Source organism: Macrosteles quadrilineatus, unplaced genomic scaffold (genome assembly GCF_028750875.1).
Source record: "Macrosteles quadrilineatus isolate MER2022 unplaced genomic scaffold, UCM_ALF_1.0 Scaffold_7__1_contigs__length_78375512, whole genome shotgun sequence".
NCBI lineage: Eukaryota > Metazoa > Arthropoda > Insecta > Hemiptera > Cicadellidae > Macrosteles > Macrosteles quadrilineatus.
Genome location: NW_026542600.1, coordinates 5,556,114 through 5,628,202, shown reverse-complemented (window position 1 = coordinate 5,628,202; position 72,089 = coordinate 5,556,114). Strand labels below are relative to the sequence as shown.

Sequence of the window (72,089 nt, the reverse complement as noted above, 5' to 3'; positions counted from 1 at the left end):
TATATATATATATATATATATATTATATACTATATCGCCCCGAAGATGGTTGTTGCAACGTATGCATAACGCCACCCAGTATATAACGAGGCGTCAGCGGCCATCATTCGATATTCTCATTTGACCATCTCGTTTGAATGGTTTAGGTTTATGAAAATTCATGAAAACGTTCTCTGCATGAGCGATGCCTACCTGTTCATACCTAGATCCTCCTAGTAAATACGCATTGATAAGGGGTTTACCAACTCCGCCCGGTGGTCAGAAATCTGTCAAAACCTACTGTCCAACTCCGCGCGGTGGTCAATTTTGGCTCTCACAGCCCTGATGGCTGAGACTTTGTATTTGAAGTTTGAAATTGTTATAAATGTACATAATTTAGAACATTACGAAATCACGGTAACTAATAAAATAAAGTTAACCAGGACAAAAGAGAATACTTATGTTTCATTTGAGTTTATATGTTTCAAAGTCTACAATACATAATCATTAACGTAACCAAACCTAACCTGTCACATGAATAGAGTATATATGAACAAATAAAAGTGTAACATTCCTTTTGGGACAAACGGTATATATATAGAAGATTTCTTATTAAAAACTACATATCTCATCCGAAAGCACAACAAGTGCAAGTTAAGGATTGATGGGTAGGGTAGAGATTAGATGTGGCCACCGGGCGGAGTTGGACTATACAATAAAATTGACGACCGCACGAAGCTGGACTGGACCCTTGGGGGCCATAAAACATTCCTCGTCCAAAATCTGACTACTGCGCGGAGTTGGCTTCGTATACTAAATGCATAGAAAAAAGAAAAACTCGCCGAAATATTACGGCAAAGAAATCAATTGAAGCTAAGCACTCAAAGTAATTGTTAATGTTAGTATCCAATTATCCATTCTATACAATTCCAGGATTTTTTGTTCCACCATCCATAATCTAGTTGTTTGTGTTCAACTTTTGATTGTTTAGTTGTTCACTGTTTAATCTTTTAACTATTTAGTAAGATAGTATTTCACACCTATACTCAAAATCTTTAATTACTGAGTTTACCTGTTTACCATCCAAATCTAGTCATAAGTTACAACTATTGACTCTCCTTTTGTAAATGTCTTAAAGGATCATTAATGATCTTTTCTTCTGATAATGTGTATTCATTTTAAAAACGGATAAATGTCAGTAAAGATTCTGATTATAATTCTAAGTCCTGAAAATTGAGAGAGAAAGTTTAATTGAGACTTGAAATCCCTCATACTAAGATGCATACGTCTTACCACTCCCCTAACACTTACAATTCACACCACTCACATGGACACATGCAAAAAAATGGCGGCACGAGATAATCATCAATTAATTGATTAAATCAATCAATTATTGATCTGTCAAGGCCAGTTTCCACCAACCATTTATCCGCTTCAATGTTCAGAATGTTTTAAATGGCTAGGTAGTTTTAAATGCATTATTGTTTCAATATGAGTTTTCGAAAAATATATAGCTTACAGTTTACTGAAACTCTATTCGAAAAACTGTCAGTTGATTAGCTAAAATAATTTATTTATTAAAGATACATTAGTAATGCTATAGCATATTGGTAAGTATACTTTTTACGTCTTTAGATGTAAGCTTCCTATTGGGTATATAATAATATTTTACTCACATATCCTTTGAAATATAACATTGGATAATACGTAGATATCTTTTGCATAAACTGTATTATATACATACTACCATTTACGAACGTTTAAAGATTGTGATAATAAAAATCCAATGAAATAACGTCAACGACCACAGATTATATCCTCAATTTAAATTAGCATTAATTCAACTTTTATATATTTTTTTAATTTCAGCATTTAAATATCCCGAGACTAGAAACTATGTTTGGTTCCTGATTATTTAAAGTGCATATTGTTATACGGGTTCAAAATTGAAAGGTTTGTTTTCAACTGTATGTTATCAATTAATTTTATTTTTTTATATACTACAAAATACTAATTACCTTTAATTATACTATTATTACCTTTACTATTGTTTAATATACAATATACTTGAGAAATATTGATTTTATTCGATTTTATCATTAAATGTTTGTGGATATGTTATTAATGGACCAGTATATGAATCCCTCTTTGATGATTTGTAAATAAATGCCCCGAGTACTAATCCTCGTAAAAAAGCCTGACTAAATTTGATCTTGCATTGTGTTAATAAACATCCAAAAAAGGAGTTAGTAATATGAATTTAGCCATTTGGTTGCGGATGCACAGGAATCGGTGTGTTCAGTGGAAGGAAAGGAGGAAGAGTTTTCCCGTGAAAAATGTATTTTTTCTATTGAGTTTTTGGAAAATCCTATTTTGATTTTACATTAAATAGTATCGTGTATTTTTTATTTGAATGACAAATTACTAAATGCCAAAAGTTGCTTCCAATGTTATATATGTGCGAATAAGTTATTTCCATTTTGCTCAGAATAAAGTGGACATAGTATTAAGTATTTTCCATTATTTTTCGATAGGAATTCAATACACTAATTTTAAAATTCGCTTATTCTGCAGGTTTGCTGTAATGAGAGAAGTTTGCTAACAATTTACATGTTAAATTAAACTGCTTTGATTTAAAAATCGAAGTAAGCTATATATGCATTGTCAGTTTTGAATGATTATTGATACATTTATTTGTACAAAATACCACCAAATTACAGACGATTTATGTTTAATAACTGGTTGAAATTTAGACTTGGGGCCCTAAAGAACCCTCCCAAGTAAAACAATCAATAACTAATGGTATTTAGAGGCTTGTTGAAAATGAAATGCACAGGGAATGTATTTCAAGATACATTTACACCAGAAAACTCACGAGAAAATCGTAAAATATACTCAAGTCCTTCCTTTTAGTGAATTCCTCTATAGGGAAGTAGCTATTACCGTAGGTGGCATGGAAATATCTAGACCCGGGACCGATTTACTTTTTCATTTCGATGTTCCCAGTGGCCAAAAACACTATTCGCTCAAACTGTCATTCATGTATACCATTCAAAAAGTGTTCCACTTTTTACCCTTAAATCATGGAAATGCTCAACTTAAATTCCAACCTCGTGTAGAGCTTAAAAACAATCAGTTTTCTGCTTTGAAGCATTGTTGTTTTAAAGGAATTTAGTAAATTTATTTATTTCATCCTATACTATTGACATTTGATAAAAAAAAATCACCTTTTACCTTTCCCGTAGTAGCAAACCTAAGTACTCGTTAAATCTAATGCCATTTAACTTTGCATTAGATAGACTATGTCTTGTTTATGGAAATATTTTAGTAAAGACCCGATCAGACGGATTGACATTCTCAAAGTCTGCAAGTTTTCTGTGGCGGGGATTTTTAATAGTTTGAACAATTTTACTAACATTTCTCGAGTGGAACCTATAAGGTATCGAAGAAGCTAATTTTCATCGACGGACAAAAGAAATCTACTATTTTGTATGAGCAACAGACCAACCATGTTTTAAAAATTCTAAATTCTTTATTATAAATTCATATTTCAGATATTATGGAGGCACAATTAAATCCTCAGCACATCCAAATACATTTATTTGAAAATTTAGAAGGGTTTCAAAAGTAAAACTTTTCCCCGTGCAATTAATATTACTGTAAATATATTCTTATTTTTCCCAATGACACCTCCAAGTCCAAGAATGACAAGTAACCCGGATACTCCAGGCTACGCACGAAGATATGGTACAAGAAAACACACTTTTAGATAAGCTAACAACATTAGTATATTAATTTTATGTAATAAAAATTTATTTGGTCGAATAACTAAATTTAACAATTGATTTTATTGTATTTTTATCTTTTGAAACAATCTTAAATAAGGCCCCACGAACAACCCTTTACGATCAACGAACTTCCTGGTAAGCATTTTAAAATAGATGGAGTTCATACGATACAAATCACATACGCAATATTGAATATTATAATGAGAGAACCATCGCACAGAAAACTCAAAATTTATTTTAAATACACTTTATGTAAATTACTTAGGGTTGAAGTTGACGAACATTGTTTTCGCCTTAAATCGCTGGAGTGTATTAGCTTTACAGTACTAAACTTAAAGATAAATAAACTTGAGTTTGATTACTGTTTGGAGTTACCTTATATCCTTATGGCAGTAGGTGGTACCGCACTGTCCACACTCAGATAGGTACTAAGTACAGTGGCACTACCCGGACCCCACCTATCTCTAGTGACATTGAATGTCGCTTGATCTTGACCAGCCACTAACCCTTCACCATTGTGGACGTTTAGTTCCGGTTTTTGCCTTCCTTCACTGCGGAAGTATAACACACGGTGTGAATATTCCGCAAAACCATGACGAAAACCGGGCCTTTATTTCCCTGTGTCCTGGATACATCCTGTATCCTGGAAATTTCCTGCACATCTTTAGTTAGAAATCTTCGGTACAAGAGATAATCTCTAGAGTCTAGATGTTGGTTGGCAGGGATCAGGTCATAAGACTTATTGCATTGCTGCTTGTTCGTCAGGATCTTGTGTTATCTTACCTGTTTCGTTTGTCTAAGTCCGTAGTCCCTCATCCACCACTGGTTTAAGTCCGAGACTTATTGCATTGCTGCTTGTTCGTCAGGATCTTGTGTTATCTTACCTGTTTCGTTTGTCTAAGTCCGCAGTCCCTCATCAATCGCTGGTTTAAGTCCGAGACTTATTGCATTGCTGCTTGTTCGTCAGGATCTTGTGTTATCTTACCTGTTTCGTTTGTCTAAGTCCGCAGTCCCTCATCCATCGCTGGTTTAAGTCCGAGACTTATTGCATTGCTGCTTGTTCGTCAGGATCTTGTGTTATCTTACCTGTTTCGTTTGTCTAAGTCCGCAGTCCCTCATCCATCGCTGGTTTAAGTCCGAGACTTATTGCATTGCTGCTTGTTCGTCAGGATCTTGTGTTATCTTACCTGTTTCGTTTGTCTAAGTCCGCAGTCCCTCATCAATCGCTGGTTTAAGTCCGAGACTTATTGCATTGCTGCTTGTTCGTCAGGATCTTGTGTTATCTTACCTGTTTCGTTTGTCTAAGTCCGCAGTCCCTCATCCATCGCTGGTTTAAGTCCGAGACTTATTGCATTGCTGCTTGTTCGTCAGGATCTTGTGTTATCTTACCTGTTTCGTTTGTCTAAGTCCGCAGTCCCTCATCCATCGCTGGTTTAAGTCCGAGACTTATTGCATTGCTGCTTGTTCGTCAGGATCTTGTGTTATCTTACCTGTTTCGTTTGTCTAAGTCCGCAGTCCCTCATCAATCGCTGGTTTAAGTCCGAGACTTATTGCATTGCTGCTTGTTCGTCAGGATCTTGTGTTATCTTACCTGTTTCGTTTGTCTAAGTCCGCAGTCCCTCATCCATCGCTGGTTTAAGTCCGAGACTTATTGCATTGCTGCTTGTTCGTCCGTATCTTGTGTTATCTTACCTGTTTCGTTTGTCTAAGTCCGCAGTCCCTCATCCATCGCTGGAAGTCCGAGACTTATTGCATTGCTGCTTGTTCGTCAGGATCTTGTGTTATCTTACCTGTTTCGTTTGTCTAAGTCCGCAGTCCCTCATCCACCGCTGGTTTAAGTCCGAGACTTATTCACCAGGCTGCTTTCCTGAACAATATTCTTAGTTCCTCTTCGTAGCTTTCTTCCTTTTCTCCTAATCGAGCACTTTCCCGTGTACCAACCAACACACCTCCTTCTCAGCACTAAAATACGAAAAACATCGTGATTTGTTCTTCTTCCTAATATTTCACTTAGGCTATGTTAACTTCCTCCTCGTAGTTAGTTGTGATGTTTTTTTTCTGTACCTTGTTGCATTTTCAAACTCATGCTTTTTCTATTTTATTCTATATATGTGAGAAAATCTGATACAATGTTATCTTATCTGGTAGAAAAAATCTGAGAAAAAGAATAGGATTGAAATTTTGTTGTCTTCAATTAGTAACTGTCGTTCTAAGTCGAGAATTTCCAGGGACCTGCAATCAGCTTCTCCTCAAGAGCCTCGTGTCCTCGTGTGCTGGTGAAATTATCTTCAGCAGCAGGATGGACCGTTATTTCAAGAAAACTCTTTAGATTCTGGATGTTTTTGTAGTGTTATCCATGTAACTGTATAACTTTCTCTAAAATGCCTTTTCGCCCTCCTCACATGTTCACCTGGCTAGGAAGTACTTATTAGGAGTAGGTACAATAGGACAATATGAAGTCACGTTGAGCGTTTTTTCCGATAAGAATAACATCGTTTTTTCTGTATGGGCGTAGTGAAACTACCCCGACGTTTTGGGTACATTTGACAAGATGAAACTGCCCCGCTCAATAAAGAGGATTAGGAAGGGTCACCTCGTTAAGACTAGAAATGCTAAAATTGCCCCGAGCGCCCGGCCAGGACTGGGGAAAAAGGGTATTATTTTTGTCCCTGTATCCTGTCAGTGACTGCAGTCTTCTAAAACTGCCGTCGACTACTTTTCCTGCCAAGTCAAAATTGTTTCTGTACCAATACCAATACTTCTAACCTAACTTAACCTAGCCTAAAATAAGCTAGCAATTTTAGAAGACTGCAGTCGTTGACAGAACGCAGGGACAACAATAACTCCCTTTTTCCCCAGACCCGTAGCGGCAACCTGGCCGGGCGTTCGGGATCATTTAAAACGTACCTAAAATATCGGGGCAGTTTCATCGCCCCCCCCCTATATAAATGTTGGGAATTTTAGTATGATGATCCCAGCTGTACGTACAACATTTCCACGAATTTTCAGCCTGATAAATTAAAATTATGGAATCCAACACTATTTTCCTGCACTATATGGCGAGGCGACCCTTCTTGATGCTCTGTAATGAGTGGGGCAGTTTCATCATTTAAAACGTACCTAAAATATCGGGGCAGTTTCATCGCCCCCCCCCTATATAAATGTCCCATACTATTAAACCAACTATTAGTCCAACTCCATAAACATTTAAAATCCCCATCCATCCAAAGTGTATTCTCTTTCCTATATTGTACCTACTTTACATATACACCTGCACGGGTCAATAAATGAAAAAAATTAGCTTTTTTAGCTTGATTTTGAAAATATATAGGGGACAAGTGAGGATTGGAAATATTTATGAGGTTGGACAATTATATAGGGGGATATGTAGGCAACGATCAGGATTTTTTTAATGGCTAAAAAATTATCTCCATGTTATTCTTACGGGAAAACGCTCAAAGTGACTTCATATTGTCCTATTGTACCTACTCCTTGTATGAATCACAATTTTGTACTTTCTAGGCAGGCTCGAAGATGTCCCTAACTCTTTTCTTCAAGGACGCAGCTCAACAGATGTTGACGAGGTGCAATTCGCTTGCCAGAGCTATGATGATACATTTCGGAGACTGTTATGTCGTCAATGTCTATAAACACAACGTGGTCAAATAAAGTGCTTTCTACAGTTTACCAGTCTGACAGCACAACGTCTGTTGAGATGATAACAATGTATGATGTTTTTTATGGTCATCTTACGAATTCTCCATTTCTGAGTAGGATTGAATGTTTCGTTTTTCATTCTTTTGCTACGATTGTCCTAGAAAGGTAGTTAGGGTAAATCGTCACGGATTTCAAACCACTTCCTAAACTCCTAAACAGTTAGTGCTGACTTTAAAATATAAATTATAGTAAATGAAAGTGATAGAATAATGTGCTGCTCTAAATGTTTTAAAATCAATTATTAGCGCGTCTTAGAAGGCCTCTTTCGTCTTCATTATTACAGACAGGTGAGTGTGCGCGTCTTAGAAGGCCTATTTAACCCTCATTATTACAGATAGGTGAGTGTGCGCGTCTTAGAAGGCCTCTTTCGTCTTCATTATTACAGACAGGTGAGTGTGCGCGTCTTAGAAGGCCTATTTCGTCCTCATTATTACAGACAGGTGAGTGTGCGCGTCTTAGAAGGCCTCTTTCGTCCTCATTATTACAGACAGGTGAGTGTGCGCGTCTTAGAAGGCCTCTTTCGTCCTCATTATTACAGACAGGAGAGTGTGCGCGTCTTAGAAGGCCTCTTTCGTCCTCATTATTACAGACAGGTGAGTGTGCGCGTCTTAGAAGGCCTATTTCGTCCTCATTATTACAGACAGGTGAGTGTGCGCGTCTTAGAAGGCCTATTTCGTCCTCATTATTACAGACAGGTGAGTGTGCGCGTCTTAGAAGGCCTATTTCGTCCTCATTATTACAGACAGGTGAGTGTGCGCGTCTTAGAAGGCCTATTTCGTCCTCATTATTACAGACAGGTGAGTGTGCGCGTCTTAGAAGGCCTATTTCGTCCTCATTATTACAGACAGGTGAGTGTGCGCGTTTTGCACAGCCAAAATATTCTAAATCCATCTCCGAGTCTTTAACCGGTGCAGGGCAATCGCACAACTTGTATGGCTAAACTATTTTAGAGGACCCTATTTAACACCTTCGGTATTTCACTCAATTTAGTAAGAGCTACTCTAGGGATTTCAGTGGTGACAGCGACGTCGGATTATTTCATAACACAAAATGCGGTCAAGGAACTGTTATTTGGGCAATACTTAGTATAAGAGAGCGTGTTTTTTAAGTGAGCCATCAAACTTTTATAGGTGTCCCTAGTAAGGTCAACTATGAATCCACGAAGACTAGACACGAAGTCGAAAGTATAATCTGGGATGGATATCACAAATCACTATCGAGACACACCTTTATAAAAGAGGTTTAAGATCTGTAAACTTTCTTGCAGCCCCGTGTTAGTATTTTTATCTACACCAGCTTATGTTTATTCAAAGTGATCGTGAGTAAATATTTTATTTCTGTATGTCATTTTGGTAACTAGATCACTTTACTCATAAGTATGTCGAAGATATCGCAGATGATCAGATTTTAGCGAATGTCCCTGTAGGGAAGTAGATATTACGATACGGTGGCACCGTTACAATAGACCCGAGACCGATTTACTTTTTCATTTTGATGTCCATAGAGGACAAAAACACTATTCGTTGAAATTTCTTTTATATATACGTACGTGAACTCGATTACTTGACAAGTTTTTGTCCGATTTTGATGACATTTTGCTTGAAGATGTAAAGCGGGATAAACTTGAATGAGTTCGCGAACCAGCATGATCGGACAATGGGGACGGGGGTTTATGAGGGGTTTTAAGGGGTAAAAATTTGTTTTTCCCATTTTTGACCAAGAAAAAATTCAATTTTTTCAATTTTTTTCTCAACTTTTTGTAGAGCTTAAAAAATAAATAATTTAGAATATTGAAGCGTCGTTGTATGCCTAACGGTTATGGAGAAAATTCAAAAAAATTGTAACTAAAAATTCCAATGTTATTTGTATAGAGAATAAGTACTGTATACTGTTGTAGTTTGCTTGTTTATGGATATATTATCATCAAACTTGACAAATTTATTTATTTTGTACTTAGCTATAATATTTTACCTAAAAGTACACTTTATTAGCCTCCCTGTAGCAGCAAACCTAGGTACTTGTTAAAATGAATGTTATTTAAATAGATTTAATTGAAAAAATCCAATCAGGTAAATGGAAATTCGCTTAATCTGCAGGTTCGCTGCGGTGGGAGTATTTATATCTAGTAATCGATTAATGCATTACATAAAACCGCGAAATAAATACAGGGTGAATTTTAAATGAGTTCCCCCCCTACTTTTTTCTATATTTCTTAAGATATCAACTTCGGACCACGTCAGATCATTGTAGTGTAGTAAGTACTTCATTTTGACTGGATAAACATTTTTGGCCGCCATCTTGGATCCGCCATATTGGATTCAAAATTTTTTTTCAAATGTAAATGTAGGGTTGTGACCCATTGTTTCAAACTAGAATTTTACGCTGATTACACTGCCGCAATTAGTTTAAAAAAATCTTGATCCGTTCTAAAGTTATGAGGACTTTTTATAACTTTATTTTTAGCCCATTTTAACATTGTGCATTTACAAACTAAGACCATAATCTCAAAATAGTGCTAGATAAAGATAAGTATACACCACCATTCATTGTCGACCTATTATCACTTGGTTATGACGGATTAATTTTTTTCGGCCGCCATCTTGGATCTGCCATTTTGAGATGTGATAAATTAATTTAAATATGAAGGTGGTGTTGTGACCCAACATTTTGAACTAATTTTTTATGCTGAACTCAATGCCGAAATCCGTTTTTGTTTCTCAGGCTTTCTTGATGAAATATTAAAACTATCTTACTTAAATTTACAATATTTCAAAAAACAAATATGAAAATGCAAAACGGATTGCGGCATTAAATTAAGCATAAAAAAGTAGTCTGAAATGATGGGTCACAACACCACCTTCATATTTAAATTAATTTATCACATTTCAAAATGGCAGATCCAAGATGGCGGCCAAAAAAATACATCCGTCATAACCAAGTGATAATAGGTCGACAATGAATGGTGGTGTATACTTATCTTTATCTAGCACTATTTTGAAATTATGGTCTTAGTTTGTAAATGCACAATGTTAAAATGGGCTAAAATAAAGTTATAAAAAGTCCTCATAACTTTAGAACGGATCAAGATTTTTTTAAACTAATTGCGGCATTGTAATCAGCGTAAAATTCTAGTTTGAAACAATGGGTCACAACCCTACATTTGAAAAAACACACACACATTTGAACAAAACATTTGAACAACATTTGACACAAAAATTTTAAAAACAATTTTGTATCCAATATGGCGGATCCAAGATGGCGGCCAAAAATGTTTATTCAGTCAAAATGAAGTACTTACTACACTACAATGATCTGACGTGGTCCGAAGTTGATATCTTAAGAAATGTAGAAAAAAGTAGGGGGGGGACTCATTTAAAATTCACCCTAAATACATGTGCTATTCTCTTCATTCTGCTATAAAGCAAGTGAAACAGAAACTATGCTGAACCACAATCTGACAAAACTACTAGTTCAATCTTTCTGAGGATGTGCGGTGGCTACTAAGGCTTAAGCAACACCCCTTTAATAATAAAAGTCGTTTTAACAATGTACAACTAAAATAATATAGGGAAATTGTATAATAAATAAGATATTTATGACCAGGAATTTAATATCGATGAATAGGCCTATATCTTTTTGGGAAAATTTAATAATTACTAAATCCTTCTCTACCTCTTAATTCAGACATAATTTAAAATCTTATTCTATCAATTTTTCACACAATGTTGTGACAATATTTAAAATAAAGCTCTGATAAATAAAGTATTTCTTAGTCACATCAAAAATGGAGGAGCGAGCTGGTGTAGTGGTTAGATCGCGGGACTTCAGTTCCTGAGGTCCCGGGTTCAAATCCCGCCAAATTACCTCTAGATCTAGCCTGAAGTAATGTGAAAAACAATTCCGGGTTCTTGCCTAGCGTCCAAGGACAAAAAATATAAAAAAATCACAACAAAAATAGTATCAAATACAGTATAGAAATACCCCATCACAGATAACCTGCAGGGAGTAGTCAAATCTAGTCGCTTCATCAAGTTTTTATTACAACACAACATTTCAAAAGTGTTTTAATTAATTTTAAAATATCTTAAATGATTAAACAATTCAGTGTACATTGTTACTATTTGTGTGTAAGCCATTTTAAGTTGTTTTATCTCACTTGAATTGAATTGCAATAAACAAAAATAACAGTTAATAACAGTAACAGTTAACAGTTTGGACAATTTAAACATTTCGTTAATACAATTGGCCCATGTACCGCTTTTCCAACATGCAGGTCATTGGCGTTGTCACGAACATAATTTGAAATGGTCCAATGTCAAGTACGTTGCTTAAACGATGTGTGCACCTTGTTTTGATCGTTATTGCAGTGTTCACTAAATGCGTCTTAATAGGAAGAACTATAGCTCTTAACGTCTTCATGATAAGACCTATTACCAACCGGTAAAATCAATATATCTGAGGGGCTGAATTATGTAAATGTAAATATTTCCTTGATTAATCTCTTGGTCTAAGTAATTAAATTACGTCAGTCTCTTAGGCTTGGTCGCTTCAGAGGTCATATTAACTCGGAAGTCAGTCTGCGTTGGCGGCCGCAGTAGACACGAAGGTTCAAGGCTAGTTCCGTTGGCGGTTGGCGGGTGTAGTAACCTATATAATCTCCAGGTGGACCAATTGTATCGGCCACACCTTCACATCCTATGACGCTCGCCCGGAATGGTTTTTCACATTAATTCAGGCTATTACTAGGCCTACATGATCGTGGCATTATCATATGGTTAAAACCCATAAGTAATTGGTGGGATTTGAACCCGGGACATCGGGGACCAAAGCCCCGCGTTCCACCAGTGGACCAGCTAGCTCTTCTGTTATAATTGGCCACAATGAAGAGAGTTATAATAATTGTATATCTATGCCTTATAGTGGGGTTCTCTGGTTCTCTAGTACAGTGTTCTTCTCTCTCGAAAGATCTATACTTGTTTCTTACATTGGCGGAACTACAGGCTACAGCGGCTGGGCTCCGTCCTATGGCGTCAATTTATTACAATCTACTACCTTACATTGCAATTAACATTTAGCTTAAAACAAGTACCTTGGTGTCCGTCACTGATCAAAATCAGCACTTATATATCTGATTATTAAAATTCTTCTGTATTTTACAAGGCTGGGTCAGGCAAGAATATATCTATCATAGATAATTTTTATACATTTCACACTCGCCTTGTATTTATATCCAGGTTAAAATACACACCTAGGGCCTTAAAGTGATGAAAAACTGGCAGATTATCCAGATATATAACTATTCTACATACCTGACGCCTGATTATTTCCACATAAAACTAACCCCATTTATCTCTTAATTTTTGCATAGGTCTTTCAACTATAGTATTCATATTTAAATTACGCACCTATGGCCAGCAACTGTGGTTGGAAATCCTTTTATTTTATCAATAATATATTCCAACCAAGGTCACAATGAATAAAATAACTATTTTTAAAGCCCTCTTATATTAGTAAGGGTATATTGCTTGGGCATTCGTCAAAATTATCACTATAGGGATATAATGGGATATTAACAAAAATGCATGCGGGATAATAGATATTTGTGTATTAAGAGCGCTGGTGTAGAAACACCAGCAGTGAAAGCAGCTGATTAGCGAGCGGGAATGGACCAATAACGTAAATGGTGGTATAGCGTAAATTAGCTATTTTGTCCTACTGTTTGCAGCTGGGAAAATGTGATCATTTCCATGCTGTTGTAGGAAAAATTTATTTTCCACTATGTCAATGTCGGATGAAACGGGATTTTCTAATCCCCGTATGCTGGATTTTTGTGTGGGGAGTGGGGACGTACGCAGATCGACAGCCCAAGACTGCAGTCCGAGATACAGAGGTCTAAGCCCCACATTGATGTTATATAACAGGTTAATGTCTGCTCTTGATCTTGACCAGAAGAGAATTTCAGTAGTTCTCCTCCAAGGATCAATTTAGAATCTTACATAACATGAGAAAAACAGTTGTGCAACATTTGAAAGCCATCCTATCAGTTGCTTGGAGCTGCGTTGTGTGTAAGCTTTGCGGTCTCATCTGACATTTAAGGTTAATAAACATTTCTTATTTTGTAATAAAAAACTATTGTAAAAAATTAGTAAACATTTATTGCTTATTTTGTATATGGGAGTAATATTTCAAATTAGTCTGAATCAGTGTTCAGATTCATTACTGATAACCATAACTCTTGAAGTTAATGTGTTTATTTTTTTATTTTAAAGATTTGTTACATGTCTTGATTTATTATAGATATCATACCAAAGTAGAATTCAAAATCATTTTTAATTAGTAAATATTTACTTATGAATGACAATCTTAAAACCACCATCTGTGTTAATGTTGCAGACAAAGGGCCCTGACCTTTTAGGGGTTAGAAACATGTATTTTTTATCTTAGACAATAATTTAGGAGTAAAATTTCAAATTAGTTTTAATTAGTGAATACCTTAAAAATATAAATCAAAAAGCCTCCGCTGGGTGTTTTTGTGGTAAGCTTATGTGTTGGAGGCTTGTTCTATTGTCATATACCCTGACTGTAAATGTTCTTAAACATTATATTACACAAGTATAATGTCGGAGCAATATTTCAAATGATTTTAAACCAGTGAATGTTATCTTAAAGTGGTGTAAATCCTAAAGCCTTAATTTGTGGTATGGTTGTAAGCTTATAGATTTGTGGTTTATTCTATTCCCAAATACCTCAGATTTAAGGTTTCAGAATAATTTCTTATCCATCACAGATATATAGATCGAAGTAATATTTTTAATGGGTTTGGACATTGACTACACACAGAATACACTTCCCATGTAATGTAAACATTTCATGCGAAGAAAATAGATAAAGTTCAGGACCATCTCGCCAGAGGGTGCTATATGAATTGGGTTATATAGCCTATTAATTTAAATTAACACAGTATCATAGCAAACAGCTGATTGATTTATCACTTGACACAGAATATTGTCAATAGTAGATGGACCATCTCAACTCATTGTACCGTGTTTTTTGGCTTCAAATGTGTATATAACATGTCTATTCAGTATAGAGATATGTTTGGATCAGTTAATGAATAGTAGCATTTAAGGCTAATATATAGGCTAATATATATGGTATGGTATTTTTGTTTTAGTTTTTAGTATTTATAGTTTCGGTGTATAGTACTTTAAATGGATATTATGAAGCTTAAGGCTATAAACTTCTATAGCTTCCAACTGTGTTGTTATTGTAAGCTTATGAGTTTGTTGTCGTTCTATCCTCAGATAGCTAATCTTTTAGGATCTTAGAACATTTATTATTTTATCACAGGTAGAATTTATCGGAGTAATATCTCAAAAGAGTGATCTATGTTCAAACCATACATCTATGTTTAATGGGATGGTGAAGGTTCATTATATTCTCAAATATCTCAGTCTTTGGAACTTTTTAACATTAATTTTTTCATCGCATACATAATAATCGGGGTAATATTTCAAATGAGTTTTCATAAAAAAATAACTAAATACCATAAATCATCAAATTGCTGGACAGGTTGACTGTCAACTTCTAAGGTCGTTTTCCGGCCTTACCACACCCGAAAAATCACCTTGCGTTCTTAAAGCGCTATTGATTAATGTCAGGTCTATGATTCATTGAACTAATGTTCGAACTAAACTGTATCGGGGTTTACAACCAATTAATCGTTGTAAACGTGATTCGATATTATATGATTGATTAAAAATACACGATTTTTCAGATACAAATATTCGTACAAACAGTTATCCAATATTTGGTTTAACTTATTGGCTTTTGTATATTAAACAGACATCTCATCTTATATGCAACAATTTTTTTCGAAAGAACCAAGTTTGCCACAGTTTGAAATATTATTTTCTCCCTGTGTTGTTATTGTGACAATTTATTTATTCAATAATTAGATATAACCTCAGATATATATAAATGGTAATAGTCTGGAGCAATTGACTTTCTGATATTGAAGTTGACATACCATCTTTATGGAGCACCTTGTTCGTATAAATACTGTATTATATTATATTATATAATTGAGCTAAATGAACCTTTTTCATAATCATGTCCAATAAGCTTTCTCTTCAAGGAAAATTTTAAATCGCTGCAGGTCATTCATAAGCAGGTATGGAGAAAGTGTTGGATAAATGTTACATTTTGCTAAACCCTTCTCGGCTCCCACGTTGGATGATGACCTTGAATACTGTAGCTATATGTGGAGCACACCGCCTACACTTCGAAGGTCAGCTGGTTCTCAATCATTTCCTTTTCGGAACCGGCTTGGGCAGGTAACTCCGACAATTATTTCACTCATTCCTTTTCCTTGCAATTTAAACATTTTCAATAAAATCACGGGATATTTTAAGCAACTTTCCTTTAACATGTGGCTGATTTTCTTTAATAACAGATTTATGAATGATGAAGTCTAAAAATGGATAAGTTCTTGGCAAAAAATAAGTCAATGACTACAACTGAATGACAGAGAATAAAAAAATAGTAGAGTAATCTTCTTGAATAGTACCTCTACCAGAAAATGGCATTTAAATATGCTACCGATAAATCTCGAATACAACAACGATTTGTTTCTAAAAAAAATACCTGTTTTCTAAAATCCATTTGTTTCAAAACAATTACACTGGAGGTGGCGTTGAAAAAACCTGCTTAATTAACTTAGATTTGGAGATTGTTTGTGAAGAGTAAAGTATGAAAAAATAGACTGTATTTTCAACACTGGATATGATATGTTACCCGCATTAAGGAAAACCACCTGCCTCTCACAAAGCGAGCAGAACAACACGCCTAAATCAGGGGAAAGATCAACTTGATGTGCCATTCTGTAGACTGAATAAGAAGAACTGTTTCCCGATACTAGCAATGAAACTATAAAATTCATTGCCAGCTAGTAATAAGGATCTTGATCCCCGCAAGTTTGAACAAAAAATTGTAAAATCGCTAAAAAAAACGCCTATTCACTCAATCGAAGAATTCTTAGAAGAAGTCAAAACGCTTTAAGCCCTGCCACCAATCTGTAAGTATTTAAATATTGAACTAAAGTTTTAATGTTTTTCTTTTATTTTTTAAGATGGACTGCACAGTTTTAATTATCAGTTTAGTCTTGACTCAATCCGTCGACCAACTGCTGGTCAAAGATGAAGAAAATAAGTAAGTTTGGTTTTTATCAACAAAATCCTCTGTCAACAAAAGAAAATGCTGCTTTAACAATCACTGAAACACTTTAATAGTTATTTGTGCAACTAGTGAGCAAAATGAGCAATTGACTCACGGCTCGTGAGGAATGGTTTCTCGAGTGAGGCAATTGCACTTTGCACTCGAGTTGCATATTATATTTTTCCTACAGATACCATAAAACAAATAAATTGGTAAAGAATCATAACATATTTTTACACATAAATGAACTTTTAACTGTTTTAATATGACATTTAATTTACAACAGCACAACAGCTGACCAGCTGATTTACAGCCAGTGCTACCAACGTATTTCGCGCGCATACGACCTTGTCCACATGTTACGCGCTCACTATTTCGTGCCTTCATGTTGCAAATCTGGAGTGAGACAAAGTAATTAGAGTGAGACAATGTTAACATTGTCTCACTAATGAGCGAATTGGCCACTTTGCTTTCTCAAATCAGTGAGAGAACATGTACATTGTTAGGTAACTGTAGGAAAAATTAAGAAAGAAAGAACTAACATCTGATTGTTATCTTTGTTGTCACCAATATGCGCGATTCACGATTAATCATGATGTCATGGGCGATTTCTTCAAATCATTCAGTCAATGACAAAACTATAGTTATTTGTGCAACTAGTGAGAAAAGTGAGCAATTGACTCACTCGAGAGAAATCCTTACTCACGAGCCGTAGGCGAGTGAGGAATGGTTTCTCGAGTGAGGCAATTGTACTTTGAACTCGAGTTGCACATTATACTTTTCCTACAGTTACCATAAAACAAATAAATTTGTGAAGAAACATAACCTATTTTTACATAGAAGTGAACTTTTAATATAACGTTTAATGTGAAGTGACAAATACAACAGTACAGCAGCTGACCAGCTGATTTACAGCCAGTGCTGCCAACGTATTTCGCGCGCATACGACGTTGCCTGCATTTTACGCGCTCACTATTTCGTGCCTTCACGTTGCAAATCTGGAGTGAGACAAAGTAATTAGAGTGAGACAATGTTAACATTGTCTCACTAATGAGCGAATTGGCCACTTTGCTTTCTCAAATCAGTTAGAGAACATTTACATTGTTAGGTAACTGTAGGAAAAAGGATTTATTCAACACAATAAAATGAGTTTGTGTTCTTCACAAAGCAAAGCAACAAACTAAACTTGATTAGATTTTTTTACAATAAAAAACTCATGACTAAAAATTTAAATAAGTTATTCAAACAAAACAGACTTTTAGCAATAAATAAAAACTAGTCTCTCAGCAAATGTTTTTAAAAATAGATGTTGACTTTTTAACCAATTACAGACTAGGCATATCACGGCAAAATTATCTTCCGTAAAACCTCCAATATATATTTTGAACATTTATCAAACAAGGCCATTTTCGCTCTTGATTTTATTCTTCTCGGGACTTGTGTATTTTTGTTTTGACATTGCCATTCTTTGAATAGGTCTTCCTTCATAGCTGAGCCACTCCTCACTACTTATTTCTTCTTTTTCAGAATACGAATACGTTCCTTTTTATATTTTTTTATCTCACCAACAATGTCTTTTTCAACCTGGTTGACCTGGTGAATCGTTTTCGCATATCCTTCCTTTTTCAGGTAGTGTTCAGGAACCATCTGCCTAATCTCCGCCTTTTGCTCCTGCGCACTCTTCGCGTCCTTGATCTTTTCGAAGTAATCATACGACGTAACATTGAACGCATGTAGCATATATATTGGAGTCCACGGTGGTTGACGCGTTCCCTCCCTGACGAGTCCTCGACTATCTCTGTCCGTCGTAGGATCTCTCTGCACCACACGAGATGACTGACGAGTCCTCGACTATCTCTGTCCGTCGTAGGATCTCTCTGTACCACACGAGATGACTGACGAGTCCTCGACTATCTGTCCGTCGTAGGATCTCTCTGTACCACACGAGATGACTGACGAGTCCTCGACTATCTCTGTCGGTTGCAGGATCTCTTTTGCATCTCGTGAGATGACTGATGAGTCCTCGACTATCTCTGTCGGTTGCAGGATCACTTTTGCACCTCGCGAGATGACTGATGAGTCCTCGACTATCTCTGTCGGTTGCAGGATCACTTTTGCACCTCGCGAGATGACTGATGAGTCCTCGACTATCTCTGTCGGTTGCAGGATCACTTTTGCACCTCGCGAGATGACTGATGAGTCCTCGGCTATCTCTGTCGGTTGCAGGATCACTTTCGCACCTCGCGAGATGACTGATGAGTCCTCGACTATCTCTGTCCGTTGCAGGATCACTTTTGCACCTCGCGAGATGACTGATGAGTCCTCGACTATCTCTGTCGGTTGCAGGATCACTTTTGCACCTCGCGAGATGACTGATGAGTCCTAGACTATCTCTGTCGGTTGCAGGATCACTTTTGCATCTCGCGAGATGACTGATGAGTCCTCGGCTATCTCTGTCGGTTGCAGGATCACTTTTGCACCTCGCGAGATGACTGATGAGTCCTCGACTATCTCTGTCCGTTGCAGGATCACTTTTGCACCTCTCAAGATGACTGATGAGTCTTCGACTATATCTGTCCGTTGCAGGATCTCTTTTGCACATCTCGAGATGACTGATGAGCCCTTGACTTTATCTGTCCGTTGCAGGATCTCTTTTGCACCTCCCGAGATGCAAACAGATAAACAGATATTGCATTTTTTTACCAATGACAGACTAGGCATATCACGACATCTTCACACATAATCTTATTTAAAGGTTCTTTTTGTTGTTTTAGTTTCATTTAATTTTGACTGAACCTTTTCTACATAAATTATTTCTTTGTACACTGGCTAAACTGTGTATCTTGTTACATGGCTCCATCCATCAACATCCATAGTGGTTGTTGTTGTTGGTTTGGTTCATGGCTATTTATGGTAGATGTTTTCCACCATATGTTCTTCAATATATTTTTAAGCAGGTCATTCTGGGGCTAATCTTACCAGGGAAACTCTGATAAGTTTTTTTTAACTGTTTACTTTGCAATTAAACCGCTTGAGTTTACAATGATGATAATATTAATAATTAAATATTTGTTAAATTAATTAATTAAAGTTAAGCTCAATTGAAATTGAAGCTGTGATAGTACATAAACATTGTTAATTGAAAAAAAAACTTATACAAAACAATTCTTGACTGACTTGAGTTTTTATTCTGACGAAAACCAGTCTTAGTTCTTTGTTCACTGTAAGATTTTTTGAGTGAATAAAGATGTTCATTGAAACTTGTTTTACTAAATTTTTATAAATAGAGGCAACTCGGCCTCGCTAAACGAGAACTAAACATTGAAACTGGTTGAAGAATTACTCGACATCAAATCCTAAATACCATTGAAGTTCAAAATGTTTGAATACACCAAGAGTGGTGTATTCAACTCCCAACTGTAACTAAGAGTAGTTACAGTTGGGAGTTTGGAAGAGAGCTACTGTATATCGATAAAACGCCTTACCATCGTAATTAGAATAAAAAGTGAATTCTGTAGATCTAGTGTGGAAGCTATTATGCACTTTATATCAACAGTATATTTGGTTGGAGTCACACACTTTGAGTTGTCTTAGCAGAAATCAAACAAAACATTTGGAACATGCTCGTGGCGATGCACCTACAGTCAATAGTCCTCAAATATTCATCGAAAGATGTCAAACAAATATTTCTAGATACAGTTAGAAGAAATTGGTGTTGATAACAATTTGAACAACTTATGATTTCAATAAGACCGAGTGTTTGGACAAATTTTCTCAAGCGTTTTATCAGCTTTGGCTGGCAAGATCATGTACCCTCATATCCTTGGATAAATTCCTTTAAGGTCACTCAAATAAGCACTATTTAATTATGGAGCTGAAAGAGCAGTTGAGCAAGAAAGTGTTGGAATTCAGCGATAGGATTACGTCTGTAGGACTGCATGTGGTGGTAATTTGATATATATAAATTTGTCCAAACAAAAACAAGTAAGTTAATTACAATGCCTGTAACCTCTAACTGAATCGTCCTCTTCTATCGTCTCGTATATGTATATACATATGGAGAAAAAGTTTAGTTTTAAGTATAAACGAGCTGTTGGCCCGTCCTACGTACGGGAATCGAAAAGTCCATTAAAACTGCATATAGTGTGTCTATTACCAATTCAAGCATAGTTTAAGCAGATCAAAATTTATAGTAAAGAAAAAGCTACCAAGATGAATAAAAACATGTGGTCATTGATATTTTCCCAACCTTTCTTCAAAAAGTCGAGTAGTAAAATAATTATCATAAACTTTCTTTTGAAGATTAGTGAGCTTCGATTCGTATACAGCAATTGTTATAGAATCTTACTTATTTTCTATAATCAATGACAAAGTAACAGAGTAATGAAACTAACCTCATAGTTCTATAGAATATTTTTTTAATCAACCAGCTGATAGTTATAACAAATTACCAGCACTAAAACAAACTAAATATGTTTAAGACTGCTCAAAAAAATAACTGAGAACATCTAGTATTTTATTATATGTAATAAAATAATCTCTCATCCTCTTACCGAATAAATAAACGTATCAGTGATTATAGCATTACGTATAGTATAAATAAGTCAATTCTACGTATGTCATTTCATTTTCATCCAAATGCTGAATTTGTGTCACAAAAGCTGAATGTTTACAGCTGTAATGTTAAGCAAATTATATCATACCAAAAGATAGTTTTGAATGTTAGCGTCGGCTGCTAGAATTTTTAAAAATTAAAGCTTAATTTCTAAAAAAACTGGGACCTAAACTAAAACTATGGCTTCGACATTCCCTAGTTCTCAAAATTATCTTTCTTTCAACACAAAAATCATGAAAATCTGTCAAGTGGTTGATTCAGAATCGTGAAATAAAATAACCCTGTCACGTTTTAATATTACAGATACACAGCTAATTCCCATTACAATTTTGTAATTTTTACCAAGTTTAGTACTTGTAGTATACAGTATGAGGCAATACTACCATGTGCTACCTCTACTGGTCAGCTGCCAAGAGAGCAGAAGCCAGGACTCATGAATAATAATTCTGCAAAAGGCGTGACATTGGGACCGATCAAGGTCACTCTTTCACACTCCAGAGTTCCGATTCGTCCATCATTACAATTGTCCCGATAATATGACTATATTGTCTTTAAATCAGTTTACTCACACAAAGTTAGGGCCACACGACCCTTTGTACCTCTTAACCTGAGTTAGACGAAAGTACAGAAGAGATAACACAAGAAAAGAAATAATAGCTTGTCTTGTAAATATTTTATTTGATCTTAGAAATATGTTTTTAACCCCCATCTAAGTTTAAAAAAAAAAAATGAATAATAGTAAGATAACGAATGTGTTTATTGAAGACTAATGCATTTTAAATGTAAATATTCCAGGCCCTAGATCTTTGTATGTTATGTAGTTGACGACGGTACTTCATTTTCATAGTTTTATTTTAATACTGTACTTTCAAACATATTTGCGGACCGTACTTTGGTGACCCTCAATAGAATGTGTAACAGGTAAAGGTAAACTTAAAAATAATAAGCCGAGAAACTCTGAAATGGAAATCAGCAGATTCACCTATCAGAGGCAGTTGAGTAATAAAACGTGGTTTAAGGATGCAAATTACGAAATACTGGGGTCAAACAAATTGACGATCCCTTTAAACCTTACTACCGAATTCAATGCATGAAATGTTGCTCACGAATTAATTTTTACATGCCTTAATTAATTGATCAAATGTCGTATTATATTTATCGAATAAAATCCCTCTCAATTTAATTTTCATTTTTGAATAACCTATATTTTTAATTTTTAATGCGTACAATTTTACAACTAAAATATGAGATTTTTGGTAAACTCTTAGCACGTAGACTTAAGATTATTGTCAAGCTTATGGCAAGGTACGAGACGGCCCATTGATAGGCACTTTGGTAGGCACATTGCAGAAGGCAAGTAGGCGGCCTCCAACCGGTTTCTCAATGACGATCTTGTTGTATCATTTCTAGGAATTTCAGTTACTGTAGCTCTGGTGGTCAGTTGGTCAGTCTCGTATCCTGGGAATCGGTCACGCTCTGTGTCGTGGCCATCATAAGCTTCTATATATGTTGTATGGCAAATATCAATGTTTCACTTATATTTTTGTATTTTTTCCTATGAACTCGCCTGTCCAACATTAAAACTGTGGTCAATGAGGTAATCTAAAACATTGAGGTTCCGTTACGGTGTAAGTTAAATAGACAAGTCAGTCATGGTCGCAGTTGGGTTTGATCCTGCAACGTCTGGCCAACACGTTAGCGCAAGACCCTACCATTGGTGTACCGTGTTCGGCAATTTGTAGTTGCCAAAGATGCCAAACTACCTAATGAAAATCACCCAATAAAAAATATGAATATAAATTTTATGTCAAAGGTTTTGGAGCAGTTTTGGGCCTTAGTGCATATTGTATTCAATATTATGCTCCTCCATATGCCTAATTTAATGTATACTGTGATACATAATTATTAACCAATTTATTATACATGTATGGTTAGTTGATTCATTTGTTGATTCGGCTGTCATAAATTCTCGTGTTGTCGCTCCAACTCGGGTACAATCCAGTAATTTCTGCCATGATTGTTCCTATGGACTAGCTTTTTGTGCTATTAATTTATGGCATCTAATACTGTACGTGGTGATACCTTCAATTTAACCTGATCATTGTAAAAATAATTTCGACTGTAGGTTCCAGATAATGAAGACGCGCATTTTTAGTGCTCACATCGCATTGCTTGAGTCCGTTGCTGTAGTCTGAAAAATTTTCTCAAATAAGAGACATCTCCTCATTATTTCCGTATGTATCCAGCTCTTATCTCAGGATTTCGTTGAGATTAGAATACTGTATTGAGTTTTCTTTTCTTACAATCCATATACATTTTTGTATGCTCGTATGAGATCGCGCCGACTCCTCTGTATTCAACTCGAGGTTGGGTTACCATATCATATCATGTTTAACATACGTTGTTCTTGATCAAGTTCTAGTTCGATCGTTACTACGTCATTCTCATAACTGCTTTGCCATCAACAAAGCAGTTTAAACATTACATTAAGATTCACTCTAACAATGTAACTGGTAGCGATTGCTTTGTGAGAACTTTGTGAGCACTAGGTTATTTGATTCATACTTTACTGACTTAACAGAATTTGGAATACACCTAACACAATGCGAGAAATTCAGGCATAGCCTACCAAATTTGCAGCTATAAAACAAGTCACTCATGCTCATTAAGTTACACGACTATTCGCCAACAGTTCTTCAGATAGATATCAGAAAACTGTAAATTGTCAAAGTTGTCCACCCTCAGCTTTTTGAATCATAAATATAAAACGGCAATAAATGTTTTCAATAAAAATAGATTCGGTTTGATTTGCTATTTTAATAATCCATTGATCTCAATCCCCGAGTTATTACATTCATTATAGAAATTTTAGATTTGAGAGAATCATCAATTCGTTGGGTTGGAGTATATTTTGAAATGTTTTTGTTTAATTAGAGTTACTAGTTGAAAAGATGAAATCACTCTATGGTGATACAAATTTTGTTAGTTTACAAATACTGTAGCACGTAAAGCTTACAAAAAAGTATGTTAGGTAAGTACATTAGGTGAGGTTTTACAAATCTAAAATATAAGGAATATTTTGCAGGCCAATTAGTTCTGTGCATGTTACGAAGCTAGAGTTTTAAAAACATTCAATTTAACAGATAAAAGTGTTACCTAACTAAACCAATCTAGTCCCTATTATCATCGGACTAACCAGCGTGCCAATGGCAGGTTTTGAGGGGCCTGTGCAGAAAAGGAATTTTCACCAGAAGTCTTTAAGAAAATAGAAGGAACTAACTACCCTAAATACGAAATATGAATATATATATTTTATTATTGATGAAATTAAATAAATACATTAAAATACATTAGAATACATTAAAAATAAAAATTCAATCTGAAACCTGAAGAGAGAATTAAACAAATACTCGGAGAAATAGTTTTGAAAACCAACCTTCTAGGTGAATGTTTGCCAATTAATAATTACATAGGTTTCTCGCACTAGTGCACAAAAGGACATGTAATCTAACAGAAAGTTTGAAATAAAACAAGATTTTTGAATTTAATAAATATGGACATGACATGGTTTGCTGAATGTTGGACCACATCTCGTACGAAGATCCTCATTGTTATAGTGGGCGGGCGACCGGGTAGACTTTAATAAGTTTCATCATCTTTCATTCTGATCTCCCCGCGGGCCAACACTTCATTAACCCCTAGACCGGCAAATTTTGATCTCTCTAATCATGTCAAGGTCTCGTTGGCTACAGAAATGATTATTTTTACGATGGAAAGATTTCGCTTGTCACTCACAAGGCATTGGTGAATTTTGTGAAATACTGCTGTGTTGTATTTTTCAGGACTCGTCAGGTGCACAAAGAGACACAAATACACATTCGGTCAAAGGATCACAGATTGACACGATTTGCTTGTTTATAACTTCTAAAGTTTGTTTCTTTACTTATTTAATCAGCATGGCAGTCTATAAATTGTCATGTTGTGGTTACGTAGTTACTGTGGCTATTCTTCCTCTGATGGTAACTCATTCCCCATGCACATGCATTGCCTATGTAGGAAATTATACATGTATTTTAGGAGAGAGATTTTTAGCAAATATTCATTGTAGGGCCATGTAACTGTAATCGCAGCTCTCGTGGCAAGACCTAGACTTAGGACCGAATTAATGTTTCCTTTGGATGTCCTCAGAGACCAAAAACACTGTCAGTACGAATTGATATTACCGTATATACATCAATATATGTCCGCTAGCACGATAAATCGAGTGGAAATCATCCGGTTTATATGGCATATTGTACAAACTTATAAACCTACGTTTATTGGAATGAGTCTGCAAAACAGACTATGGGAACGGGTTTATGGGGTAAAAAATTGTGTTTATGTTTTGGGCATTGAAACATAAAATGTTTCAATAGGCTACACTATTTTGTATAACTTAAAAAGCAAATAATTTTGTATGTTGAAGTGTCTTTATACATCTGGTAGTTACGTAGAAAAAAATATACATTTGAAATTGCCAATTTACTCTGGTGGAGGACAAAAAAAACTGTTGTAATTTTTTTATATATATTTTGATCAAATTTGACAAATTTGTTTAATTTATATTAAGATATCAATATTTCAATAATAGCTTATTCTCTAAGTGGGAAACACACTAAAATACACCTTTACAAATTCCCCCGATCAGCAATAACAAGTAATCAATCAATTAAAAGGAAAATGAATCTGACGATTAATTTATTTTAGTTTAGACAAGCAATAGTTTAGTGAAAATCTAATCAGGTAAATGAATATTCGCTTCTACAGGTTTGCTACGGTGGGAGAGTAAACTCTTCTGGAACCGAAATAAATTTGCCTCCCACAGCTTGTGACACAAGTATTGATATAATACTTATTATAATATAATACATATTGGAGATGTAGGCTATATATTCTTGATAAACCATATCGTTGGATAAAAATTAGAGCATTTTGTATAACCATTTTACCGTTTTTTAAAGTAGCCGTTTCAGTTCAGTTCTTAGAATTGAAAAGTTTCACATAACAGCATTGTTTACTTTCATAACAGCATAGTTTTACTCATAACAACACGGGTAAAGGACCAATGAGGTTCAAGGATTGAGAGAGAAGAAGTAAAATTGTAATGATTCCAACTTCAACTAATCAGCTGTTCAGGCCAATTTAATTGTTGAGTGGTGCAATTAGTGTTTGGTACAATGTTTCTTTGCATTACTGTCAGTGGCAATGAGAGGTTATAAACGAAAACATATCCTACCTTAGAAGCTATGAGTAGTAATTTTTAGTAATTAAAACACTGTCGTAGGTAAAGTAGAGTACGCAACTCGCATAAATATAGGCTTGTACCTTAAATTTTCTACTCGTGTCTTTAACGCTATCTTTTTACGCAATCGTTGTCTAAAAATACTATAAGGCAATTTTATCTTATGTAGGTAGTCTTGAAACATATAATTGATAAAATTGTTTCTTAAAAAAATAAAAATTAAAAAACCTGTGTTTCTTTATTATATGATTTTATGCTTTTAATCAGCTGTTTTCATCGTTTGACAATCCAAATGTTAACGAAACAGAAGAAACCTCATTTTTAGCGAATTTCCCATATAGGGAATAAGCTATTACCGTAGTACTCATGGTAAGACCTGGACCCGGGACCGATTTTTTATTCATTTTGAGGTCCCTAGAGGCCAAAAATGGCATCCGTTCAAATTCATATATATATATATATATATATATATATATATATGTCCGTTAGCGCGATAGTGAAGCAAAAGTGATCCGATTTTGATGAAATTTGGTACAAACGAGTAAACCTACGTTTATTCAAACGAGATCGCGAACCAGCATGATCGGACCATGGGAACGGGGGTTTATGGGGGCTTTTATGGGGTAAAAATGGGGTTTTCCCCATTTTTGACCCAAAAAACTTAAATTTTTGCAATTTCTTTCCAAACTATTTTGTAGAGCTTAAAAAAACAAATAATTTAGTATATTAAAGCGTTATAATGCGCCTAATGGTTACGGAGAAAATTAAAAAAAATGTAAATTTAAAATTCACATGTTATTCTTATGGAGGATAAGTAAACTGTTGTAGTTTGCTTATTTATTAACATATTTTGCCCAAATTCGGAAAATGTTTTTATTTCTTACTAACTATTAACATTTTACATAAAAAACACTTTAACCCTCCCTGTTGCAGCAAACCTAAGTATGTTAAACTGATTCTATTTAAAAAGGGAATAAATGTGATATTTTTAAGGAGACATTTTAGTGGTTATCCAATCAGGCAAATGGAAATTCGCTTAGTCTGCAGGTTTGCTGCTGCGGGGGTATTTATTTTTACGTTGCTATGTAGGTTTGCTATAACCCATTTCCTTTTGTTTGTTAATTGAAAAATATAATAGTTTTAAAAGTGCTGTTCCTGCACTTGCCTCAATTATTTCCGTCCTCGGCCCCGGGATACATACGTGTATAATACATGTTGATATACCTTCGTTCCAAGTTTCATGAACATGTCTACATTCTAAGTGGTTATTTTGCCAAATGTATTGAATTTGCTGACCGGGGTCGACAAAATAGGGATTTCCCTCGGCTTCGCCTCATACGTAAGATTTACTCTCTCGAGCTAGGCTATGCCTCGCGCTTGAAATTTGAGCGAGCACCATTTTCGGTATCAGCAATGAACTATACTATTTATGCATAATATCCTGCTATCATTGCAATTTGAATTATTAATAGGTTTGTACTAATGTATGCATGAAATGAACTGATGTGCATTATCTTTATATCTGAGAAAGTAAAGACAATTTAGTAAACTTAGTAGGCGAACTTTATTTTAACGCGATTAAAAAAGTACCGAATACAGTATTAAACTTTCGAATATTTTCTCTTCTTTCTTTAACCTAATTAAGGACTTAATATTGATTTCTAGAGCACAAAAGATGGGATTTCGGAAATAATATAAAGTGATACATTTGATATAGTTACACACATTCTAAATATTACCTACGGAATTACAAATATATATATATAAATGATGTAAATAAAGTTATGCAGAGTGTTCAAAAAAAGGTGGGGAAATAATTTACGTAGTGATTCCTTGGTTCAAAATAAAGAGGTAATCAAGAATAAATTTTTTTTCCAAAATCACTTATTTAACCAGATATCTTACTTACTTACTTGCTTACTTACTTGTGTTGATCCCACTAGTAGCTTTCCAGCCGTGGTCGTCAAAGTTGTTTAATTTTCAGGTAGGGCCTATCTTCTCTTAATCCTCCAAAAATTCTTCCAACTTGTAATAGGCCTTTTCTATTAAATAATTTTTGAGGTTTTTCTTGAATAAATTTTTGTCTTGGCAGCTTCTTATTTCTTCTGGCAATTTATTATATATCTTACTTGCAGTATGATATGGTCCAGCTGTTACCAATGATGTTCGGTGACAATTCAGGTGTATATGGTTTTGTTGCCTGGTGTTGTAATTATGTACTTCATGGTTGCGTTTGAAGACTTCCGGAAATTTCCATATCATCATAGCTGATTCCAATATATAAACGGAGGTAAGGGTGGGAACTTTAAGATTAATAAAAAGTGGTCTGCAATGTTCTAAAAAATGGGTTTTACAAATTATTCTAATAATTCTCTTCTGTAGTAGAAATACTCTGTTTGCTTCACTGCCATATATCGGCCATTTTGTACGTTTTACATAAACATTTTTATCTTAGAATTTTTTTACCGATCTTTATGAAACTTGGTATGTATGTTAAAATAGAAGAGACCATGTTGAGAAAAAATTTCATCTTGATTCAACAAAAAATTTTAAAATGGCGGCCATTTTAATTTTTTAAACTTAAATTACTAAAAGATGGCTGATTTTATGATAAATTTCAAGAACACTTTTATTTGGCATTTTTAATTCTCTATCAAACGATAAGTCCAAGTTGAAAAAGACCGAATAAGAAGTAACTTAAATATTGCGGGGTTAAGTTGAAAAATGGGGCAAACCTGGCTAGCTTAGCCTTTTTCTACCCCATTTTACAACTAGAAATAGTAATATTTCATCTATTTCTTATTCGATTTTTGAACTTGGTACCGTTAGATACGGAAACAAAAATACTAAAAAAAGTTTTCTTGACATTCTTTCATAAAATCTGCCATTTTGTAGTAATTCAATTTTGAAACACTAAAATGGCCGCCATTTTGACAGTTTAAGTTGAATCAAGATGCACTATAATTCTAACATTGGTCTTTTCTAACTATACACACATAGCAAGTTTCATAATGATCGGTTGAAAAAATTCAAAAGATAAAAATACTCATGTAAAAAATACGAAATGGTGGATAGCTGGTCAACAAAGTGATTTTGGAAGAAATGTTATTCTTGATTTTCACTTTATTTTGACCCAAGGGATCACCACGTAAATTATGTCCCCACCTTTTTTGAACACCCTGTATAAATCTAAAAGCCAAATAAAGAGATGAGATAAAGTAAAAGCCATTTTATATTGCAAGTAATTATATTTCCATTAAAAAGCAAGTATAACGTCAAAAAAACTTCAAAAGTAAAATACATGAATTGTTGAGGAAGAGCAGTTTCACTATTGGAATCTAACTGTAGGAAGTTCTATTTTGTCTCTTCTAAAATATAATGCTACCAGTAAATTCTTGAATCTTCAATTTTTACCGCACCTATTTCATGTGTTACATTAATTTATTCTTAAAATATATTCATGGAATGGAGTTTAGGGGTAAATTTTAGGGTTGGTACCTCAAGGTTAAATCTACTGCATGTGCATATATCTCTAATTAAAGCCAAATTAAGTACGGTATACTAGTATTTACAATCAGTCAATTATGTACTAAATAATCAGTAATTATTTTATCAAGCTAATATTTGATGTAAGCTCTGATACATAAAGTCTCTGATTTAAAGAACACTATATAAATCAGTCAGTAAATGATTATTTTATTTTTTTATTTTATAGTTGTAAGATACAACACAAACATCGCCGCTCACAACTGTTTTGCTGAGTTTAAATAACTCAGAAAATAATCAGCTTTTACAATATTTATTATGATTATAACAAATATTTATAAGTGTTTTGATGCACCAAACAAAAACAGATACATTTTATAACACAGATGGTTCAACTAAATAACCGTAACTTAGTTCCAGATCCTTGAAAAAATACTGCCTTTACAAGGGTAATGGTTGCACAAACAACCCTTACGCTAAAATTTAGTGAGCTTTATTTAAACAAAGTTTGGTACTAAAGAACCAATTTCGATCAAATGTAAAACAGACAAAAGTAGTGACAGTATTATATTTTTTTAATCAACAGTGTAAAAACACAGCTCATATTTTCAATATTGACTATACTTATCCTTAAACCAGTTATTAAAATACGAATTCTTATCTGTATAAAGTACATTTCTTACTTCATAATGTACACAAATTAATTAGAAATGTTTTCATTTATACTGTTTGAATTACTATAATTGAAAAAAAAACTATTTATTTCAGAAATATAAATAATACATAAATATGTATGTTCAAAAATACTCTGAAATAATAATTATTTACTAAAGAATTGTTTGATATAATTACATTGGCTGTCCAGATATTAATAATGGATGTTTTGAAGGTCTTATAAGAATGAAAACATTATACCATTAGTATTTAAGAATTATTTTAAGCTTAAATTTGTTTTGGCTGTTTCAAATGACGCGCAAACTAGAAGTTCAATTTTTGACTATTGTATATAAAGGATGAATTTTAAATGAGTTCCCCCCTACTTTTTTCTACATTTCTTAAGATATCAACTTCGGACCACGTCAGATCATTGAAGTGTAGTAAGTACTTAGTTTTGACTGGGTGTACATTTTTAGCCGCCTTCTTGGATCCGCCATATTGGATACAAATTCTTTTTTTCAAATGTAAAGGCAGGGTTGTGACCCATTGTTTCAAACTAGAATAATTTTACGCTGATTACAATGCCGCAATTAGTTTTTAAAAATCTTGATCCGTTCTAAAGTTATGAGGACTTTTTATAACTTTATTTTTAGCCCATTTTAACATTGTGCATTTGCAAATTAAGACCATAATCCCAAAATAGTGCTAGATAAAGATAAGTATACACCACCATTCATTGTCGACCTATTATCACTTGGTTATGACGGATTTATTTTTTTCGGCCGCCATCTTGGATCTGCCATTTTGAAATGTGATAAATTAATTTAAATATGAAGGTGGTGGTTTTAGCAAGATATGGCAGCAATAGTGACAGATCTACTTGACTTAACTGTCAATTTCTAAATTGTATTAACTGGGAAAGCTTTGAGTTTCAGAAAGATGAGTTCTGTCTTGGGTTGCTGGGCTGGAGTAAATCGCCCCCCTTTCACCAAAGTCTGAGCATTATTTTTCCAAGTATTTATTAAGTAATTAGTATTTTCTTCGTATATTTATGAATGGTTTTATTTTGTATGTTTTTGTGTGTGTCTTTATACTTCACCTTACATACAGGGTTGGGCAAATGTGTGGATACCCCTAGTTAACTTTTTAACGCGTTGCAATAGGAAAACCTAACTCGACACATATTTACAACATAAGAAATTGCACTTTTTCATCAAAGTTACAACTTTGCCCCAGCCCCCAAAATGGGGTATTTTGGGGGCAGCCCCAAATTTTCAAATGTAAACACCCCCATTGTCAAATGTGACCCCTCATTTTAAAGTGTTTATTAAGAGAAATTGAATGGCGCAAACCAGAGGTCAATATCGCACGCCTAATCAAAATGGCAGCCATTTTAAATTAACATGAGCAATCATGATAAAGTCTGGACACCCCCAGTTATCTTTATAACGTGTGGCAGTGGGAAAACCAAACTTGGCACATGTTTACAACATAAAAAAATGCACTTTTTCATTTAAGTTAGAACTTGTACCCGGCCCCCAAAATGGGGTATTTTGGGGGCAGCCCCAAATTTTTAAAATAAACACCTATCATATGACCCCTCATTTTAAATGGTTTCTCAAGACAAATTAAATGGCGCAAACTAGATGTCAATATCACACCCCTAATCAAAATGGCAGTCATTTTGGAATATCCCCTATTAATTTTTTAACAGTTTATAGCTGGAAAGCTGAACTCAGCATACCTTTATGAAAAAAGAGAATTCACCTTTTGGTCAGTATTAAAATATTTAATTTTTAAAGTTAACTGGGGGTGTCTAGACTTTATCATGATTGCTCATCTTAAATAATTAAAATGGCTGCCATTTTGATTAGGCGTGGGATATTGACCTCTGGTTTGCGCCATTCAATTTCCCTTGATAAACCCTTTAAAATGATGGGTCACATGATAGGTGTTTACATTTGAAAATTTGGGGCTGCCCCCAAAATACCCCATTTTGGGGGCTGGGGCAAAGTTGTAACTTTGATGAAAAAGTGCAATTTCTTATGTTGTAAATATGTGCCGAGTTTGGTTTTCCTATTGCAACGCGTTTAAAAGTTAACTAGGGGTATCCACACATTTGCCCAACCCTGTAGTTTCTTCTCGTATCATTGTAAATAATCAATTATTGAATTTGTAATTTCTCACTTATGTGTTACTTGCTTTACTTTACTTTTTTTTGTTACTTACTCACTTATATGTACTGTAAGTGTTAAATCTGTCTGCTATTTTCGAGCTTTGATATTGTTAAAAATCTTTTTTTGATTCCTGGACATATAATGTAAAATGGCGAACGCCGTGTAACAAATAAATTAATGTGGTCACATACCACACAACAAGAAACACCCTTAATTTGTTGTTTTATCGGTTTTCAAATAGGTATACAATAAGTATATTATTAAAAAAAAAAACTTTAACTAGCCTTAATGCAATGCATATCACATCAATGGATTATTTGCTAAGCAGTAATTTGAAGCACTAGTAACTTAAAATAAGGTAAACCACAGACATTAAATGACTTAGAACATGAAATTTGTTGTTCACCACATTATTGTTAACGTTTATGTCACTTCGGGTGATGAATTACTTCCTGATAGTCAAAATAAACTATTTATAAACTGTGCATCTCACCGATTTTGTCCTTATGTATAACATATAAATTATTTTATATTTTATATTCATATGAGTTACATGAGTGTTTTATACCGATTGTTTCCTCATGTCCAAAATAATTGCTAAACACTAAAACTATAATCGTTGTTGTTATTGCCTGTTGTAAAGTTACCGTCATTACTGCTTGTTACTTGTTACCATTATTACTAGGCATAGTCTTCTTGTTGTTATTTATTGTAATTTTTAGGTCCCACTCATGTATTTATTGCCAGCTTCCTTATTTATTATTATTGCACGATTTTTGTAACCACTGATATTAACTTATTATTTGCTACTTATGTATAGTTCATAGTTCGACAAAATTGTATTAATGGAGAAACCGTTGGAATAAATAAATAAATAAATAAATAAATAACTAAAGGCATCAAATTTACTTACCTTCAAGGGCAATACTATGTGTTTTAACATAATCTTATTTTAAGGTCTACAGAAAACTCATAAGTAACATTTCTCAATATCTTAACCATAAATTTAAATCTGGCACATCCATTTGGTAAACAGAGACTTTACTGGAAGCACTAACTGTATTTTTTCAAACGTATTTCCATCCTGTATAAAGCTATTTATACATATATTGCAAAAAAAATATCCTTCTAACTGAGGGATTCCCGAACATTTTTGTATTTGAGCAGCCCACCCTAAATAAAAAAAATATTCAAGTGCCCCCCCCCCTCCCATTACACACTAAAATGTTTGTCAATGAGAAAATACAAGTAGCCTACTGCGTTGAAAGCTAAATATTTATTTTCACTGTTACAAAACAATAGTACAAATTTAAATTTAAGTTGAACAAGTATTGTAAATAAAGTTTTATAGAGATCAATGAAGTGTATTTTCAAACTGGTTCGTGTTTTTACTAGGATCACACTAAGTTCTTCCAGCAAGACCTAGAAATTTTGTCAAATAAATTTATTTCTATTCCACATAAAAAAGAAACACTCATTCACACTAAAAATGCTTATAAATTGTCGCTTAAGTTTGTGTGTCATATTGGGATATGCTTTTAAAGGATTTACCCAAAATTATGATTCGCCGTTTTGTCATAGTGGTATATGTCAGAAATTTGGATTTATTAGATCTAAAACATTCCTTGAGATGTTTCGTGATGTTGAACCAGCCATTTGTCAATTTGTTAATATTTCCATTAGCTGTTTAAGAAAACAGTTTTGTAATACATATTCTTTAAATACCTTTAGCCTTTAGCCCCTAGTTTGAGAAACCCTGTGATAACTATATACAGCGCAGTTTTACTAAATAGCAATACATAATTCAAAATGTGCACCTGCTACATTAAGTTTATCTGGTTAAGCTCAAAGTATAAGTTTACTTACTAACTCTACTTATTACAATTCCGAAATGGTTTTCGGGGTAAAATGAATAGTAATAATAATATTACTCTGTGAAATACAATTCTCGCCCGTAAAATCGTCCAGTATTTGTTTGGTGCAGAGCAATTAAGAGGCAATTTCGTACGTATCAACTACTCATATTATGAAATTTAATTATGAGAAATAACAAAAACATAAAACATGAACATTATAACCTATAATTGTTGACAGTTAAGATAAGCACTTAAGTCTACAGTGTCTTTGCTGAATGGCAGAGACAAGCCTCGAATCGCAAATACTTAATATTACACTTAATCGATATGTTACAAAAGCATCTATTTACAAAGTTCTGCCATGGTACGAATGCAAAATTACAAATTATGTACAAAATCGTTATTTGTTACTTATTTATAACAAAATCGAGGTTACAGCAGAAGATCTGCAATTAATTACAAGAACTCAGCAAACTTTATCCAGTAGGAACAATTAAGAATGAAGAAAAGAAGCGGGAAGAAGACTCTAGAAAATCTGTCTATGTTGATGGCTCGGGTGCGATTCCGTTGTGCTTGGGATGGTCTAGGTGGCACGGCCGGTTGTCCGGTCAATAGGCGAGCGTTCTCCTAGGACAAACAACACTACAACAACCACTAAATAACCGCACATCCACAGTCCGTTGTGCTTGGGATGGTCTAGGTGGCACGGCCGGTTGTCCGGTCAATAGGCGAGCGTTCTCCTAGGACAAACAACATTACAACAACCACTAAATAACCGCACATCCACAGTCCGTTGTGCTTGGGATGGTCTAGGTGGCACGGCCGGTTGTCCGGTCAATAGGCGAGCGTTCTCCTAGGACAAACAACACTACAACAACCACTAAATAACCGCACATCCACAGTCCGTTGTGCTTGGGATGGTCTAGGTGGCACGGCCGGTTGTCCGGTCAATAGGCGAGCGTTCTCCTAGGACAAACAACATTACAACAACCACTAAATAACCGCACATCCACAGTCCGTTGTGCTTGGGATGGTCTAGGTGGCACGGCCGGTTGTCCGGTCAATAGGCGAGCGTTCTCCTAGGACAAACAACACTACAACAACCACTAAATAACCGCACATCCACAGTCCGTTGTGCTTGGGATGGTCTAGGTGGCACGGCCGGTTGTCCGGTCAATAGGCGAGCGTTCTCCTAGGACAAACAACACTACAACAACCACTAAATAACCGCACATCCACAGTCCGTTGTGCTTGGGATGGTCTAGGTGGCACGCCACATCCACAGATTCCTTGACGAAACAAATACAAATTGAATTGCAAGTGAAATGTGACCCCACCAGGTTGAGAGCATTTCACTTCAAAAGCATGGAAAATAATTTTACCTCAATTGAAAAGGGTAGCAGAAACTGAAGAATAAAAAATGGCTTCCAAGGTTTGAAATGGTATGAGAATAGAGAAAGCCTTAGTTACGGGTAACTAATCCCGTAGACTTGGGAAGAGAGGAGATGTGGGTTGGGGTGTGAAGTGCTGGAAAACTGAAAATATTCCCAATCAAGTTGGTTCCCTTGGAGCCAGGTGTTTGGGGGATCAGTGTAAGGCACTGAGGGAACACCTTCAATTAGCAGAGACTTCTGGGATTTGATAAAAAAAGGCCTGGAAGAGGGAGCTATAATATATACATTAGATGGATACAATTGCAGGGTTTGGGTTATCACAAGCAAAAACTTCAGAAAACATATTAGAGAAAGTTTCCCTCGTATCGGGTGAGAACTTTCTAGCAGCTGCAAAAGTGGACGTTTAAATACAGTTTATATCCTAGCCAATAATTGCTTTCAGACCTTACTCTCAGTATGCATAATGGTCAGTCAGACAGGAGCACAGTCTTCAGTTGCAGATAAAATCTGCAGAATATTCGCTGCCACAAACAAACAAAGTATTTGTATAAGTTGGCCCTCAGGTAGCAAATAAATGTAATTGTAAAACAAAAATAACTAAATAAATAATAACTAAAATATAAACTCTCGTACGGGACTCAATGTACATGTTGATGATACATTACCTTAGCAGCAAGGTCGAAGATCTTGTCTGGTTTGAGGACCTCCGTGGGCTTTGGAGGTAAGTCAGAGTCTCCCAAAACAATATTAACTAGACAGTACTCCATGAGCGCCATGAACACAAATCTGCAACATCAAGGAACATACTGTAGTATGAGACTACGTTGATAGGTTAATATCACACACATTCAATGGTACAGTAAGACGAGATCGGTTTGATTGGGGTTTCTGTATATCATCTATTGTTGCATCTATTGTTGCATCATTGTTTTTTGTAACTGTTACATCAAGGAAATATATAGAATTGTTGTTTTCGTGGTCCATTTTGAATTTAGTAGTATTAAATTGTTAAAATATTGAGATGATTAAAAGTGTTTGAGCTTGTAACATTTCCCATTAAAATCGTCATATTTATTACCTATTTAAATAACCCTAATTTTAATAAGTAATTAGGTTTGCTGCTACAAGGAAGGTAATAAGGTGTGTGTTTTTTTAATTGGCAATTTGATAGTTTAGTATTATACAAACAAATTTGCCAAATTCGATTAAAATATGTCCATAAAAGAGCAAACTAGAACAGTTTATTCTCCGTACAAATAACATGGGAAGTTTAATTTATAATTTTTGGAATTTTCTGCGTTACTGTTATTAATTTAAATACCCCCGCCGCAGCAAACCTGCAGACTAAGCGAATTTCCATTTGACTGATTGGATTTACACTGAAATGTCTACTTAAAAATATAACATTTATTCCCGATTTAAATAGAATTAGTTTAACAAGTACTTAGGTTTGCTGCATCAGGGAGGGTAAAATTGTTTTTTTTTTTGTAAAATGTTAATAGTTAGTAAGAAATAAAAACATTTTCCAAATTTGATCAAAATATGTTCATAAACAAGCAAACTACAACAGTTAACTTATTCTCCATAAGAATAACATGGGAATTTTAAATTTACAATTTTTTGGAATTTTCTCTGTAACCGTTAGGCGCATAATAACGCTTCAATAATATACTAAATTATTTGTTTTTTTAAGCTCTACAAAATGGTTTGGAAATAAATTGCAAAATTTTAAGTTTTTTGGGTCAAAAATGGGAAAAACCTATTTTTACCCCATAAAACCCCCCGTAAACACCCGTTCCCATGGTCCGATCGTGCTGGATCGCGAACTCGTTCGAATAAACGTAGGTTTACACGTTTGTACCAAATTTCATCAAAATCGGATCATTTTTGCTCGAGTTATCGTGCTGACGGACACATATATATATATATATATATATATATATAAATATATAAATATATAAATATATAAATATATATATATATATATATGAATTTGAACGGATGGTGTTTTTGGCCTCTAGGGACCTCAAAACGAAAAAAAAAATTGGTCCCGCGTCCAGGTCTTACCATGAGTACTACGGTAATAGCTTATTCCCTATATGGGAAATTCGCTAAAAATTATTTAGTGTTAGAACTCGTGTATATAAAAAACTAAAAATTAAATAAAAAGAACTTTTCCAATATTATATATAAACAAACTGGTTTAATTCTGAAACATTAACAAATAATTAAACATTTCTCTTTTACTAAATTGTTGTGTTCCCTTAAAATTCTTACAACAACTCTTCTCGTTCATTTTATAAATTAAAACATGAAACATCTGTTAATAAAAAACAAAGACTAACAAATAATTAAATTTGATGTTGATTAATCTTGAATTTGTACTATATAAAAAATTACTCAATTTCCAACACTTTAGTATACTAAATTATTATTTGTGTTTTAAGCTAAAATAGTTTGGAACGAAATTTTAGAGAAATCAATATTCAAACATGTAACAGCAATAACGACTTCTGCTGGTAGACTGACCCGCAAAACATATATGTACTGCGTCCCTGCGTTGAAACTATTGAAGGTGACAAAATATATTCCGTGCAATTAAAAACGGCCCCGGAAAGATGTGATCAGGAGGTGAAGTACACTCATCTCCATTCTTACTTGGCTTAAAATACCCACTTTGTATGTTCACCATTTCAGATTAAAGTATTAAAGTAAAGTATTAGTTACATTATACTTCAGTAACAGTTTAATTGCAGTTAAAAAACTACATGAAAACACATTTCTGGTCTGTTTAAGGGGTTCAACGCAGATCAAATATAAAACCCAAAAGGAAGTAAACATTAAACTTTGGAGACAAAGTAGTAGTAGTCAATTATTAAAATTGAATGTTGATGTAACTCAGTTACGGTTTAAGGGGGGAAATCGTAAATCAGTTTTTCTATAAAATAAACTCAAATATAACTAATCAATTGTTAGGTGTACTGAGTTTACACGCCAAAAGACCACAGGGAAAACTAAGATACGATTCCCCCGCCGCAGCAAACCTGCAGACTAAGCGAGTTTCCATAATTTACCTGGTTAAATTTTCACTAAAATATTTCCTTATGCACATGTCGGATTTATTTCCTATTTAAATAGCATTAGTTTTATGAGTATTTAGGTTCACTACTTTTGTTGAAATGTTAATAGCTTAGTATGAATTGGACAAACTTGTATAATTTTACCAAAATAAATCCCTAAACAAGCAAAATACTGTAAAATGGTTTATTTATTCTCCATAAGAAAAACGTAGGAATATTAAATTTACAAATTTGAAATGTTATCCAAAGACATGAGGCATAAAATAACGCTTCATTATACTAAATTATTTTAATTTTAAGCTCTACAAACTAGATTATAAATAAATTGTACAACTTTTTTTGGTGGGTTGAAATAGGAAAACCCAATTTTTGCCACGTAAAAATGCCCCGTGCCCCACGTAACCACGTCCCCATACATCATGCTGGTTCGGAAGTTTACTCGTTTGTACCGAGTTTCATCAAAATCGGACGATTTTTACTCAAGGTATCGTGCTAACGGACACATATACAGGGTGTCACACGATATACGTAGCGGGCTCTGCAGAACCAATCATAACCAAAATACCCCCGCCGCAGCAAACCTGCCGACTAAGCGAATTTCCATTTGTCTTAATTGATTTTCAATTAAATATATTTTAATAACATTAGGTTTAACGAGTACCTAGGTTTGCTGCTACAAGGAAACTAATAAAGTGTGTTTTTTTGTAAAATATTGATAGCTTAGTACAAAATAAATAAATTTGATCAAAATACAAAATATATCCATAAACAAGCAAACTATATTTGACAATATTCTCCATAAGAATAACATGGGAATTTTAAATTTAAATTTTTTTAATTTTCTCCGTTACTATTAATCGAACAAAAATACTTTCATATGAAAGTATTTTTGTTCGATGAATAGTAACAAAAATACCCAGTACACACACAGTACAGTACAATACAGTACAATACAGTTTAGTAGTAGTAGGCCCTAAATTCATTGTTTTTTAAGCTCTTTAAAAAGGTCTAAAGAGAAATTGGGAAATTTTGTGTTTTGAGGGTCAAAAGTGAGACAAACCAATTTTTACCCCATAAAATCCCCCGTAAAGCCCCGTTTCTACTGTCCGATCATGCTGGTTCGCGAACTCATTCAAGTTTATCCCGCTTTACACCTTTAAACCAAATTTCATAAAAATCGGACAAAAATTACTCAAGTTATCGCGTTCACGGACGTATATATAAGTCTATATATATATATATAAATTTGAACGAATGGTGTTTTTGGCCTCTGGGGACATCAAAATTAAAAAGTAAATCGGTCCCGGGTCTAGGTCTTACCGTGCCACCTACGGTAATAGCTACTTCCCTATAGGGAAATTCGCTAAAATGAGTCGAAAATGCTATTTATTATTATTTTTTACTTCCGCTTGTTTCAGTCATAATCCTCCATTTTGCAGTTTTACAAAAATATTATAATAACTCAAAGCCTCTTCGTTATATTTCATGAAACTTGGTAATCTTCAACGTAATTGTTCCTAAAAGTCTAAATTTGTGTATAAAATTTTATAACCTTCAAAATGGTGGCCTTTTGAATATACCAAAGTTAAATTTCATGAAAACATGATTTTAAACCAAAATTAAGCATGTCATTATCATTATCATCATTATGCATGTATATTATGTATGTTATGTTAAAGCACGACTTAATTCAAATCCAATTCTACGGTTGATAAATGATCTAGTTATGGATATTCTAATGTAAAATTAAAAATAGCGCCCATTTCATTTTCAATTTTTTAAATGGTTAAAATCCTAAAGGATACTAAATAATTAAATAAAATAGGCATAGTTTATCAACTAAAGCGTCTTTAGGATCTTAAACATTGTAAACATAAAAACAAAATGACTGCCATGATTAAATTTACGAATCTCTTAAATAAAGTTCATAGCCTATAGTTTAAATCAAATTTGTACGTGTGATACATAGCTACTTGTTGGTGAAGTACCTACACGGTACAGGCTGACATAAAAGCATCGACTGCCTTTAGATAGGAGACAGGAGGAAGCGACGCCTGAGACTTGGCGTGTTGAGTAGAAAGAGTCAGCAGGGATGTCACCCCTAGGGTCACTCTCGCTGGGGCAGCCTCGGGTTTGATCCAGAAAGACACCCACTGGAATAGTCAATGGATTATTAAAGCAGGGGCTTACACATAAGTGCACACCTTGTTGCAAGGCCTAATACTGTAGGTGCATAGTGAAGAGGTAGAGGTAGAGATAACGCTGAAGTTGGAGGTAAATATTGATATAGAGGTGAATTTGGACGTAGAGATGTGGAGGTGAAGGTGGAAGTAGAGGAAGAGGTAGAGGTGGAGATAAATCTGAAGTTAGAGGTAAATATTGAGGTAGAGGTAAATGTGCACGTAGAAATGTGGAGGTGAATGTGGAAGTAGAGATATAGGTAGAGGTAGAGGTAGAGATAAAGCTGAAGTTAGAGGTAAATATTGAGGTAGAGGTGAATGTGGACGTAGAGATGTGGAGGTGAAGGTGGAAGTAGAGGAAGAGGTAGAGGTGGAGATAAATCTGAAGTTAGAGGTAAATATTGAGGTAGAGGTAAATGTGCACGTAGAAATGTGGAGGTGAATGTGGAAGTAGAGATATAGGTAGAGGTTAGAGGGAGAGTGGGAGGTGGCTTTTATTACCTCCGTGTGTTCCTCTACTCCCTCCTCGTGCCAGTGATACAGGATAAAACCAACAGATAATATTCCATATACTGGCCATGGTCAATAGAATAGGATAACTTACCGACATGATAACTATGAGACAGGTTGGTATGTATGTATGGAAGAGGTAGTAACCCAGCCGTCGTTTGAGCACAAACACCACCTCCAGGCATGTAAAGTTACCTGCAAAAATACTTAAAGATTAAAACTCCGTAGACATATTTCAGACCAAAATGAGATATTAAATGAGATATTAAATGAGATATTAAATTTAAATTATCGTAACTGTTGCTGGAGAAAAAAAAACCAAAAAACTGTATTTTAAATTAATTACTCTGCGACTTTCTGTTCTCCTGTGGCAAACCGTTAGTAAAATAACGACATAGAAAAAACCGTTTCCCTTTCTCTTTGGACCTTGAAGCTACCACTCAACCCTAACTCAAATACTTAAATTTTAACTTGCCCCGAAGATGGAGTGCTGCAACGCATCCGACACGTCACGACGGATCGAATTTTCGCAAGTTAAAAAACGACATGATCTCCAGAAGACCGGACTCCACGGTTTCCAATGTGTAAACAGGGTTTAAAATATTAGTATTCTTAAACGAAGGTTCGTGAATCCCAATAACACCAAAAACATTTAAGTGACTTACCAGTGGAGTATACTTGGGTGCAGTCGGCTGTGTAGTTCTTGACCAGCTGGAGTTGAGGGAGTTCAATATTCTCATCAACCACAAGCGGGACATCAGGGTCCCACTGGAATATCATATCGTCCGTTGTGTGAGAAACTGAAACAGTTCAGTGACACTAGATGCATTCTTTACATTTACAGTACAAGGGAACGGTCGAATCAGTGGTGTTTTTACTAATACAGGGCGAGTCAGACCACACGTGCACATACAACGGGGTATACAATCGCTTGTGTAAATCACTGACTCACTGATCAGGTATACAAATGTTTACCACTTCTAGAATAGCTAGGGATCTGAATTTTTTGTGGAGGTCCGTTTCGGTCCCAAACCACCCAGAAAAAAATTACATCCCCCCAAATTATCTCAAATCTCCTTTTTTTTAGAAAACACATTTTTTTACGGCTGTAGCTCGAAAACTGTACTAACAAAGATTTGAAAGAATATTCACAGTCATAAATCAAATTTTCTATAAGACACTCTTCGTTTTTCGAAAATCGCACTCCTTACTTTAAAAAAACGTCTTACTTCGAAAATTGTAACTTTCTTAACTTTAATTTTTTAAATTACTTTTCGAGTGTTTATTTGCACTTTCAGTGATCCAAACATTGAAAGAAAAGTGCCTAAGTCACATTTTAAAATTGTAACCCACAAAAAATTGAAATGGTGGGTTTTCAATAAAAAGGGTAGTTTTTTAACGCTTGTTGGACCAAACCGTTGTGCACGGGTGATCTGATTTACTCTGCATAGCGAACACCTTTTGCTATATAGCATCAATAATTATTGATAGCCCGATAAATATACACCTGGATCCAGGATTGAAATGCTTTATCAGTGAACAGGAATATATCAGGCTAATGTGGTACGGAGCAATGAATTAAGACTAAGAATAACGGAGAGAATATTCTTAGGTTACAGCCACGATTAAATCCAGCACACACATACGATTTTTATATCTAATAATCAGTACCTCTAAATACATTTTAGTTTCAATAATTGTACCATTTAAATAATAAGTATAATTAAAATTATCCTATCCAAAAATCACCATCCTTAATTATCGGGCATTTATGCAAAATAGGCATTCATCCGGTTATAAATAGGCCTACCCGGTTATTTTATGTCATGCATCTTAATTGAATTATAATAATGCACACAGAAAAATATATTTCACTAAAGACTTCCATGATCTGATTCCATACAAACGTGGATTGTTGTATTTATAAATCAATAAACTTAGATAGATTATCATAGGCGAGCATTGGGGCAATGAAATACGAGAAAAATAATAGTTTTGGACGTTTTGGTTAAGCCATTTTTCACGATCATCCTATTGTATGGAAGTGGGTATGTCAACAGCAGTGGCTTCACATGCGTTTCCAGACTGCTGTTACTGGTTGATACCAACTGCTCAACAGAAATTCCCTGCGAATCCCTGTCAATAGGCTCTGCTACGGATTTGGTCTCGACCTACACTGGGCCCGGCTTTCACATCATTAGGCTCTGACTCGTGAACCCATTTTTTGGTCGTCGCTTATATAGTCCGGGACCAGCGTCTGGTCGCGGACTATGAAGTCCCGAGCTCGTGAACCGCCCCTAAATGTTTGTTTTAGAACTAAGAAGCCAAATTCTAATTTACTAGAATTCGGGATTGAGATATGTTTATATTAAATGCAATGCAATATTGGTATAAAAGCCAAAAAGAGGAGATTTTTGTTATATTTTTAAAATTTCTTAAATCAAAATCTTCCGATTAAATTGCGTAATATCCGGGGGTATATTCCGGTGATATGGTAAACCTAGACAATCTAACAAACTTATCTTCAGGAAGAACTGTTTATATTGGAATTAATACTAATTTGAAATAATAACTCCGCCAATATATATGAATTCATATATATTGGCGGAGTTATTATTTCAAATTAGTAACAAACTTATAACTATTTAATTTTGACTGTTTCATTTAAACTAGTTAACAGTTTAACTATATAATTTTTGCCCATGCAGCCAATGGAGTCTGATTCACTAAATGTAATAGCTACTATAGCTACTAAAGTAGGTAAAGATAACTACTATAGGTTGTATTGTAATAACTTACGACTCTCCATTTGTAATTTACATTCTTGTGTATCGTGGGGATAGATCATGAAGTTCATAGCACAGGATAGAGTCAGCGTCAATCTGTGAATGGTAAACAAGTTTATGTCAAAAATTGAAACTATTTTTTTATTTAAAATTGTGTTCCGAATTTGTTAATCGTAAATAATATACGAATATCTAATTTATAATAAATAAAAATACTACTTTGCAGCTCATTTTGAATTTAAATGGACAATCAATACGAAACCCAATTATTTTACATGATTATATCCCAAATTCAATTTAAATGCACCTACAATGTAGGCATATATAGGTATAATCGTAGAAAACTGAGGAAGTCAACTAGATAAATTGGAATTTTTAAAGCAAATTATAATTAATTGTAGAATAAGCAGGCGAAGTATCGTTTTAAATTGAGTTAAAGTTAAAGGGTTAAACCTTCTCAGGAAGAGGTTAGTTTTTACCTTAGGGAATTGAGGAATTAAACCGATTTAAAAGTGGGTTTTGTAATATACAGTATGTTAATTGTTAACAAAGTAAAGTGCATGATAAAAATACAGCTCATCACACTGACCAACGGTATCTTTTTGACCGTCCCTTGCTTTCGAAGCTGTTGTTGTAAAGATACACTTTAGGTCCAAGTGATGAACTATTTTATTACAGAAAGTAATTCCCTTACTTGACCATGTAGAGGATGGTCTTATCCTTGTACAGCCACATGTAGTGATTCGGGATCGTCATGGTTTGGAAGGTAACCGCTTTGGCATTCTTGAAAAAGGAATCTGGTCGCCACATATTTTTGAGCCATTCTACCTCCAATAATCTGGAAACATCAAGTTTTTATTCAATCTGAATAAACATAAACATCCTGTCGATTAATCGTTATAATTACGTTATTTGTTTGGTTGACTAATAGGTACAGTGTTTAGGCTGGTTCCGCCCGTTTTAGGCCTATTGCATAGGGCGTGTTGTCTTTTTAATTTTTGGGTGGTTAAAAGATTTTCCACAATTTTAACCAAAGAAATAAACTTTTTAATATTTATTTTCTTATGGTATCATAACCAAATGGAAACCACTAATCGTAATATCCTAATGTAAATATAATTTCGTTGCATTCAAAACATTTAGTCGGTATTAGTGCACCCAGAGGTCACTAACATAATATACCAACGATATACATCCCTACACATAAAAAGAGACTTCAGTATTTAAAGAGGGTGAAAAGTCAATTAATTATATAACTAAATTTGTTTGGGTTACAACAAATAAATGTTGGAAACCCAAGACCACAAACTAAATAGAAGTAATTAAATGAATAATAAATACGTCTAATTAAAACGGCTCACCAAGCAAAAGGAACTTGTTTGTAGTGATCTATGTGGTTGAAAGAATTCCCTACCTATATTCTGAGGTCATGTTTTCAGGCAACGTTAGTCTGTTGTCCTTCCACGTCTGAGCAAAGAAAATGTCTGCAGCGTATGTCTGAAAATCGGGCACAGTTTTAACATAACTAATCTTCATAAGCTAATGTTTAGTAACGTAAAGAAGGTTCTGTATTCAGCTGGTGTCTCTAGGGCAGAGCTTGTGGATGAACATTTACCACAATCTATCATCTTCAGTACATTAATCAACCGATTTTAGTGTAATCTTTTGTCTTTTTCTCTACGTTGTCGGACGATATTTTGTCATGGCGCCTAACTATTAGGTTTATTTATGTAATTGATCAGCACCTTATTGTTTTATTTATTATTTTAATTAATTATTATGGTACTAAAATTGTGGTGAACAAAAATCCCCGTAGTATTGTCAAGTGATCCTTTTTTTCGTTAGACAACCACGGTTTTTTGTATAGTTGTTCGGATTTCTTAAGTAGGCCAGAATATGTTGTTATTGTTACCTTTAAACGTATTGGTTCTGTTGTGAAAAATCAACAAAACTAATTGGCTCGTGTTATTGAAACATAAAAAGGCCTTATATTCCTTATTTCTAACTTAAAATGTATCAGTACAATTCATACTGAACAGTTTGTACTGTACCGGCTCACCCCCTTTCCCCAGCTCTGTACGTCGACAATCAGGCCTTTGAGCCAATTAATTTGAGTTAATGTAGAGGGGGTTAGGTAAACAGGTCCACGTTTGATGTGGACGTGCAAATGCAAGGTAAAATAGGTCACCGATCTTAAAAAATAAAAATAAAATTAGTAAATAAACGGCATCAGCAATCTGACACACCCTTTCTCCCATTAGCTTGTCAACATTATTTATCATTGGGTATATACCACTATTACTATACACTATAATTAAAAATGTCACATAGCGGAACTATAATGTTTTATGTTGAAAATCACAAAATTTGCAATAACTTTTGGACAGTAATTTACAGCAATGGGATTTGTAGCGTTTGATTTTGGGTTAAAAGGACAACAATTACTAATACTAATACATATATATATATACATATATGTATGTAGGGTAATTACATACTAGGCCTAATATTAGTTAAATAGTTTGGGACGTTTTTGTGAAGATTAGATTTTTATGTTGTTTTATGGCGAAATTACCACTAAAAATCAAAATACAAAAAACTTGTAAAAATGCCTGGAGGTACCAAAGTTTAGTACCCACATACTAAACTCCATCAAATCAGAGAACATGTGTGTTATGCGGCTCTGTACACACCCACACACACAGACATTACTACGGAAACCACTTTTTGGGTTCGGGGTACCTAAAACCGAAATATTTACCCATAATCCAAACTAAAAAGCTTTGACGAAAACAACACTTTCTCCCTATACTATGTATAGGGGGAGAAAGAAAAGATTCTATTCTATTCTATTCTTTCATTGAAGAATGAAATTGAATAATGATTAAAAAGAGTTGGGAACATTCAGTGATTGCTATGAGGCTTGTAAAGTCTTTTTTTATATTCTATTGTACAAACCATGGAGTTTTCGTCAATGGAGTCCAAGCCCATGACTGTAACGTGAAAGTAAACTACGGTTGGGTTGCCGTCCTTCTTTGGTGGTCTCATTTTGTCGTATAGTTTAGGGTCTTCTGGTAAAATGTCGTTGAACATCAGACCAACAGTTGACCTGAAAGTATGTCAAATATTAGTTTACTACTTGTGTATTACTATTACCGAAGATTCAGTAAACATCAGACCAACAGTTGACCTGAAAGTATGTCACATATTAGTTTACTACTTGTTCATTACTATTGCCGAAGAAACATACGACCAACAGTTAACTTTAGACCTAAAGTAAGTCAATATATAGGTATATTTTAAACTACGTAGAACCACCAGTTACACTTTTGATTACACAACATGTTTATGTTAGAAATCAAAACAGTTCAATTAATGGGTAACCTTAAAGCCTGCGCGCATTGTTATTTTTTCGATCAATATAAATTCGAATAACTTTATTCGTCGAAAATCATTTGCAATCCTTGAGACCTTGGGTTTATGCTACAACTATGAGAAATCTGCTATGTAAACCGTATTATAGTATCAAGCGTTTAGTCAGAGAACCTAAACACTAAAAGATAAGCTTTAAACATATTTTGCCAGGGAACATCTACAAATAAAACAAATTATATCAACGAAGTTAAGATGAGTTATTAATATACGCTATCAAAGCCAATTTATTCTTTAAGTGGATTATTGGATATCTTTCTGATAATAATAAATAATAATTACTGGCCTTTGGACTGTAAGAAAGAAGCAAGGTGCTTAAGATATATATAAGTGCGTTTTATCCATCCCGCTTTAAGGCCTCATTACGGACTATTGTTTCGTCATTTCTACTACTGTCTCCCCCTTCCTCAATTCAAGGAATACTCTTTAAGAAAAAGGTTCGCCAATATAAACCCCATAAAACTCTATGAATATTGTTTGGATATGTAGTAAAATGTATCTTGAGATAAAGTTTATTTGCGTTAAGATTCTCGATTCATTTAACTGTTCAAGTGAAGAACGTATACACATACAAATATGAGCTTTATTTACAACAGAAACCCAGGGAGAGAATTTCTGTGCACAGATTTGTAATGATGAATCAGCATAGCTTTAGGAAATCAGGCCTAAATATTAATAGTAAAATCAGAAAATAATGGTTTTATTTTACTGTGGATAACTTATGATTTCATAATATAATGAGATTTTTTTCCATGCCAAAAGATAATAGATATTGTTACAATTTTAAATTTTTCTTATAGAGTGATGAAAGACCAAAATATTAGTTTTTTGTAATTAAACTAACAATTTACAACACTTTCGATCTATTTTCATACATTCACTTTTTATTCAACCATAAAATAAAAATATTGCAGATCATATTTACAAATACCGGTTGGAGCTTATTTCACCATTGAATTCAAAGTATAAGTACTAGTACTGGTGGATTTTGAGTATAAAAACTGTATATTTACAAGCTCTAACCAATTTACATCAACAACTAGGGGATTAGGAGGTTCGCTACATCATTACAACATGTCAACTAGGGTATTAGGAGGTTCGCTACATCATTACAACATGTCAACTAGGGTATTAGGAGGTTCGCTACATCATTACAACATGTCAACTAGGGTATTAGGAGGTTCGCTACATCATCACAACATGTCAACTAGGGTATTAGGAGGTTCGCTACATCATTACAACATGTCAACTAGGGTATTAGAAGGTTCGCTACATCATCACAACATGTTAACTAGGGTATTAGGAGGTTCGCTACATCATTACAACATGTCAACTGGGGTATTAGGAGGTTCGCTACATCATTACAACATGTCAACTAGGGTATTAGGAGGTTCGCTACATCATCACAACATGTCAACTAGGGTATTAGGAGGTTCGCTACATCATTACAACATGTCAACTGGGGTATTAGGAGGTTCGCTACATCATCACAACATGTCAACTAGGGTATTAGGAGGTTCGCTACATCATTACAACATGTCAACTAGGGTATTAGGAGGTTCGCTACATCATCACAACATGTCAACTAGGGTATTAGGAGGTTCGCTACATCATTACAACATGTCAACTAGGGTATTAGGAGGTTCGCTACATCATCATAACATGTTAACTAGGGTTTTGAGGAGGTTTGCTACATAATCACGTTCACCTAGGGTATAATGAGGTTTACTACATCATCATAACATTTTAACTACGGTATTAGGAGGTTCGCTACATCATTACAACATGTCAACTAGGGGATAGGGTTTCAAAAACTGTTTAACGCCACTAGACGATGTTGACAATCCATTCCTTCTCAGAAGACATTTTCTCCTCAAACATATTCTACAATAAGACAAACGTTTGGCAATCCTGTCATGGTATAAACTCACTTTATGCAGACGATCCAGAAGAGGACGAGAAAGGCGGCCGGGGCGGGAAAAGGTTTCAGCACCATCGTGGGGAATATCCCTCCTGAGAAAACAATAGAGGACAAAGTAGTCTTGATAATAAAACACATAAATCGGGAACATTTTATCTATTTTGATCTATTGATCAGTTAGAGTGGCGAGAGGGACGCGCATGCGCACATTTACCTTTCCTCCACCACCGTAGTTTTTGTTATTTTGTGCAGTCTTCTTAGTAATTAATTAATTGCCTAATTGGATAGTGTAGTACTACTAATGTCCAGTGATTGGTGTTGTTTGGAGCCTCCCTTGTCCCTCTCACACGACATCCCAATTGATCTGATGTAGGCTATAGCCTATAATCAGTTGTGTGAATGTCAACATAGTTATTGCCCGAATGTTTTCCTTTCTCATTCTGATCCGTTATATCATTTTCGTGGTAAAAATATGCCATATTAAGTGTATAAAAATGTTATACCTGTAATTGATATAAGTTTTATTTCAGTTTTACTTTAAGAGGTTGCACCATCTCCAACTACTGTATGCAGGAGTTGCTTTCTATAGCATTTCATTGTCATATTCACTGGTAAATGATAAATGATAAAAGAACCTAATAAACTATCACAAGTAGATGAGTGGAATAGTTAAACTGGATAGCAAGATAGAAAACTAGTATATTTCACCAGTAAGGGAGTTTACATTTCTGTAGTCCCCGTGGTAATAAATCTGACCAGTAGCACTACTGTTTTATTCATTTGATAATTATTTTTAAATATAATGTTAAAGGCTTTTAAAATTTGTAAAAAAAGAACAAAATGTTTTCTCGCATAAAAACCCTCAATTGAACCAATGTTATTTACATGGGCGTGGGTTTAAATGTCAATTTTTAATAAGGAACTAGTTTGAATTTATTAAACGTTTGTTTATGAGTCTACAGGTCAGCTGGGATTGGGATGAGAAATGTTAAAACAGAATTATTAGTGTCAAACAAATATTGGCTTTATAAGTTTGCCAATTAAACTATTTGGGAACAAATTTATGCTAATTTAAAACGCGGTCAATTGCGGGATTGAAAACTGAAGAGAAATTTACAGCTAGTAAGTAGATGCGAGAGACAACCTTGGTACAAACAAACAATACACTCATCACAGCCATTACAATCCCTCCCAACACATTGTACAAACAAACAATACACTCATCACAGCCATTACAATACCTCCCAACACATTGTACAAACAAACAATACACTCATCACAACCATTACAATACCTCCCAACACATTGTACAAACAAACAATACACTCATCACAGCCATTACAATACCTCCCAACACATTGTACAAACAAACAATACACTCATCACAGCCATTACAATACCTCCCAACACATTGTACAAACAAACAATACACTCATCACAGCCATTACAATACCTCCCAACACATTGTACAAACAAACAATACACTCATCACAGCCATTACAATACCTCCCAACACATTGTACAAACAAACAATACACTCATCACAGCCATTACAATACCTCCCAACACATTGTACAAACAAACAATACACTCATCACAACCATTACAATACCTCCCTTTGATTGGCCATGGCTTAGTTTGGGTAAAATGTGCAAGATTTTTAACAGCTATGCCCAATTTGGTTAGATCCGGCTCTGTTCACCCATATAGGTAACATGACATGACGTTTCAATGGGCGATAACATCACTGTCACTGTTCTAGGGCTTTGGTCCTCTTCAGTCCCCACATTCGGTAATCAGCCTGACTTCGTTGAGAGCGAGTACATTTCATAGATTCAAAAGTTTTGCGAAGTTTCGGAATCTAGAATCTGAGAAGAACCAAGAAAAACTTTCCTGCAGAAGTATAATACTCCCGCCGCAGCAAACCTGCCGACTAAGCGAATTTACATTTGTCTGAATTGATTTTCAGTTAAATATATTTTAATAACATTAGGTTTAACGAGTACCTAGGTTTGCTGCTACAAGGAAACTAATAAAGTGTGTTTTTGAGTAAAATATTTATAGCTTAGTACAAAATTAATAAATTTGCCAAGTTTGATAAAAATATATCCATAAACAAGCAAACTACAACATTTGACAATATTCTCCATAAGAATAACATGGGAATTTTAAATTTACAATTTTTTTTAATTTTCTCCGTTACTAATAATCGAACAAAAATACTTTTATATACTAAATTATTTGTTTTTTTGAGCTCTTTAAAAAGGTCTAAGGAGAAATCAGGAAATTTTGTGTTTTGAGGGTCAAAAGTGAGAAAAACCAATTTTTACCCCATAAAACCCCCCGTAAAGCCCCGTTCCCATGGTCCGATCGTGCTGGTTCGCGAACTCATTCAAGTTTATCCCGCTTTACACCTTTAACACGTTCGCTGCTGGCGTTGTATTTTTACAACGTGCCTACCCGGCGCCAGGAGCTAGCGTTGTACATATACAACGCTGTGTCATTGCTGTTTAACGTTTCCATGGATCAGCCAGCTCGTCACGAGCGTCCTATATTTCTTTGCAGCTCGTGGGGACGTACTTTTCTGACAATAAAAAATATAGTTTCCCAAAATCCCCACCAGGGTCGTTTAGAACAGGGCTTTGTCCCCACCTCTTTTCTGCTAGATAGCGACACTACTTTACCGACTGCAACCTGGGTAATGCTACTATCTATCAGAATCGCTTGGTACTATGTCCAAAGCCAGTTTTATTGCAGAACATTGCCATCCAGTATAACTACTGTTGTTTTTACTGTAATTCAGTGTAAGTCAGCAATGTTTATGCAGCGACAAGCGTTAGTTCAGCTCCTGGCGCCGTCCCGGCATCTAGCGGTCAGCAGCGAACGTGTTAAACCAAATTTCATCAAAATCGGACAAAAATTACTCAAGTTATCGCGTTCACGGACGTATATATATATATATATATATATATATAAGTCTATATATATATATATATATAAAAGTCTATATATATATATGTCTCTATATATATATATATATGTCTCTCTCTATATATATATATATATACATATATAAAAATTTGAACGAATGGTGTTTTTGGCCTCTGGGGACATCAAAATGAAAAAGTAAATCGGTCCCGGGTCTAGGTCTTACCGTGCCACCTACGGTAATAGCTACTTCCCTATAGGGAAATTCGCTAAAACAGGGTAAATTAGTCAAACGATTTTAAAAGATGGCCTTTGCAGCTAAAGGTAAGCTTTGAACAAAAATTTAAATATTGTACCAGAATAAATAGGAAATATAGAGACAGACAATTACAGCAAGAGCCTCAATTCCTTCCATATAGTATAAGTGTATCTCATTTAGATAAGTGGAAGTTGATAGTTAAGAGAAGGTGAGATATTGCTGGGAAACTTTGAAACCCCACTTCAACAAACTTCTATTTCGTTACCATTATTACTTCGTGTGACCTAAAAATTAGACATATTCACACAGCTTTCTTATTATTTCTTTTATGTGGTATACTGAACATGTAATAAAATTCAGAATTATGTACAATACTCCGATAGTCAAGGCAATCACAAAAATCGTTTATACTCCAAGTCCTGAAATATATATAACACCCTACATTATGTGCTGTATGAATATGGGCACATTTTGGGATTGAGAGCTTGATTATGTAAAAAAGTTAAAATCTGTCATAGAAAACCACAATGCCATAAATAAGCTCGGATGATGACCTTAAGTAGTATAACCTTATCTCTAGAATTAAAGTGTCAAAAAGGCTGGATGTAAAGGAAGACAAAAAAGTGACTGCTACAAGTAGAACTGGAGCTTAAAGTCCTTCTGAATATATTCCAAGTATCTCATTTAGATAATTGTAAGTTGAAAAGCAAGAGGAGGTAAAGTATTGCAGAGAAAATTAGTGTGAAGATCCTCAGTGCCAAAGATGCTCCCAGCTGCAATATATTGGATCATAGGGATGAAAAGTTAAGAATAAAACACCCACATTAGGCATAACCCCTTAATTTTGCCACATTTTAGAGGTTTTATTCTTTAATCTATAATATATTTAATGAATATTCCTGGAATATAGATGTTCAATATACCAACCAAATTGGTTCACTGAAGTTAAGCTTTTTGTTAGTTACATCTCAGATCACATATATTTCCTAAAAACACTTCAAGTTTTCAAAAATGTCAACACATATTGTTTTTTTTTTTTGATAGGGAGTCCTACTCAGTATTTCTAAGTATTAACATAAATCATCCTTATGGGTCATCTGAGAACAGTTTTAACGTTAGTTCCATCCGCTTCATGTATGGGGAAGTTTTCTTGTTTTCATGTTGTTTCACATATTTTAGAATTATTTTTCCACAATAAACCTATACAACTATAAACAGTAGCTTGTCCTCTAGTCTTATGACAAAACAAATAAAAAAAATCTACCATAGAATAAAGGAAAAAATGTTAGTCAACATAGGAGTTCAACATCACCAATATGGAACATACAGTGTGTAAATTAAGTATGGAAACAAATCTGTATTTTTAAATCCGAAATAGATAGATATATTTTGTTTATGGCATTGATTGTTAACAAAGATTCCGCAATCGTTTGTATCAAAAATATTTTTAACCCTCCTAATAGGGTTGGGGGCAGGAGGTAACTTATTTTTGTCTAATAGCAACCCCTATTATTGAGTGACCCCTCATTTTGAAGGGTTTGTCTAGAGAAATACAATGACGCAAACCCGAGGTAAATATCTCACCCCTAGCCAAAATCGCAGGCATTCTAAAATGTGTTTTTTGCAAAAAAGCCAGACTGTATTTTTTTGACCGAAATGGATAGAAATATTTTGTTTGTGGCATTGATTGTTAACAAAGGTTTTCGGGATTTTTACATCAAAAATATTTTTAACCTACAATTGGTGACAAGTTTTTCCAAATAGCACCCCCTCTTGAGTGACCCCTCATTTTGAAGGGTTTTTAAAAATAAATTATGCAAACCCGATGTAGATATCTCACCCCTATCTAAAATGGCAGGTATTCAAAATTTTGAATTGGTGGAATTGGTGTTTTTTTTCCACATAAATCAAATTTTGGAATACCTGCCATTTTGACTAGGACTGAGATATTTACCTCGGGTTTGCGTCGTTGTATTTCTCTTGACAAACCCTTCAAAATGAGATGTCACTCAATAGGGGTGTTGCTATGTCCTGTTAGGGGGGGGGGGAAATATTTTTGATGTAAAAGATTGGTGAATCTTTTTCAACGATCAATGTCAAAAACATAATTTTTCTTTCTATTTCGGTTTAATAAATACATATATGTTTCCATACTTAATTTACACAGTGACACTGTATATATAAACAGGCTTCAGATTTTTGCTAGGATGAGAAATCTACTTGTTTTATTCAAAGTAAATGGTATTAATTAGTAATCAGGATTGGTTTGATGTATTTCATGTTGACTTATGTTATGTGCAATACAGGTACAAAATCTTGTCACCTGAAAATTGATTAACTCACTTTTTCCACAAGTTTTATTTTCTAAGGATTTTACTTGGACATTTAACTGTACAAAGTATTACTAAGCTACACTACTTACTGAGGTGGCCTAGCAGTAACGGATGGGGTGGAGAACCTCAGAGTGAGTTGAGGCCGTGCGACCCATCGTATATACTGCACAAGGACTTGTTACTGGAACCGACTGTGACTGTTATGCTGTTTCTCAGTAGGGCAACAAAGAATCACCTATTATATTCAAAGACATTAGCTGTTCATGTGTGTAGCTGTACAGTACAAGAAGAAAATAGTCTTGCTTAAAAAAAATATTCGTATACCTATAAACGCTTAGATGTGTTTATTTTATATTATGTTATATTATATATTTCATTGCAAATACCCACTTTATCGTCAGCTAGACGGATAAAAATTGTAAAATGATTTTGTTAGTGAAACATTTATGTAATAATAATAACAATAATAATAATAATAATAATAATAAAATGCCTTTATTTAAAGCGGTCTTCAGCCAAAACTGGTTTTCAAGACAACTCAAGTCACGAACAGTTTACAAGTACACAATAATTACAAACAGTGAAACTAAACTAGCTTTAAATTGGCCTTAAATGAATTACGTGACATGATTTTCATATTTCTTGGGAGGGTGTTGTATGCCTGGGGTCCAAAGTATGAGAACCCCTTTTTACCTATCTCACGCCGCACTCTCGGCATTTCAAGCAAGCCGTCCTGCCTACTATTAATAGTAGTACAGCATTCCCTAACTGATGTTCGAGGCATGAGTTTCCTTTTCAGGGAGGCAAATTAGAAGACAATTGTGTCTTGTGAACAATTAAAACAGTTTGTAGAAAACATTGTTTTTCCAAAGAGAGTACCTTAGCCTGTTTGCGATAGGCAGATATATGATCAAACTTCCTCAGATTGAAGACAAACCTTAGGGCTCGGTTTTGCAACCTCGTAAGAAGAACTCTACTGTCAAGAGTAAGATATTCACCAAACGATGGAAGTGCATAGTGAATAATAGGGAAGACTGTTGATTTGATAAATTCCAGCTTAGCATGTTCAGATAGTATCTCTCTCTAAAACGGTGTAAAATTCTCAACCTATTTGAAACTCTCTGACAAATGTAACTAACATGTGAGCGAAAATTGAGTTGAGAATCAATTCTGATACCTAACACCTTAACAGAATCAGACACCACAAGAATTTGACCGCTCTACCTTTCCAACAAGACTATTTTAGGCTGCAAACCAGAAGACCAGAAATGAAGCACAGTACACTTTTCAGGATTCAATTTTAGACCGTGATCGTCAGACCATTGCTTTACCCTTAGCAACTCAGTGTTGATGAGATTGACTGCTTCATGAAAATCAAAAGGGGCTGGGAAAGAACTAGTTGACAATCATCAGCGTAGGAATGTAAAGTAGAGAATTTCAGAATGCTATCGAGGTCATGGGTATAGCATTCTGAACTTCTGTTGGTTCTGCATTTATTATTCTGTTGGTGGAGTTATACATATTGCATATAAATAACAATAACATTAGTTCGTATATAATATCAAAACAAGAAGGAAACCATTTTGGAAGATATTTATAAAGATAAACTATGTTCGATATTGACTTTTCGTGAGTTCTTGAAAGAATGGTGCAGTATAAAGAAAATTATGGTTCGTAACACCGAATAAAAGTGTCTTGGCTTCACCTAGGTCGACATAACAAAATAATGTCTTTATTCGTGATATAATTTCAGTAAACAGTGTTTCTAATTGACTCAAGTCAGGAATAAACCAAACAAAAATATCACTATAAAACACAAATGAAATTAAATTACAAATGTTAAAGGCTAGTCATAAGGTTGTTGAAAGTGACAGTGTTCTTAGATGCTGAGCTGGCCCGAAGTATATACTATTATTTATCTAGCTTATTTATTTTTGAATTAAATTATACTGGAAAGTAGTTATACAGATTATCGCGGATCATACGTGCCATTGTTTATTAAATTATAACTAAGAATACAGAACCTTCACTTTTGTCAAATAATTAATTAATAATTTTTTAATTATTCATAATGTTCCAGTTTTAAGTGGCGTTTTCCACCCCTCCGTTCAGGTAGTAATGTTGAGACATGCTATTCCACAGACAGTCTTTAGTGTTAAGGACTAAAACATATCAGATGAAATCTGGGTCAGACAGTTCCCTCGTAACGGAAGCAATTTTGTGGGAATCAATGGCACTGCCTACTTGGAGCTCTGGGTGTTCGTCAGTAAGAAACCAAACACAATCTAAATCGAACCGTTCTTGATATAAGAACATTCAAAACAAGAACACCCAGTCACTAATAAGATCACTAATAACGCGACATATGCTAAGAAACGTTTGGGGATGCGTAGGAAATATGAGAAAGTAGGACATCCACCAAATTAAATATTAATGAGTTTAAAACGTTATAATATATTGCCTGATAAATTTAAGAACACAGGCTCCAGTAATACAGCTTATTCAAATATATTTAGTTAGAAAACTATTTGTTTTACCCATAAACACGATGTGTGTTTTTAAAGAACATGTGGTTGAAAATAATTTATTATATAAGATCGTGACAAACTGGTGTGCTATTTAATACGAAATCGATAAATGGACTAAGAACAAAAATAAAGAAGGCTAAAGGAAGATGTCTGCGTATATAGTTGTAATCAATTCAAGTGAATACAATGAAAACTGGTTTACACACACATACATTACAACTGAATAGAAATTGTACCTTCAATCATTTCTGGGCCTCTAATCATTGTTAACTAAACTACGTTTATAAACACAAATATTCGAAAGTTTTATTTTTTGTTCATTTTTTCTGAACCTGCACTCAGACATATTTTGCAGATTCCTTAAAAATTTAAATGTCGTGAAAACTGATGTTTAAGAGAACCTTAAGTTTTGATCTGTAAGTCCCAATAAACACCTAGTAATTGAAAACGTAAATGACGTAATATTGTTCAAACTCATTTTTAAAGAATATCTACCAACTCAAAATATATATTTATATGAGGAAAAATAATTTAAATTTACTTGAAATTCGGGAAGGTAAAATTCGTTTAGAAAAAGGATAGATCAAGAGTACTTCTGAGGTAAAATATTTATTTATTGTTTCATCTGACCAGCCAAGACTTTCTCGGACTTTACAATATTGTTGGTTATATAGTTATGACCTCTCGTAGCTCTTGCCATAGTTATACGTATAATACCTGACACCATTGTAGCTATGAATCCGAAATACTTTTTTATAAGAATGAATACTCAAGATGGCAACGTAAGACAACTAGAGATATTTACTAAGTATATAAATAAAATAAACCCTAGCCTACATTTTACCATAGAATTGGAAATTAACGACAGGTTAAACTTTCTTGATAATAAAAACAGACTGATAATTAAACTTTCTGTATTAATTCAAACAGAAAACTCATTTGAATTTGAAAATCTACAGAAAACCTACGCTAACCGACACAACCATCCATGAAACTTCACACCATCCTACAAAACAAAAAATGGCAGCATATAACAGTTTTGTTCACCGGTTGCTCACGATCCCATTAAGCCAAGATAATTTCAACAAAGAACTAAACACGACAAAATACATTGTCCAAAGAAATGGGTTTAAAACCGCCATGATCGATAAACTTATCAAAAACAATTAAATAAAAAACCAATAATAACAGATTAGATAGCCCAATTGACAAAATGTTCGTAACGTCAGAGTATGGTACAAGGCTACCGAATATTCTGAAAAAAAAAACGAATTAAAAAATAAAAACATCGGGGTAGCGTTTAGAACTTCCAACAAACTACAACGATTACTAAATCCATCGTCCAGTAATAATCTAGATACAGGGGAAAACTGGAATTTATAGATTATCTTGTGATGATTGCAATAGTTTTTATATAGGACAAACCGGCCGTGCCTTCAAAACCAGATTCAAAGAACACCTTCCAAAAGCAAAAATAATTTAAAATTCAATTATGCAGCCCATCTCATTAATGAAAATCATAACTATACAAATTTCGAAACAAACATGACACCCCTACATTTTTGCACAAAAGGAAGCTTCATGAACGCCATAGAAGAATACGAGATATACAAAGCAACAAAAAGCCATAGTTATGATCTATTAAACGACAAACTAAATTTCCAGTCAAATGCATTGTATGATACTGTAATAGCTAACCAGGAACAGCTGACCGGCAAGGGACAAAGTTCACGACACCAACCTTCACCGCTGCAGTCATGACAAACCTGTCTTTTACCTTTTATAATCTAATTGCCTACTCAAGATCTGTATAAAAGAAGTTGAACATATAAATGGAAGAAACCTACAGCAAATGAATTTGAATGTTTATTTGACCAATTATAAACAAATCACGCTCGCAATGTATTTAACGATTAAATTTGACTCACTACATTTTCTCTGACGACTTTTTAAATTGAATTTGATTATTTATTCGTAATTTTGAGGCCTGCGTTATTACTGTAGTTAAAAGTAAAAAAACAAATATAAACTGCAATTAAAAATAGTAGTTGTACAAGCTACTTCTTCATTTTGTTAAAACAGTTCCTGATAAACTGATAGACTACTAAGTATACAAGTAATTATCTTAGCCGATACATGGACTAAGAACAAAAATAAAGAAGGCTAAATAAGAAGGCTAATTCCTATTGGTTATGTTGTATTATCTTAGTAAGTTTCCCAGTAAGTATCTAAGCATTCAAGTAAGTATGCAAGTAATTATCTAAGTAAGTATCCGAGTAAGTATACAAGTAATTATCTAAGTAAGCATCCCACTAAGTATCTAAGTAATTTTCCGAGTAAGTATCTAAGTAAGCATCCCACTAAGTATCTAAGTAATTTTCCGAATAAGTATCGAAGTAAGTATCCGAGGAGGTATCTAAGTAAGCATTGAAGTAAGTTTGCAATTAATCATCTAAGTAAGTATCCCAGTAAGTATCTAAGTAAGTTTCCGAGTAAGTATCTAAGTGAGTATCCGAGTAAGTATCTAAGTAAGCATTCAAGTAGGTATGCAAGTAATTATCTAAAAATAGTAGCTAAAAAAAATATAAGAATTCAAGTAAGTATACAAGTAATCATCTAAGTAAGTATCCCACTAAGTATCTAATTAAGTTTCCGAGTAAGTATCGAAGTAAGTATCCGAGGAGGTATCTAAGTAAGCATTCAAGTAAGTATGCAAGTAATCATCTAAGTATCCCAGTAAGTATCTAAGTAAGTATCCGAGTAAGTATCTTTGCAAGTATAAAAGTAAATATATGAGTAAGCATCTATGTAAGTATTCAAGTGAGCATCTATAGTTTGTATCCAAGTTATTATCCAAGTTATCCAAGAAAGAAAGAAAAATATAATCAAAAACATTTACTTCTCCATTTATCTGTCCAATATTTTTTCATCCAATTAATTTCTAAATCACAATAACAATACCAACAAATATTGCTACAGTTACACCTCGCTCTGGATAGTGAAGTGAGCTTGAGGGCTTGATGACAGTGGGGTGGGGGAGGGTTGGTGTTCAAGCACTTCGAGAGGTCCTTTTCCCTCTATACGTCATTCCCTACAGTTAAAGTATACCTATTACCCCACTTCATGTCTTAATGAAACGTTTCTATTCAGTGTTGGGGTTCTTGCCGGTTTTTAAGTACAAAAATGTTCGAGGTTTTGGAAATATATTTGCATGGAGGTTATATAAAACATAACGCGATATGCAGTTATTGAAGATGTCTCAGTTTTCGAAAATAAAATCTATGGGTATCGATTTGATAATGGCCCCGAAAAATGTCACTTACTGTATAGTTGTCGGTATGAGTGCACATCTCAAAATCGAGGCTTACATTTCCAATGATGCCGATAATTCTTGAAAATCCGTGGCTTTACATTATTATAACGCTGCAACATTTAGATTTATAAAATATTGGCGGAGAAGAAACCTTATTAAGTGTTAAGTTTAAATTATCCACCATCCCACACAGCACAGAATATTCTCAGGATATCTCACACAATTCCCAAAACGTCCCAATATCCCATGGGAAACTCTACAGAGGATGTCCCCCATATCCCACTGGGATATCCCCAGGACATTCCAAGGATATTCTTATGTTGTGTTGGATAGAAAATATATTTTTGGTAAGTTGTTTATTACAACTGCAAATTGGCTAAATCAAATACAAACACGTATTTACCTTTCTAAAATCTTCTATTTCCTCTAAAATGTATTTTAATTATATAACGATTTGTAATAAATTTTACCGTAACAGTTTTATTAACCCCACTCTTTTAATCTAAAACACTCTAAAATATTTAATAACGAAACTCCTTAAGAGTTCAGTTAAGGTGTTAAGCTAACTGTTAAATATTAAAATATGTTCTTTTCAATAACCTTGTTAATACGCAGCCATTTGGCATGAAACCTCCAATGATTGGTTTCAATCGCTACATGTTGAAAACGAAATGATCAGACGCTCTATCATATTTCAAAATTAATCATTTAAAAATTAAATTTTCACATTAAAAACGATCTGCAGCTTTTTTAGTGTAGGTACCGACCTCATTACGGTATTTTGATCAAAGTTGCTGTTAACAGTTGGTTCTGCAGGATCAAAACTAAAACTATTAGATTATTGAATTATTATTCCACATACGAAATCAAATAAGCCATTAAAAAAATGTTATCAGAATCTTTGTAACGGCTTTATTTCTTTTATAATTTTATCATATATTTAAATGCAATGGGTGATCAGATCTTTTGGTTTCAATGGGTACAAGGTAGCAAAAGTTTAACATTTATTCATATATTTCAATATTGATCAAATAAATATGAAATTTATTTCTATAACCTCGCCAATGCATATTGGGGACTGTGTCGTTATCAGATTAATCCAAATAAAATATTTTAAATTGTTGGTCTGATTGGTTGCGGATATATTCGAAATTTCCATTATTATTTTAACATATTTCATAAGTCATCAAGTTTATAGTTCTTATGAATACAAACTTATAAATCTTCTGAATTCAATTTTTTTTCGAAGTCAATACCCGTAATCAACAAACATTTCAAGTTCACAGAATAGTAAAAAATAACAGCACTTTCAAAATCCACAAATACAGAGTATATAATTTTTAAAACTGCTTTAAAAAATCAAACATGATGTTAATCATCAAGCGCTGTTTTAAACCTTTTTTTCATAAACTCCCAAAATTCATTATCACTTAAATGATAATGTTTATCATTAATGATGATGATCATTTGCTATTTCCGATTTTGATGAAATTTGGTATAAACGTGTAAACCTACATTAATTCGAACGAGTTCGCGATCCAGCATGATCGGACTATGGGAACGGGGGTTTACGGGGGGTTTTTATGGGGTAAAAATGGGGTTTTCCCATTTTTGACCCTAAAAACTTAGAATTTTGCAATTTCTTTTAAAACTATTTTGTAGAGCTTAAAAATAACAAATAATTTAGTATGTGAAGCGTTATCATGCGCCAAATAGTTACGGAGAAAATTTAAAAAAATTTAAATTTAAAATTCCCATGTTATTCTTATGAAGAATAAGTACAATTTTGTAGTTTGCTTGTTTATGAACATATTTAGATCAAATTTGGAAGATACATTTATTTCTTACTAAACTATTAACATTTACAAAAAAAAACACTTTTTTACCCTCCCTGTTGCCAAATGGAAATTAGCTTTGTCTGCAGGTTTGCTGCGGCGGGGGTATTGTGATTTTACCTCGTAAATCGTAATGTTATTTAACTTCCTATTCTATTTACAAATGTTAACATTGGCAATACTAATGTCCAAGAAGTAATTAGTATGAATTTGTATTTTTTTTTTTAGTGTCCTTTATGCGCGTGTTTACATTAAATACCTTATTTTATTTTCCTACGTTATTTTATTAATTATTTCCTCTTTCTATAAATTGCACCAATGTTTTGGGTTAGTGTATGTGTAAAATTAAGCTCTATACCAATTGTACTAATACACAGGCAAGTGCTAACCACCTACATAGAATAAAAGAGGTATCGCATACAAATCAAGTTAAATGCAAGTGAAAACTTTTATCTAAGTTCTAACGTGGAAAGAAGACGAAGTAAATGTTAAAAATTTAAAGTACAATAAGTTGTACATGTTACTAATGACAAGTAGATGATGACAAAGCTGAAGCAAGGTTTAGAATACGTCAATGGCATAGTGAGCAGCTATTAATTACTGGTTCAAATCTACCTATATAACTTTCGTATCCAGCTAAACTGACAAGACAAGTATGTAAACTAAAGCAACATTTATGTCACATAAACTTTCATTGTATCAAAATTGAATGGAGAAAATATATTTCTGTCAGTAGCAATCTCTGTGAGAAGCTCATTCAACTATTGGCTATCCAGACCATATATTTCTATCAGTAGCAATCTCTGTGAGAAGCTCATTCAACTATTGGCTATCCAGACCATATATTTCTATCAGTAGCAATCTCTGTGAGAAGTTTATTCAACTATTGGCTATCCAGTCCATATATTTCTGTCAGTAGCAATCTCTGTGAGAAGCTCATTCAACTATTGGCTATCCAGTCCATATAGTTCTGTTAGTAGCAATCTCTGTGAGAAGCTCATTCAACTATTGGCTATTTCAGTAATCTGAAAGTCAAGACTTTTAGACTATTTACTTGATTTGTGCAAGTAGTGACTAAACTAATTACTGAGTTAACTTGTATCGATCGTTTAAAATCATTAGACGCGCATGGATTGGAATCAATCCAACGCACATGGTTCTTGATTGGATCAATTTTTGGTCGGCGAGGCGCCAAATTATTTTGCCAAGGAATACTGTGTCAAATGATTCTGTAAAGTGTCAATATTTTCCATGGCGAGTAAAAAAAAAAATATAAAAGTCCTAAGAAGGATTTAGTTTATTTAAATTTAAATTCATTAATTATGAATTGAGCTATAAGCTAACAAAAAGGACCTCTCAGGTTGTTTTTGCCTCTTTCCCTCACTCACATTTACCCTATTTCGCCTGATACGGTACAGCGATATAGCGCTTTGAATTCTTTTCAACATCAATTTTATTTCTTTATTCGTCAACATCCACAATTTCTTGGTTTTTACTAATAAAAAATATAACAGAAATAATAAAAATAATTAAATTTACATTAAAATAAAGATAACTTAAACTTAAGTAGGGTTTAATTATTTAATGCTTATTGAATAGTATTTTGTATTATACGATTTGAATGTCATTAACATTTCTTGAAGGTTTATGAAGCATTTTTGTAACTAAATTTATCCATTTCATCATAGTTAAGGTAAGTTAAGATAGTAATATCGTCAGCTATAGATACAACTAAAATGACATTCCCATGTTAAATTTGTAGGAAAAAATATTGAATAAAAATTAACACGACTGAATAGTCGTAAAATTAATAAATTTCCCAATTTTAATCAAACTATATATAAGCATATATATAAGCATGGAAACTACACTCCCATAAGAATAACATGAGAATTTTAAATTTACACGATTCATTTTTTGTATATTTCCTACATAACTGTTAGACATACAACATCGCTTCAGTGTGCTATTTTTAAGCCCTACAAAATGTGTTTAAAAGAAATTCCAAAATGTTATGTTTTGAGGGACAAAAATTGGAAACCCCAAATTCTACCCCGTAAACCCTCGAACCTTATATTTAGTCCGGTCATGGTGGTTTAAACTCAGGTTTACTCTATCTTTAGTCCGGTCATGGTGGTTTAAACTCAGGTTTACTCTATATTTAGTCCGGTCATGGTGGTTTAAACTCAGGTTTACTCTATCTTTAGTCCGGTCATGGTGGTTTAAACTCAGGTTAACTCTATATTAAGTCCGGTCATGATGGTTTAAACTCAGGTTTACTCTATATTTAGTCCGGTCATGGTGGTTTAAACTCAGGTTTACTCTATATTTAGTCCGGTCATGGTGGTTTAAACTCAGGTTTACTCTATCTTTAGTCCGGTCATGGTGGTTTAAACTCAGGTTAACTCTATATTAAGTCCGGTCATGATGGTTTAAACTCAGGTTTACTCTATATTTAGTCCGGTCATGGTGGTTTAAACTCAGGTTTACTCTATATTTAGTCCGGTCATGGTGGTTTAAACTCAGGCTTACTCTATCTTTAGTCCGGTCATGGTGGTTTAAACTCAGGTTAACTCTATATTAAGTCCGGTCATGATGGTTTAAACTCAGGTTTACTCTATATTTAGTCCGGTCATGGTGGTTTAAACTCAGGTTTACTCTATATTTAGTTCGGTCATGGTGGTTTAAACTCAGGTTAACTCTATATTTAGTCCGGTCATGGTGGTTTAAACTCAGGTTTACTCTATATTTAGTCCGGTCATGGTGGTTTAAACTCAGGCTTACTCTATCTTTAGTCCGGTCATGGTGGTTTAAACTCAGGTTAACTCTATATTAAGTCCGGTCATGATGGTTTAAACTCAGGTTTACTCTATATTTAGTCCGGTCATGGTGGTTTAAACTCAGGTTTACTCTATATTTAGTTCGGTCATGGTGGTTTAAACTCAGGTTAACTCTATATTTAGTCCGGTCATGGTGGTTTAAACTCAGATTTACTCTATATTTAGTCCGGTCATGGTGGTTTAAACTCAGGTTTACTCTATCTTTAGTCCGATCATGGTGGTTTAAACTCAGGTTTACTCTATATTTAGTCCGGTCATGGTGGTTTAAACTCAGATTTACTCTATATTTAGTCCGGTCATGGTGGTTTAAACTCAGGTTTACTCTATATTTAGTCCGATCATGGTGGTTTAAACTCAGGTTAACTCACTTTTACCAAATTCATCAAAATCGGATCATTTTTACCCGAGATATCGCACTAATGGACACATATATGAAATGATGAATGGATAGTGTTATTGGGATTTTGAGACATCAAGACGAAAAAGTAAATAGGCCTTAGGTTTAGGTTTTACCATGAGACCTACGGTAGTATCGTATTCCCTAAATGGTAGATGCCCAAAATCCGATAAAATGGTAAAATGTTAAGATAATATCAAGATTGTGTAGTATAACATAAAACACATTACATATATTTTTATAAATCAGGATCTTTTACATTCCTGTACACTATACCATTCTAAAATTTAATATAGTACAGTTAATTTTATTTTAAATGTTCTTTGGCATTAATAAATATTAACATATTTAATGTAAACCTCTTTAAAAGTGAGTATACATTCTAATTTCAATCACGGTTTCATGGGTAAACTGTTCACCATGAATTTTATTACTGTTTGATAATATACTCGACACAATTAAAACTCCGAATACGTAGCCAGTACTAAAAAGTGAACAAACCTAAAATTATTTTAAACTACTTGCAAGGTTTGTAAACTTTTAAAGTTCAGTAGAGGCTTCAAAGGCAAACATCCTGTACACTATACAGTATTATTTTTTTATAAATCGTTCCAAAGAATTTAATATTAGAAGATTCCTCCGTTAGCTAATAACCCATTTCTCTGAACAATGCATAACCACATTTCATGTAACTGTAAAATCATTCAGGGACACGTTTAAAGGACGTGTTGAAAACATAAATTCTTCATAAACCGGCCTACGCATTTTAATAAATAGTTTACTATTTCTTTTCCTCTTTTGTTTTCTAAAGAACCAACTCCTCCAAACATTTCAAATTATTCCAAAGCTAGAACATTTGTAGGATATATTAAAAATTTAAATTCTTCCTGAACAATTTTTACAGAGTTCTTCGTTTACAAGTTTAAATCATTAAATTCGCCCTATTTTATGTTTACATCCTGTTCTAATTAACCCACCCAAAACACATCATAACATGTCCAATCATTCGAAAACATATTTAGAGGACTTAAAAAAGCCTAAAAATGTCAATAAATATTTGACCAAATACCATATTATTTTCTACTACAATGGTTCAAGGGGGTACATAAATACTTACATAAAAAACAAAGTTTGTAGACCGACCTGTTAGCGGAGCGACGTTCTTAGACCGGGTGATGAATCAATGTGAGCTCCTCACCGTGCTACAAGAGACAAGTGCCCGATCCTCATACTTACCCATCGATCTTGGTCCCATCCCCTTAAGCCTTACTGCAGAGTCAATTGAATTGTCGCAAGTGACGTAGTGACGTATGCACTTGTCTTTTTCCTCCTATTTTTAGTTGTTCGTGAAAACGCCATTCAAATAGGTCTTTTCCTCGAGGAATTTCACTGCAGTTCAGAATCAGTTCACAGTCCGGCCGCAGGAGGATGAGAATCATAATCGAACAACTGATTATTGATGACAGAATCGCACTTAGTAGTGAAGTAAACCCTATTTATACGGAATGACAACTGATTATTGATGATGGAATCGCACTTAGTAGTGAAGTAAATCCTATTTATACGGAATGACAACTGATTATTGATGATGGAATCGCACCTAGTAGTGAAGTAAACCCTATTTATACGGAATGACAACTGATTATTGATGATGGAATCGCACTTAGTAGTGAAGTAAATCCTATTTATACGGAATGACAACTGATTATTGATGACGGAATGGCACTTAGTAGTGAAGTAAACCCTATTTATACGGAATGGTTGGAGATCCAAGTTGTCGGATTAATAAAATTCCAGATTAGATCAAATAATTTGAAGATGTAGAGAGGCATTGCCATTTAAGGGCAGTTTCCCGTTTTTGTACCTCACAACCGACACCTTGAATTTGGTGCAGTAAACCCTAGTTTTCCTGATCAATGAAATCCAGATAAGTAGAACAATTGTAATTTTTTATAAAACGTGGACTCAACTAGGTGTATTCACCAAAATATGGGCAAAGTGTAAAAATAAGCGACATGCACTTTAGGAATTTGGACTTAGGTTGAATAATTTGCAGCATTAATAGATTTAAGTGAATTAATTTTGTAAGATTTTTATTTTTTAATTAATAATTTTACAGTAACACGTATATGAAAATACGAATCCCATAGCACGTTCTACATAACAGTTCGTATAGGTTTCCTACTTGAAGGTTTTTATCATCACAGACCATTTTAAAAGTGTTATTTAACTTTCAATTTGCTAGATTATATTTTACGCTTTACGTTTATTTATTTAGGTTGAAATTACATAGAAAAACATCACAAATCCGTATCATACTGTCAAACATAATTGCCATGAAGGTCAGACGATGTTTTATCTTTGACGACTTGGGCTAGTGACCCTTAGCACCTCAGGGCCGCATGGCGTGTACCCCTGGGAAACTCGTGTAGCGAATACTAATAATAGACTGAAGAGAATTATTGTTCCCCTAATACTGTACTAAGAATCAAATCAAATCATTTTTTTTTTCACAGGGTAAAATCTGTATGATAGCTTTACTAAAACTATAAATAAAACTAAACTCTAAACAAATAATGTAACTACTAAATTTCAACAAAACAGCCTGTCTCAATTTTCTCGGAGAATCGGGATAAAAATCCTTTATAATAACTTATAGGGAGTGCATTCTATTAGTAGTCAACGTCCAGACGAATCTTGCAATAAAGCAAATCCCACTTGCACCTCCGAAAAAATCCAAATGTTTTTGTTTATATTCTTTCATTTAACAAAGTGGCCTATGTTAGTTTTGTAACACAAGTTTTTTTAGTAATCATTACACTTTACACTAATCATTACTCAACATTTGTAGAGAAACATGTTCAGTAACTATGTTTCACTAATCAGGATATAAGACGTATTTTTCTAATTTTATCACAAAGTATTTATTATTTTTATTCAAAGGCTTTTTTAGCGAGAGGTGATTCAGAAAAACAATTGCGTATTTCATCAATTGGTGATCTATTTCTATTTTATTATTATATTATTAAACTATTATATTATTAAAGTGATACAATCAAATTTTATGTAAACGGTTAAGACCATTTACCAAATAAAAATATAGGCATATAGCATATCAAAATGAAGCTTAGAGTGTGTAGATTTGACGAAAAGTATTGATATGAACGAACTCCCTAAGGGCTCTGCCCCACAGGCTGATTTCCAAAAGGCTACGCCTTGCATGTTTTGGAAGTTATTATTTGATTAATTTAGTGAACAACAGCTGGCCAATGCAATTGAAAATATAGTTTTTTGTTTACATTTTTGTTTACTTGTTTTATTATTAACTTTTATGTTCTTAAAATACGTGGTGAATGGGCAATAAAGCTATTTATAGCTGTTTGATACAAGTGAGTAACTAAAGGTGTTCGAAACATGATGACTATGAGATTAACAAACCCCGTATGTTGTTCGTTCCAAGAGGTTGTCACCGATCTTTAACAGATCGCAATTTCATTGAAAAGTATTAAAGTAAAGTTTAAAAAAAGATGTCGTGAAAGAGAGCTGCGTGTTCAGGTACAACCTCGTCCAACCTTAGGACGTAAGGTATGAAGGTTCCACTGCTTTTAACATCCTTTCAGATGACAATTTCTCGAACTTGGGCCCTTTAAATGAAATATAAAGTCAAAGTTGATTAAATTAATTCAATGGTGGTTTCTGATCATCCGTGAATTCGCGGGTAGATCCTCCCCAGACAGCACAAGGATATTTTATAAATATTTTTAAAATATATATCCATCTTAAAAATATTTTATATATTTTAGTATTATTTTTAAAATATATTTTTTTAATTTTTGAATAATATTTTAACATAATAGTTTTAAAATATTTTAAAATGTTTTTCTTAATTGTCTTAAAAATATATTTTGTAAATATTTTCTATTTTTCGGTTTAATATATTTACAAAATATTTTTAATATATTAAGACAAAATAATTTAGCTTTTTATGTAAAAGATATTTTTAAAATATTTTATTTACCATAAAAAATAGCTTTTAAAAATATTTTTATAGAATTGTAACTGTAAAAATATTTTTAAAAACCCTTTTTATACCTTTATAAAGAATATTATAGAAATATTTTATAAATAGCCTGTTTAAGTTTTAAAAATATATTTTGGTAATTGGTTTCAACCGAGCTGGGTAAAATATAATTCCCACACATTAAAAAAATATATTTTGACAGCAAATTTCTTGTTCCAGAATTGTTTTAGGGCCATGACTAAAAGACTTTTTTAAATAATTCAAGTAGCCTATACTAAAAATCGCATGTATATTACAGTTGTCTTAAAATCACTCCAAAAATAATTCCTTTTTTCCAAACAGTTAAACAAAATGTTTAGACTATCTTACAAAAGTGAACTTTTGACATACCGGATGTCCGCCCAAGTAGCACACATTGTTATTATTGGCCCAACGTTGGGAAATGGTTGGTACGGTAATGGGATCTATAGTCAATTGGATCTATAATAAATTATATATTTAATTATAGATTATAGAGCAGGGAACACCTGTTTAATATAGAACAATTAAAATAATGCAATTTTTTTAATTAATATTTTTTAACTTATTTGAGTTAATGTTTAATAGTTGAACAATTTAAGGGGAAATATTAATTAATGTTATAATAATAAATTATAATAGGCCTAACATTACTAATCTAATTGTAATTAAATAATCTTTATTCAAATACCAGTACCCTCTCCAACACCCAGAAAAACAATTCATCTACTTGATGCCTAAACAGATTATTATATACTGTGGTATCAAAAATATTTCAAGTATTGTGACCATTGCAACTGTCGGCTACTCTTTCACCACTTGAAAACTCTTAAAACCAACAAACACACATAGCTCAGAGGTAAGGTAGGAGGCTCCCAAGCCAAAGGTACCAGGTTCAAACCTCCGTCCGGGCAAAAAAATTTTGTTCTAGTTTTTTTTTTTTTAATTTGTCTTTATGAACTATTTAATCAATTTACTCAACTAATAATTATTTTTTTCATACTAAATCTTTATTGTTTAAAATATTTAAATACATTTTTTAATAATTTTTTAATAACATTTATAAAATGTTAAAACAAAATATTTTATTAAAATATTTTTAGTATACATTGGAGGTGGAATAGGATGCATTTTAAAAATATACTTTAAAGATTAAAATAAAATATTTTTAAAACATCCTGTGCTGTCTGGGTCTTGCTCAAGTGTTGTTTTGTGATTAACTATATTTCTCGTCATACTGCACACTTCTCATTCACAATACGAGAGCCGTATTTCCCTAATGGCGGACACGGTGGTTGCCGGGAGCTTCACAAGAATACTCGACAGAATTGATTTTCTTGGAAAGTGGATTTCACCTATGATTTGCTAGAGTTAGGGGGTGCAGTTTTCAAGCATAGCTTTTACTCTCGCGATCGCCGAAAGCGTCTCCGAAGGTTGCACGATCGAAAATCGCGATTTCGCAGCGATCGCGTGGGGGACGATAATCAAGTCACCGCAACCACGAAAGATGTCCCCGATAGATATCCTGTTGAAAAAATAATT

At 33.9% G+C, this 72,089-nt stretch overlaps 2 protein-coding genes across 8 annotated transcripts in view; both read right to left on the bottom strand.

Moving 5' to 3' along the window:
- The window catches only part of LOC128998020 (uncharacterized), a 74,588-nt gene extending 70,367 nt beyond the window's left edge, over positions 1–4,221 (bottom strand). The window contains exon 1 of the mRNA XM_054423951.1: positions 4,143–4,221. The gene's annotated coding sequence lies outside the window, so the exon portion shown is untranslated. The remainder of the gene's footprint in view (positions 1–4,142) is intronic.
- Positions 4,222–34,151: 29,930 nt separating this feature from the next.
- LOC128998014 (glycine receptor subunit alpha-2-like) lies at positions 34,152–67,730 on the bottom strand. 7 transcript variants are annotated; one of them, XM_054423935.1, is made up of 12 exons: positions 67,626–67,709; positions 55,685–55,830; positions 50,086–50,167; positions 47,681–47,831; positions 46,137–46,219; positions 45,417–45,560; positions 44,736–44,818; positions 42,602–42,736; positions 42,031–42,131; positions 41,239–41,399; positions 36,832–36,952; positions 34,152–35,396 (listed from the first exon to the last, which is right to left on the bottom strand). In XM_054423935.1, exons 3-12 carry the CDS (start codon positions 50,148–50,150, stop codon positions 35,229–35,231), a joined length of 1,212 nt encoding a protein of 403 aa, XP_054279910.1. In that variant the 5' UTR covers positions 50,151–50,167; positions 55,685–55,830; positions 67,626–67,709; the 3' UTR covers positions 34,152–35,228. The 7 variants fall into 7 exon arrangements, with proteins under 7 accessions (XP_054279910.1, XP_054279912.1, XP_054279911.1 ...); XM_054423937.1 differs by having other exon boundaries at positions 55,685–55,786; positions 67,626–67,674; XM_054423936.1 differs by having other exon boundaries at positions 67,652–67,673.
- Between the last annotated feature and the right edge of the window lie 4,359 nt (positions 67,731–72,089).

Excerpts from the sequence above, each read along its gene's own strand:
- LOC128998014 (XM_054423939.1), bottom strand. The coding sequence starts at position 50,150 with ATGGTGCTGAAACCTTTTCCCGCCCCGGCCGCCTTTCTCGTCCTCTTC. Across the intron at positions 44,819-45,416 it reads ACCATCCTCTACATGGTCAA|ATTGACGCTGACTCTATCCT; the intron begins GTAAGGGAATTA and ends TACCATTCACAG. Across the intron at positions 42,737-44,735 it reads TAAATTACAAATGGAGAGTC|TTTCTCACACAACGGACGAT; the intron begins GTAAGTTATTAC and ends GAACTGTTTCAG.